Genomic DNA, 72,089 nt, shown 5'->3' with positions numbered 1-72,089 from the left:
TATGATTGACTCCAAATCCATCAAGATTGCTGCTGAGTTCATATATTTGTCCTTCTTTGTGGTTACATAATATTCCATTGTGTACATGTACCACATTTTTTTTTTTATCCAGTCCAGCTTCAATGGGCAACACAGTTGGTTCCATGTTTTTGCTATTATGAATAGAGTTGCAACAAACATACGTGTGCAGGTATCTTTTTTGTAGAATAATTTGAGTTCCTCTGGGTATATTCCCAATAGGGGAATTGCTGGGTCATATGGAAGGTCAATTTCTAGTTCTTTCAGAAATTGCCACACTGTCTTCCAAAGAGGTTGTACTAGTCTGCATTCTCAACAGCAGAGTAGAAGCATTCCTTTTTCTCCACATCCTCGTCAGCATCTGTGGTTGTTTGTTTTATTAATGATGGACATTCTTACAGGGGTTAGGTGGTATCTCAATGTGGTTTTGATTTGCATTTCTCTGATGATGAGTGAGGCTGAACACTTTTTCATGTGTCTGTTGATTGCCTGTATAACTTCTTTTGAGCAGTGTCTATCATAAAAAGTCAACAAAATGAAAAACTATGTGTTTAAAAGAATAAACAAAATTTATGAACCCCTAGCCAGAATGACCAAGAAAAAGAGAAAAAGCCTAAATAAGCACAATCAGAAATGCAAAAGATCAAATCACAATCAACCCCAAAGAATTACAGAAGATCATCAGAGATTACTATAAACTCCTGTAAAACAAACTTGATTACCTAAATGAAATGGAGGACTTTCTGACATCACACAACCTCCCAAGGTTGAAACAAGAATTTAGTGAGACAATAATTAGACCAATAATAACCCAGGAAATTGTCTCTGTCATAAGAAAAATATCTGAAAAAAAGAAAAAAAAAGCCCTGGACCGGACAGCTTTCCAGCAGAATTGTACAAAACATAGAAGAATGAGCTTATAACAAACATATTGTAAGTGTTCCAGTCAATAGAGAATGATCATTTTTTGAACTAACATTGTACTGACACCCAAACTGGGTAAAGATCCAACAAAAATAAAGGGCACTAGTGGCTAATATCCCTAATGAACATAGATGAAAAAATTCTCAACAAGATTCTAGCAAGTCAGATCCAACAACACATCTCAAAAATCATCCACAATGACCAAATAGACTTCATCCCTAGGATACAGGGCTGGTTCAACATCTATGAGACAAGAAATGTAATTAAATACATCATCCAATGTGGAAAAAAAAAAAGAACCCCATGATTATAGATGCAGAAAAAGATCTGGAAAAAATCCAGCATTTCTTCTTGATAAAAACCCTCAAACACCTAGGTATAGAAGGAATATACCTCAAAATAGTAAGTGCCATCTAAAATAAACCAACAGCCAACATATTTCTAAGTATACAGAAACTGGAAACATTTCCACTGAAAACCAGAACAAGACAAGGCTGCCAACTTGCATTCCTCTTGTTCAACATTATGTTGGAAGTCCTAGTTAGAGAAAATAGACGAGTAGGAAATTGGGGATATCCAATAAGAAAAAGAAGTGAAGTTATCCCTCTTTGCTGATGATATGATCCTATACCACAAAAACCCAAGAGAACTTGTGACAAACCTGCTTTAACTGATGAAGGACTTTGGCAATGTCCTGGGGCTCAAAATAAATGTGCAAAAGACAGTTGCATTCTTATACACCAACAACAAGCAGGCAGAGAGTCAAATAAAGAGCACAATCCTATTCACAGCACACACACACACACACACACACACACACACACATAGCTTGGTATCTTCCTAACCAGTGAAGTGAAAGAACTTTACAATGAAAACTATAAAACACTGCTGAAAGAAATCCAAGAAGACGTTTAAAAAAAAAAAAAAAGAAAAAGAAAAAGGAAAAAGATATTCCATGCTCATGGATAGGAAGAATCAACACTGCTAAGATGTCCTTCATACCCAAGGCAATCTACAGATTTCATGCAATGCCCACTAAATTACCAACATCATTCTTCTCAGACCTGGAAATGACAATACAGAAATGACCACGAATAGCCAAAACAATCCTCAACAAAAGAAACAAAGGAGGCAGTATCACACTTGCAGACTTCAAACTTTATTATAAAGTTACAATCATCAAAGCAGCCTGGTATTGGTGCAAGAATAAGGATATGGAACAATGGAAAAGGGTAGAGATTCTGGAAGTAAAATCTCAATTTCTCAACCACCTGATCTTTGACAAAGCCTCCCACAATAACCACCGGGGAAAGGAAAACCTATTCAGTAAATGGTGTTGGAAAAACTGGCTGATCTCATGCAGACAATAGAAACAGGACTTCTACCTATCACCATACCCAAAAATTAACTCTAAATGGATCAAAGACCTAAAACTTCAAATTATAAGAACCTTAAAAAATGCAGGACCACCCTTATGGAAATTGAAACTGGCAACAAACTTCTGATCAAAACCACAAGTGCCCATACCATAAAAGATAAGATAGACAAGTGGGATCTCATCAAACTGACAAGCTTCTGTAAAGCAAAAGCGGACAGGCAAACAGTTCACAATGGGAAACAATATTTGTCCACTGTATATCTGACAATAGTATAACATCCAGGATCTACAAGAAACTCAAACATGCCAAAAGGAAAAAAATTAACAACCCCATTAAAAAAACATGAGTAGACAATTCTCAAAAGAAGATATATGGGCAGCCACCAGACACATGAAAAAGTGCTCAGCCTCACTCATCATCAGAGAAATGCAAATCAAAACCGCATTGAGACACCACCTAACCCCAGTAAGAATGACCATCATTAATAAAACAAACAAGAGACCCTGGTGAGGATGTGGAGAAAAGGGAACGCTTCTACACTGCTGGTAGGAATGGAATGCAAATTAATGCAACTTCTTTGGAAAACAGTGTGGCAATTTCTGAAAGAATTAGACAACGACCTTTTTTTTTGACCCAGCAATCCCCCTACTGGGAATACACTCAGAGGAACTCAAATCATTCTTTTCAAAAGATACCTGCCCATGCATGCTTATTGCAGCACTATTTGAAATAGCAAAAATCATGGAACCAACAGTGCTGCCATCAAAACTGAACTGGATAAGAAAAATGTGGTCCGTGTACACAATGAAATATTATGCAGCCATAAAGAAGGACAAACAGATGGACTTTGCAGCAACTTAGATTGCTTTAGAGCCTATCATACTCAGTGATTTATCAAAAAACAAGGACAGAGTACCACATGTTCTCATTCATAAGCATACCCTGAACATTTACCAAAACACTATAAGAAAGGGATTGGATTAGCGGGTTACTGCTGGGGTGGTAGGGGATGGGAACACAACATTAATAAGGGTAACTGATTTCAAACCAGGCAAAGTGGGGACCAAAGGGAGGCCTGACCTTTACCTGTACAATGACCACTTATATATCTAATCCTGAATTGTATCCCATATCTTTAAAATAAAATTGTAAAAAGTAAAAACAAACAAAAAAGAAGAATATGTATTCTGCTGTTGTGAGTGAAATATTCTGCATAGGCCTGCTAGGTCTAGTTGATTTCTGGTGTCGTTAAGACCTCTAACTTTCATTTCGGTCTTTTGTCTAGATGTTTTATTAATTATTTTAAGTGTGGTATTTATCCTTCCTACATCTCTAGCTTCTGCTTTGCAATTACAAAGGGTGTTTTGGCAGCTGCCAACATCCCTGTTTTGTACCACACTAGAGAAGAAAACAGTGATAGTCACTAGACACTAATACTTGTGTTTACTTTTTCCTATCCAGAATCATGTCACTTGGCTATTTCTAAACCAGTTGCTATGGCTGGGAAAAATGTGCTATTCCTGTAGTTTTAAGTGAGTGAGGATCTGCTCCTGGGTTTGAGAGTAAAATTGTTCCTGCTCAAATCATAGGCAAGAATGAAAAGTGATAAGTTACCCAAAGAAAAATGAAAGTCCCTGTCTTTGGTTGAATTTCACCAGAAGTAGACTCTAAGAAAATGATCTGAATACAGTTGTTTATTTCACCTACGGGAATGAAGAAGTCCTATAAAGGGTGAAGTGTTGAGTGTTTTTAATTTAAGCAACTCATGATCTCTCCCACTGGAAAGTTTTGGAAGAAAGATCAATTAGTCACTGGTTGATGTTTGATTTAAAAGGGTGGTAGTACATGACCATGACACCCTGAACATACCCAATCTCCTCAAACGGGTGTTAACTCTCTAACTCTTTCCACTTGGTAAGAGGGCAAAGTGGAGTCAAATAGTGAAAGGCTTCAATCAAAGTCACAAGTATTTTCAGTGGGAAGCAATTATGTATAAAAATATAGGAATAAATGCTAAGGAGTGCATACTCTTCAGCTTACAGTATAGAAATATGGTTATAAAAATACACTAAGTACATGCTTGAAAATCTAGAAATAAAGAGATACAGCTCTGAAAAATTAAGTTTATTAACTTATAAATATAAATGATGTTTATTTAGCCTCTCTCAATTTTTTTAAAGTTATTAATGGATTGTCAACTTTACCTATTTGCTTCCTGAATTTTAATTGAAAAAGACAATTTTCTGCTTACACTGGATTCATCCTTCTCCCTTACTTTTTATTGTTGATTTTGGAATGAAGAAGCTATTTCTGAAACGTGTAAGTTATATATATGTCCATTTAAATGAATCTTTTTTATAAAGAGCTTTACAGTCCTTTGGCTTAGCTTCAGAATATTCTACATTATGTCTTATAACAATGCCAGAATCTGTAATGTTTTAGATACAATGTCTTTTCAAATCTATCTATTTAGGAAGAGTAATAAAATCACAACAGCTTTCATTCCAAAATTATTCAAATGTGGTACCCTAAAGATGGCTTAATTTCTAAAATTTTAATAAATTCTCCCTCTGCTTTCATGCTGTCTCATAAATGCAAGAATATAATTCTTTTGGCTACATTCAACTGGCATGAATAAACTGCATATATTTATTTTCAGAAAATATTTTTATCTTGAGAAAATATATAATATTGCATCCAAATATAAAATGAATCTTACTATTTAAAATCTTTAAAAAATTGCTAATAATTATACATTTTTTATATAACAAAATGTTTACAGAGTCTTTTCCTCACAATTATCACAAGTTGATCTATTGATATAGTATTTTACATTTCAATTTTCCATATTCAACAGGCATTTTAATTTTCCATTACCAGTTTAAAATAATTGTAGTCAATTTAGAAATAATCTTAGACATCTGGAATGAACTGTTTCCAATGCTGAAATTAAAAAAAAAAAAAAAAACACATCATGTATATTGTCTGAGGCATATCACACTGTAACGGACATTGCTGGTTGTCTACTCAATGTCCATTCCCCTCTTTTCTTTCTTTCTTTCTTTTTTTTTTTTTTTTTGAGTTGGAGTCTTACTCTGTCGCCCAAACTGGAGTGCAGTGGCCGCTCCCGGCCACCGCAGCCTCAACCTGCTGGACTCCAGCGATCCTTCCACCTCAGCCTTCCAAGTAGCCAGAATTACAGGCATGCGCTACCACGCCCGGCTGATTTTTTGATTTATTGTAGAGATGAGGTCTCGCTGCCCAGGCGGGTCTCGAACCGCCGGCTCAGGCAATCCACTCACCTCAACCTCCCAAAGGCGCGAGATTACAGGCTGAGGCACCAAACCCGGCTCCCTTCTTTTCTAATAGACATTCATTGTTGGCATCAGGAAAAGTTGCCCCACCCTCAATTTCAAGAATGGTCCAGACTAGGTCTGTTTTTAGTAACTGACTAAAGAAGAACACTGTGATTAAGTTGAGGCCAATGAATTAAATCTTTGTTTTATCACACTGGGAGATTTTCTCTTAAGAAAAAGCAATTGGAAAGCTACTCTTCTCTCCTGTGGATGAGAAAGAAAGAATCTAATTGCCTCTGGATGTCATTCTTTTTTTTTTTTTTTAATAGATAAATTTGAAAGATGAAGATAGTGCTGTGTGTGGCAGAATGAAATTAGAAAAATATCAGAGTATTTAATAACACAGTAGAATGACTGGTTCAATGTTCTGAAGCTCTTTTATATCTGAACGTTTTATTGGATGAGTTACTTATTGTTCAAGTCAATATTTATTTCTATTATTTTTGAGTGATATATAATGCAAAGCTACTACCCTTACTGATCCATATGTCCTAGATTTAGTAGTTTAATCTATAACTTAGAAAAATCATAAAATGCTTGTGGTTATTTTAAATTTAGTATATTATGATTGTATACGAATTTATCTCTCTGTTTTACAAATAGTTCCAGCACTTAAGATATTGTGCCACTTTTAAGCAGCATGTCAATAAAGCAACAAGGGAGCTGTAGGGAAGTATATATTTCCCAAATTCCTATAGTAGCAATAATATTTTTCATGGACTATAATATTGTCATCTATGTATTTGATATCCGATTCAGATTTGACTAGAATTAATAAGCAAGCAATGTTTTCTCTATCAAAAGTCTACCTGAAACTCTATAATTAATTTTTCTTGAAATAAAGATCTTGGGCAACCCCCTTGAGTTCCCTCTCACTGTGGGAGATTTCCTGTCTTCTAAATAAACCCTGTTTTGTTTTGTTTTTTGAGTTGAAGTCTCACTCTGTCGCCCAGACTGGAGTGCAGTGGCCGCTCCGGTTACCACAGCCTCCACCTGCTGGGCTCCAGCGATCCTTGCGCCTCAGCCTTCCCAGTAGCCGGAATTACAGGCATGCGCTACCACGCCCGGCTGATTTTTGGATTTATTGCAGAGATGAGGTCTCGCTGCCCAGACGGGTCTCGAACCCGCGGGCTCAGGCAATCCACTCACCTCAGCCTCCCAATCGCACAGGATTACGGGCTGAGCCACCGAGCCTGGCTTAAATCCTGCTTTTGGAAGGAAGGAAGGAAGGAAGGAGGGAGGGAGGGAGGGAAGGGAGGGAGGGAGGGAGGGAGGGAGGAAGGATCTCAACAATTAGTTACTCCTTGATAATTTATTGCCCTTTTTTTGTGAGCTGCAGTTGACTAAAATTTTTTTAAATGGCCCTGGAATGCAATGATCAAGGAGACATAATCTAAAGTTCAGGTCATATCGTGAATTTTTAAAAGCAATTTATCTATATTTATTCAATGCAAGCTTGATGACAACAAAAAGGTGTAAATTTTTTACATAACTACAGCTAGTTAGCTTGGGGCAAACTTTTTCTTTATATTACAGGTGATGTTTCTAAGCCTTGATCCAACTATGACTTGTAAACTATGAAATCAGTAAAGTATATTTTGATATAGGCCTAGTTCTTCCAAGAATTTGAGAGTTTAGGAAACCAAATGAAAATAGTTAGTAAACTCTAATTGAGGGTAAACCTTGACATATTGGTACTCAAAGAAAATAGAAAATGTGATGATCAGCAACAATTCCATGAAGTAAATATGAATATATACACATACATATATGTACAGTGGTCCCTTAGTATCTGTAGGGAATTGGTTCCAGGAACCCCCATGGATATCAAACACCATGGAGGCTCATGTCTCTTTTACAAATTGGTGTAGTATTTGCATATAGCCTATGTACATCTTTTTGCACACTTTAAATCATCTCTAAATTTCTTATATTTTATCCAATGTACATGTTATGCAAATAATTGTTAAACCGTATTTCTTAGGAAATAATTACAAGAAAAATAGTTGGTACTTTTTTCAGTACAAACACAATCATTCATTTTTAAAAATATTTTAGATTTATGGTTGGCTGAATTCACAAATGGTCACAAATGGGAAACCCACAGATACAGAGAACCAGCTGTAAATAAACACACACACACACACACACACACACACACACACACACACACACACACACACAAATTGTTCCCAGAAAGTTAAATCTCACATTCTGCACATAATTTAAGTTTATACCTACAGTATCCTTGATGTTCTGATCAATCTCATGTCAAAACAGTGACAATTACACAGTGAAAAACTGAAAAATGAATCCACTCACTGTACCACATTCTGCCTACTAGGTGTATTTCTGCAGTTAGAAGTTATAATGAAGCACTTGCCTTTCGGCTCTATGCTCAATAGTCATTAACAATTGCCTTAGAGAGTTGAATTTTTACTGGGTGAACAAGTGATTTTTATGATGGCAGATAACATTCTGTTCCTTACGAGTGTTTTGTAACTAACCTTACATTACCAATATTTTAATCTCCGTCACAGAATGCTTATATAGCATATTTGAAATACATATTTTTATAAACATAGTATTTATTGTAACTAATATTTTCATCACTGCATTCCATAAAAAGGCTATCTAGGTAATATTAAATACTTACAACAGGAAAAAAGTCAAAGTCATGTCATAAGTTTGAGTTAAAAAAACAAAGGGTAATTCAGGGATGACATGACTAATCTTTGATACACGATCCCAGACAAATGGACAAATGGAGAGCAGCAAATGGAAAGCCCGGTGACTGTGATGAGATGGTGAATGAATACACAGCCGATGGAATGCCACCTCATTCCTTGTACTGTTAATAGAAGCTGACAATCATTTCAGCCTTAAAGTGAGAATTCATTAGGCTGAAATGAAAAAAAAAAAGTCTCTGTGGAATAAGAATAGAGAAAAAAAATCCCAATAGCTTTGCTTTGCTATATGTAAAACTATTTTCAGCAGCAAAAGTCACAATAATGCCTATAGACCGAACGTTATGTGGTGAAGAGGGAACAACAAGTCATGTATTGTATTTACTCTTCTATATGAATTAAAAGGAAGTGGGCCATATTTGGATGAAGTTTAAATACAATGTTAGAATTAATGTTTATCCTGCATCTCATAACAGTATCTCTGTTTTCCAACCATATATGTCTTCTGATTTTACTTAGCCAATGTGTATTGAGTTTTTAATAAATACCTGGGGTATGGCAATACAGAAAAAAAATCTGTCTCATGGAACTTATATCCTAGTAAAGAATTTAGTGTCTGGTTAGGAAGGCAACTTACATTTCCTAAAATGCATCACATTCTCTTTTTTTTTAATTGTCTTTGAACTCAGGATTTCTTTTGTTTTCATATAGATTACCACTTACCTACTTCTACCCACTTCCCCGTATCTCAAATACTACTTCTTCTAGAAATGTTTTCAAATCATAGAAAATTGAATTTAGGGCACACACTATATATTCAAAGAATATCTGATGCTCACTCTATTAGAGTGCTAATTATATTTTTTGAAATTTAATTGATTATCTTAATGAGATTTATTTTTGGTGTACTTCACTGCTTAAAAAAGTGCTTGGCACATACCGAGTGCTGAATAAAATTTGTTTAATTATCAAAGTGAATCGGTATTGTGTTATTATTAGGTAAAAATGTTCTTTTGTTTATTTAGAGTGGAATAAAAGTAAGGGTAATCATAAATTCTTTGCCTAGACTAATGTCCAGAAGAGTTTTTTCTAGGTTTTTTTCTCGAATTTTTATGGTTTCAGATCTTACATTTAAGTCTTTAATCCATGTTGAATTAATTTTTGTGTATGGTGAAAGTTGGGAATCCAATTTTATTCTTTTGCATGTGGTTATCCAATTTTCCCAGTACCGTTTGTTGACTAGGATATCCTTTCTCCAGTGTATATTTTTCTCTGCCATGTTGAAGCTCAGTTGGCTGTAGGTATTTGAATTTATTTCTGAATTCTCTATTCTGTTCCATTGTTCCATGTGTCTGCCATTAAGCAAATAAGTGGAATTTTAAATAAAACCAAAAAGCTTCTGCACAGCAAAAGAAATAATCAACAGAATAAATTGGCAACCGATAGAATGAGAAAAAAACATTCACAAACTATACATCTGACAAAGGACTAATATCCAGAATCTACAAAAAACTCAGACAAATTAGCAAGAAAAAAACAAATGACCCATTAAAAATGGGCAAACAACATAAACAGACATCTCTCAAAAGAAGATATACAAATGGTCAACAAACATACGGAGAAATGCTCAACATCACTAATCATCAGGGAAAAGCAAATTAAAACCACACAGGATACCACCTCATAACAGTCAAAATGGTCATTATTTTTAAAACAAAATGGAAAAAGAAAAAAATAGATGTTGGCATAGATACAGTGAAAGGAAATGTGTTTACACTGTTGGTGGGAATGTAAATTTGTACAACCTCTAGAAATCAGTATGGAGAGTCTCAAAGAACTAAAGGTAGATTTGTCACTTGCTCCAACAATCTCACTACTTGGTGTCTATCCAAAGGAAAGACTTGTTATGCACAAAAGACCCCTGTACTCACATATTTCTCACTGCACTGTTTACAATCACATAGAAGTAGAATCCACCTGAGTACCCATCAAGTGATCAGTGGACAATGAAAATCTGATATACATATATATGTACACACACACACACCCCACACACATACACTCAAATATAATACTATTAAGTCATGAAAAAAATGTCTTTTGCAGCAACTTGGATGGAATTGGACACCATTATCCTAAGTGAAGTAATGCAGGAATGGAAAACTAAATACAGCATGTTCTCACTTATATGTAAGCTATGGGTTCTACAAAGGTGCATCAAAAGCTATGACAGACATTGGAAACTCAGAAAAAGGGGATATAAAGGGGGTGAGGGATAAAAATTATCCTATTGGATACAATGTGCACTAGTAGGGGTAATGGGTACAATTAAAGCCCAGACTTCTTCACTACTATACAATGTATCCATGTAACCAAAAATCATGTATACCCTTAAAGCTACTGAAATTGTTTTTTATTTGTGTGTGTATTTAAGTAAAAGTTAAATGTCCTGAATTAGACAAAAATGTGCCCAGAGGACATTATGTTAAGTGAAATAAGTCAGGCACAGAAATATAAATAATGCATATTCTCATATGTAGAATGTATATATATGTGTATATACAAAATATATTCTATATTTTGTCTCTCTATAATCTCTCTTAATCTATTCTCTTCTATCTATACACATTCTACCTATTCTACATATTCTCTATATCTATGTTCTATTTTCTTGAGAGAGAGAGAGAGAGATTGAGCTCAAGAAAGTATAGAATAGGTTTGTGAGTATTAGAGGCTGGGATGGGTAGAGTGGAAGGGAGAATGAGGAGAGGTTGGTTAAGAGATTCAAAACTACAGCTATAGATGAGGAATTTGTTTCAGTGTTCTGAAGCACTGTAGGGTAAATATGCTTAAGTGTAATTTATGGCATATTCTCAAAAAGCCAGAAGAGAAGATTTTGAATGTTAATAACACAAATAAGCCAGGCTCGGTGGCTCAGCCTGTAATCCCATGCCTTTGGGAGGCTGAGGTGAGTGGACTGCCTGAGCTAGCGGGTTCGAGACCCGCCTGGGCAACTTGGCGAGACCTCATCTCTACAACAAATCAATAAATCAGCCGGGCGTGGTAGCACATGCCTGTAATTCCGGCTACTTGGAAGGTTGAGGTGGAAGGATCGCCGAAGCCCGGCAGGTCGAGGCTGCGGTGGCCAGGAGCGGCCACTGCACTCCAGTCTGGGCAACAGAGTGAGACTCCAACTCAAAAAAAAAAATAAATAAATAAATAAAATAACACAAATAAGTGTTGAATGTTTGAGGTGATAGATTTGCTAATTACCCTTATTTAATTATTGCTCAATGTGTACATATATAAAAATAACACTCCATTTCTCATAAACATGTACAATTATTACATGTTAACCAAAAAGAAAATCTGGCTAAATTTCATTCTAGCATTATGTTTAAAGATTTTAAAACAAATTTTTCTTTTTTATGTTATTCAACTATATCAAAAAAACAAGTGAAATAAATTATGTATTTTGTGACGTCTCAAATATACATTGAGAATGTGAAGACTTACAGTGATGAAAATATCTTTTTTTTTTTTTTGAGTCAGAGTCTCATTCTGTCACCCAGACTGGAGTGCAGTGGCACACTCCTGGCCACCGCAGCTTCAATCTGCTGATCTCCGGCGATCCTTTCTCCTCAGTCTTCCAAGTAGCTGGAACTACAGGCACGTGTTACCATGCCCGGCTAATTTTTTTGATTTTTTGTAGAGATGAGGTCTTGCCAAGTTGCCCGGGAGGGTCTCGAACCCACAGGCTCAGGCAATCCACTCACCTCGGCCTCCCAAAGCGCTGGGATTAAAGGCTGAGCCACCGATCCTGACCGATGAAAATATCTTAATGCCATATTAAAATAAAATTGTTCAAATGTTTCTGCTATTAAATGTAATATTGTATATAAATTCACCATAAAAATATACTATTCAGATATGCAATGTATATTTATTAATTACTATATGAGAATTTGATGGATGAGGAGGCAAAAGCATATGATAAAATTACTATTATAATTTGTACCTGTGACCATGACAAGTTTTTTACTTCCTTTCAGTGTCTGCCTCACTTTTTAAAAATCCTTTTTTTTTTTTTAATTTTAAAGATGTGGGGTACAATTCAGCATTAGGTATACAAAAGTTCAGTATGCAGGTACCCTTGTTGACGAGGTGGGCTCTTCCCTCCCCTGGCAGTTTCCCTCAACTGCCAGTTCTATCCCCCTCCCATGGCAGTTTCCCACTACTGCCAATCCCTTTCTTATAGTATTATGATAATTGTTCAAGGTCTGCTTTTGAGTGGGAACATATGGTACTCTCTTCTTTGTTTCTGTGATAGATCACTTAGTATGATAGACTCTAAATCCATTCAAATTGCTGCAAAATCCATATGCTTGATCTTTATGGCTGCATAATATTCTATTGTGTATATGTACCACATTGTTTTTATTCGAGTCCAATTTCAATGGGCAGCAAGGTTGGTTCCCTGTTTTTGTTATTGTGACTAGAGCCGCAACAAACATGTGTGTGCAGGTATCTTTTTTGTAGAATGATTTGAGTTCTTCCAGGTATATACCCAATAGGGGCTTGCTAGGTCATATGGAAGCTCAATATATAGTTGTTTCAGAAATCACAACACTGTTTTCCAAAGAGGCTGCACTAGTTTGCATTCCCACCAGCAGTGTAGAAGCAGTCCTTTTTTCTCTGCATCCTCACCAGCATCTGTTGTTGTTTGTTTTATTAATGATGGCCATTCTTACTGGGGTTAGGTGGTATCTCAATATGGTTTTGATTTACATTTCCTCTCATGATTAGTGAGGCTGAGCATTTTTTCATCTGTCTGTTGGCTGCCTGTATATCTTCTTTTGAGAAATGCCTATTCATATCTTTTGCCCACTTTTTAATGGGGGTGTTTTTTTTTTTTTTTTCCATTTTGGTGCATTTGAGTCCCTTGTAGATCCTAGATGTTAGGCCTTTGTCAGATATATAGATATACAGGCAAATATTTTTTCCCATTCTGTGGGCTGTCTCCCTGCTCTCTTAATGGTTTCTTTTGCTTTTCAGAAGCTCATCAGTTTGATGAGGACCCACTTGTCTATTTTATTTCTTATGGTATGGGCACTTAGGATTTTGATCAGGAATTGGTTGCCAGTTCCAATTTCCATGAGGGTGTCTCCTGCATTTTTTAAGATTCTTATAGTTTGAGGTTTTACGTTTAGGTCTTTGATCCATTTAGAGTTAATTTTTGTGTATTTTGATAGGTAGGGGTCCTGTTTCAATCTTCTGCATGTGATCAACCAGTTTTCCCAGCACCATTTACTGAATAAGTTCTCCTCTCCCCAGTGATTGCCGTTGGAGACTTTGTCAAAGATGAGTTGGTCAAGAATATGGAATCTCTATCCTGTTCCATTGGTCATAAGCCTGTTCTTATACCAATACCAGGCTGTTTTGATTACCGTAATCTTATATTAAAGTTTGAAGTCTGGAAGTGTGCTACTTCCTGCTTCATTTCTTTTGCTAAGGATTATCTTGGATATTCATGGTTGTTTATGTTTCCATATGAATTTCTGTATTGTGATTTCCAGGTCTGAGAAGAATGATGTTGGCAATTTAATAGGTATTGCGTTGAATCTGTAAATTACCTTCATAGGTTGGACATCTTAACAATGTTGGTCCTTCCTATCCATGAGCATAGAACATTTTCCCACTTGTTTCTGTCTTCTTGATTTCTTTGAGCAGTATTTTGTAGTTCTCATTGTAAAGGTTTCACATCTCTGGTTAGGAAGATACTGAGGTATTTCATTTTTGTGTGTGGCTATTGTGATTGGGACTGTGCTTTTTATTTGGTTCTCTGCCTGCTTGATGTTGGTGTATAAGAATGCAATCTTCTTTTGCACATTTATCTTGTACCCCGAGATTCTGAGAAAGTCCTTTATCAGTGCAAGCAGGTTTTTGACAGATTTTTTTGGATTTTAAAGGTATAGTATCATATTATCAGCAAAGAGGGATAACTTGACATCCTCTTTTCCTATTTGGATATCCCTGATTTCCTTCTCTTGTCTAATTGTCCTAACTAGGACTTCCAACACAATGTTGACCATGGGGGGTGAGAGTGGGCAGCCTTGTCGTGTTCCAGTTTTCAGGAGAAATGTTTCCAGTTTCTGTCCACTTAGCAATATGTTAGCTGTGAGTGTATCACAGATGACACTTAATATTTTGAAGTATGTTCCTCCTATACCTAGGTGTTTGAGGGTTTTTTGTCAAGAAGGGATGCCGGATTTTATCAAAAAATTTTTCTATATCTAATGAGATTATCATGTGACTCTTGTTTTTATATCTGTTGATGTATTTAATTACATTAATGGTCTTGCGAATGTGTATCCAGTCCTGCATCCTGGGGATGAAGTTTTCTTATTGCTATAGTATAAAACAATATTTTTAAATGTTTCTCATATATGTATTAGGATTAGAGCATTTTCAAGAATAATAATACAAATGAAAGTTCAGTGCTTTCCATGCTAACCTTTGTAATAATATTTGTCTCTTTTATATTTTTTCTTTGGTGTAATATATTACTGACAGCTTAACACATTATTGTAAAAATGAAAAGAGGCAAATAGAGTTTGCCTTTTCCATTTTTATGAACACTAGAATTAGATGAAAAACAATATTTTAAATTGACCCTAAATAATTATTTTTAAATAGTCTGTTAGCTATTTTCTTTTCTTGTCAGAATATTTTTCAATGTTTTTATACATAGTATATTTAATACATTTTTCTTTTGTAAGTAAAAAACTTGCATATATAACTCACTAAAAAAAACCACTAATGAGTCTATATGTAAAATTTCTTCCTCCTACACTGAATATACCATATATGACATTTTTCTTGAAAAATGGGTGCTCACAAGGCAATACTATATGTGAATTTTATAGAGGTCATTGTATCTATTAAAATAAAAACTTTATAAGATACAATGTTTAATTTCCTACCTAACACAAATCACCTCAGATTCTATGTCTGCAATAGTTTGGAAAGTTTACATACAGATAATATGAAAATATTTACTTAAAATTTAAAATAGGTACTTAATATATTATTATAATGCCATTTGGTAGAAGGATTTATTCCTATTCCTCAATATTTAGAACAATTTTAGTCACTGTATATTATTATAAAAGTCACAACTCCTTAAACTAATAACTATACTGTAAGAAAATGATAGATTTGTTTGTAAACACCTTTTGTCTAAAGTCATGATTATGTTCTAACTGAATAGTGACAGACAGGATTAAATGCTGATTATTCAGATTTTACACAACTGAAACTTCTTAACATTAGATAAGAAACACATGACAGTTAGCATTGTATTTTTTTCCAATTTGTGTGGGGTTTTTTTGACATAGCTAGAATCAATATGAAAGTATATGACTAGCTCAAATTATATATTTTTTTAAAGATACAACCAGGTTTAGGTACAAAAAGGAATTTAAAATAACTGTAAAATTATGGGCAAGGTTATTTTTTTCATTGAAAAATCTCTAAATGAAAGAAATACCTCCAAACCAGATATTTTTCCTTCTTTGGTCTTTCTTCCTGAGGAGTTTCCTCAATTTTTCACTGGCTCTGGATTAAAGAAGTGGTTTTACTCTCTTTCATTTCCTAACAAACCTGGTGCCTGATAAATGTTCAGAGAGACCCTTATACTCTGGGGAACTTAGATCGGTATATATTAATCACAATGCGGATAGTTTATTTCCCCTTTTTTTGTTCTGCTTTCTCTGTCAAAACTTGAGCTGATATATGGACCTAAGAAGAAAGCAGCAACCTCAGTTCCATGTAATTCATATAATACAAGTTTGAATTTTTGTTCTCAGGGTTTCCTTTTTGTCTTTGTATTTTGAAAAGGCTTTAAATCTTTCTCTTTTCCTTTTTTGTCATTGTCACCATCTTTTGCAGTTTTTTTGGCAGCTTCCTCACCATTCTGTTCAGGTTGTAAAAAAATCTTCCCATTATAAATAGTTTTTAACACATCCCTTCACTATTCTGCTTTTCACAGCATTCTAACCTTGGTTTGATCCCTTTTCTTCCCCTTTCTTCTCATTTATTCTCTTTTTTTTTTTCTTTAGGTTTTCATTCCAAATGTCTGCTTATATTGATGTCAGATTACTCAGTAGGTAGTTCACATTGATCTAGCTACTGTTTGGAAAGCAGATTTCATTTTAAGAAGAGAAATGGGAATGTCTTAAGAAGGACATCCTTTTAGAACAAAAAACTAGGCTGCTGCTTCAAGACCCTTCTTCACTTTTGGGAAAGTGGGTAGAGAGCTAGCTCCTCAGATTCTAACAGTTTATTATTTTGTCCATCTGTTTATTTTAAGGTCCATAAAAATTATTGATGAAACGTAAATCTTTCTGCATGTATCTTTCAAGTAATTTTCTTTGAGAAATATATTTATGCATACGCTAGAATTTCTCTAAGTTAGAAAACATAGGAAAGGAGGAACAAAGGCAGAGAATGTTATCAAATCAAATGAGGTGAAAATATATTCCTTTGGAAACTTGTCCTCATTCTCTTTAATTGAGCCCCTACTTGTTTCTCAATTGTTCTCTGTTGTAGTCTGATAGCTTTCATCCTCACTGTTTTGTTTCTCCCCTATTCTCATTTATAGTGTCAACTTACATTTAGGGCAGTGAGAGTTAACTTGCTCACTGTGACATTGCAATCAATTAATCACATTTAGCTTTCCTCCCTGCCTTCCTATTGGCTGGTTTGTAATTGAGCCATGGGGCAAAAGCCATTTCTAGCCACAGTCTGTCAGCTTGTTCAGCAGTTCATTTATTAGTTTGATAAGATAACCTTTCACAGCACCATCTAATCAAAAGCATCACATTTCACAAACAATGAGATTATTCAGAAATTCATGTCTAAATTCTACTTGGGTCAGATATAATGGGCAGAGAATTGTTCTTTGGGAATTGGGAATAAAATTGCAGTATGTTACCCTGTGACCACTAAGCTCTGGGTCAAGATGTTGATAAAGACCATAGACTGTGAGGCAGTTGACAGCTAAGTACTTAAAATATAGAAAAATGGTTTTTTCCCTAACTTTAAATTGAATTATGTAAACATAAGCGTACTAATTCATAACATTTAGAAGTTTTATGAAAGGACTGTAGTTTGTGGAGATATTTATATTTTTCTGTATTTCATACTTTTAAAACAGAGTAGAAAATTAATCTGATTTCCCCTCTTCCTATATAATCAAAATGCTACCTCTGTGAAACACCTCACTTTAGATAGAGATGGCATAAATATTTACTATACAATTTTGTTTGATTTATTGGGGAGAAGCAGGGCTCCAATTATCCTGGGGGATATATCCCCAATTCTCCAGTACCAGTTCACAGTACAAATAGAGCTTCCACCATATTAAATCCATGCCACAGCATAGCAGAACAAAAAGCAACATCATATATTCTCTGATATCCAAATTCCTACCTCCCTTGTGGAACGAATTACAGTCCCTTTCTTTTTTTCATTCTTTTTAATTTTCACAGATACATAATAGTTGTACATACTTATGGGGTACATGTGACATTGTGATACAATATATAATTACCTAATAAGGGTAATTGGAAAATCCATTACCTCAAGCATTATCATTTCTTTGTGTTGACAACATTTAAAATCTACTTTTATTTTTAAATATACAATAAATTATTGTTAACTATAGTCTCTCCATTATTATTAGTAGTAGTAGTAGTACTAGTATTTTGCTTGTTTCTGCGCACTTAGGACTTAATAGCAAGAATGTATTTTATTGTTACTGTTCACTCTACATCCCCTTCCCCCCCCCCCCCCCCGGGAAATCATGGTAAAGTTCATTTAGTTTTTATGAGTAACCAGAGACTCACCTTTATATGCACCCTTTTCCTACTAGACAAAGCATTAGCACATAAGAAAGGGAAGCTGTGGTGAATATGATAATGCCCTCTCCATTCTCCACTTTTAAAAAGTACTTGCAGCTTAGATTCACCTTCAAAAATAACTTGTCTTCTCTTATATGGATGCTACTGGCAGATGAGCTTCAGCTGACAGCACCTTCAGAGATGGCTTCAGCTGCAGAGAACTCCCAATCTGAGGTTCATATCATTCTGGGAGTAGCCCACGTTAAATGACTGATGGAGGGCTTATGTAAATGCCTGATTATTTCAGTCCCTTGAAAGACTGAACCACTTTAACAGGTTGTTCAGTTCTAGAGCTTCCCCATGAATTGAGGTTACCACCAGGCTAGCATGAGAACTCAGCTACTCCTGCTACCAGATCCTGCTTCTCACCGCTCCCTTCCACAAGTGTAATCAGTTTCAGAGTCCATCTAAGTTTCTGTCTTAGAGAACCCATGACAGACATATGGTAAGAATTTTTGACATTCCCTTCACATTTTCAATCCCCATATGTTCTATATTGACTCAATGCTCTAATTATGATTAAATAAGAGTATGGAAAATGAAAAGTTCTTTATTTAGCCTATCACATAACTCACAAAAGAAGCTGCTTAGAATGAAATTAAAATATGTACATTTACTGCTCACTTACTACGAGCTAGGCTTTATTCTAGACATTCTATTGCTCTGAATTATTTTATGTAATCCTCAAAACAGTTGAGGTAAAAGATATATGGGATTTGAAGTAATTGAACAAAGTTATAAAGCTACTAGAAAGTACCAGAACCCACATTTTTGATCCCAGGTAATTTGATCTCAGAATCTCTATTTTTAGTTAATTTTGAAAAGGTTTAACCTACTGGTTCTCATATAGGAGCATATGTGTGCATCAGAATTATATGGAAAGCTTGTTAAAACACAGATTGCCAGACCCTACTTCCAGAGTTTTCCAATTAATTAATGGGGGATGGGTGGAGAATATGTATTTCTAACAAATTCTGAGATGGTGTTGATACTGCTATTCTAGGAGTGCACTATCAGAACAACTGGTTTAAACAATATGTCAGACATCCTCCCCATTTATTTGGATGAGATGTAGTCAAATAAATTATCTGTGAATTTTAACTAATTGTTTAGGCAGTCCCTAACAAAATTAAATAAATGGATGTACTCTGTTTCTTTAGTTGCTTATGATACTACAGCTCGTATTGTCTGCATGTGATCAATCAAGTTGAACCTGGATCAACAATTCTTACATTTTGTTTTTTTAATCCACTCATAAGTTTTCATTCTGTTTTCCCCTTTTTTTTGTTCTGCCTTCCTGTCAAAATGTGAGCAAATATATGGACCTAAGAAGAAAGAAACCATCTCATTCCATGTAATTGATAACAATCCAAAGATCTAAAAAGGACTTATGAGTAGAATGGTTGTGGTGGTATTCTTTCTTTTCAATATTTCTCTTTAAAAAAAATTTTACACAAGTTTTTATTACTAAAAAAAAAAAAGTTTTCAGCAAGCAAGTCAACTATAATTAAGAAAGAAGATTAAGGAAGGGACGTATAAAGAAGAAAACAAAATAACAGCCTGGCCACTTTGCTCTTGGTTGAATATATAGTCAGTTCTGCTATAATGTGACATGAATTTTTTAAAATGTTCTTGCTATGCAACATTGCTCAATAAAAACCATAGAGATTATTGGATGTGGGGAAACAACACTCAAAAATGTTCTCAGTGACACACTTAAAAAATTAAAGAAACCTAATAAAAATGATAGAGCAGCTTTAAATATGTCAAATAGTTAAGAAATGCATACATACTACAATCAATGTCAGATCATCTTGAAGAAGGACCTGACGCTTGCTTCAGGAACTGTTGACATTACACAGCTTGTTTCTGGGAAGTGTTGGTAGGAGTATTACTATGTAAAGTTGTAACACTAAATGTAAATGGCAGTGGTTACTTGTCCCTCATTGGTACCAAGCATCACAGTTACAAATAGTTCTTATTCTTAACTTCAAGGCATGTTTTCATGTTTTTCTGAAATGTAAATCCTTTGAGACATGCACATATACGACACACCAGTTTCATCAAAATGGAAAAGTTGATCTAATGTATAGACTTCTACTTCAAACAATTTGCTTAATGGTTGGGAATTTTTTTCCACCTCAGATATCTTTTGTGCTCTAGTGGCTTGGCCCAACAGTTGAAGACTTTGAAAATTGTAATGATGTTTGAAATTACTAAACCAGCCACTTTTAACACTAAAGTGAGCCATTTCCATGATGTAAGTTTGGCCATTAGGATATTCACATATAGATGGTGCTTTCATTCTGATTATGCAAAAGGTTAGAGTTTTTGCTATTTGTTTTTCAATCCTCTTGCTAGGAACAATCTTTTCATTTTTTCTACTTCCTTAGTCCATGTTCTAATGACTTTGCAGTACTTGAAGTTTTTCTTTTATTTTTGTGTCATTGTCTCTAATGTTCAACAATGCAGATTTCTTTATACTTACAGCTGGAGGTATAAAATGTAATATAATTTCTTCCAAAATACTTTATTATTTCAGTCTTCTCCTCACTATCTAAAGATTTGCTTTTTCATGAACTATATTGTGTTCTAGGACCAGAAGGATTATAAATGTTAGGAATGTTGAATGAGATGTGTGTGTGTGTGTGTGCGTGTGTGTGTGTGTGTGTGTGTGTGTGTGTGTATGTGTGTGCCTTTTCTCACAAATGTAAAAGATTTGTAAAACACAACTTAGCTGAATACTGCACACCATGAACCAAGACTGAAGTAGAGGACAGATGTTTGTATTCTGTGCTTTGTGTGTGTCTATCTTTGTATATTCCTACACAGCTCCATTCAGCTACATGTATTTATCTGTATTTGCCTAGTGTTTCTCAGAAACAAAATAATGCCTAAACAAACATGAAAGTGTCATAATATTCAAATTGTTTACTAAGATGTTAATTGCATAAAATGATTTTTTTTCCAAAACAAGAATTAGAACTGACTATATATGCTTCTGAAGATAAACTATAAAGCCATGGAAAATAAATATTGAAAACAAATGTTAGAAAGGTTATAGGGAAGCATCTTCTATTACATGTGTCATTAATTTCAATATATTTCATGCTGATTGACTGACAAAAAATATATTTTCCAGATAAATGCACTCAAGTTAAAGACTTGAATTTTTGTCTTCCTTTTTTGGAATTTCATTATGCTTAGCACAAAACACTTTACACCTTTGATTCTTGATAGTTATGAGCACCAGTTGAAGAAATCTTGCTAGCAATATTCAACAAACATATCTCAACGTGGTTCTCATATCTAATGTCATATTCAATATTTTCTTCTAAAAATAGTATGCTTTATTCTACCTGCTTCTACAATTTCCAGATTATTAGAACTGACAGTTATCTTAGGCACAAGCATTTCATTACCCCATTTTATACATGAGGAAACTGAGGTTCAGAGAGGTGAAGTGTATTCTCTATTCATAAGGTTGTTCCCCAGGACCTTTCTACTCACATCTCTGTGATTGTTTGCTTTAAACATATTTTGTTTCCTTATTGAAAGTTTTACTCTCTTATCACCATATACCCTGTCCAAGATAAAACAACAAGCTCTAGAACTCTGAAACAAAGAAAATCCTTTCTCAAGTTCACTGTCAATTTATGTGAGAGGGCTTTACGTAAAATCAATATATTTCCAAGAACTTCTCCACGACCCAGCCATGCTTAGCAGACAAGGAAAGTATTTCTGCACACTAAGTGTAATAGACAAAAAAGCCATTTCCAATTTTTTAAAAAAATCAACAAACTAGAACAGTTGAACATAACTGAACATTCTCTTGTGACTTCCACATTTCTGCCATCTTTTCTTCTTTAGAACACATTTTCAAAAGAGGTCACCTTGACCTAAGTATACACATATCTATGAGCTTTATACTCATTACAAAAGGCATAAAAGGCCACTCTCTTTGAAGTTGAAAGGACTGAGATTTAAATAGGAGTTCTGTTTGTTTGTAATGATGGGTTTGGCTAACTTTTCTGAAGATCTTAAGGTAGATTATGGATACATTCCTGGATTGTTGCAAATATTAAGTAAGATAATATGTTAAAATGACCGGCCTGTGGTAGGCTCTGAAATGTCATAGATATTATTATTGCGTCGGCAAATGTAGCATAATACCTATTAAAGTGTGTGAACTCTAGAGCTTGATTACCTGAGTTTCTATCTATATTGCCACTTATGAGAAGAGTATCTTTTATAGAGTTCCTTAATTTGTTGAACATCATTTTTCTTATTTATAAAATGGGGAGTGACAATACTAGTGCTTATTGTTGTAAGAAATACATGGAATACTTAAAATTCTATGTGTTGTTACACCTTCTACCCACCCACCATGAAAATTTCTTAAGTGATTTTATGTTTTCTTTTCCCAATGGCACAAAAAAATAGGAAGTCAGACTTAAGGTTAGCTATTATTACCAGATGCAAACTATGAAGAGAATGGAATATAAAGGTCTGTAGTTTTCAACTAGTTTTAGTGTTATTTCGTTTATTTTGTAGTTTAGTCTTGATCTTATTTTATAACAGTGTGATTTTTCTAAACCCCTATAAAGTCTAGAATTCTTTTATGTAAAATCTTGACTATGTAATTTATAAATGTATTACATGCATCAATGACCAAATATACCTCATACAAACAATCACATTCAAGCACCTGGAGAATTCTAGAAAAAAGAAAATTGGAGCATAAAGGGATGCTGAAAGCAGTATAGTGAAACTGTGGGTGCATAAAGCTACACTTTCAGATAGGGAGGCAGCTTTATGTCTGCAGTTAAAACTTAATCTACCATTGTAACTCAAACCCAAGGTCTAATAGGAGTGAGGAGGTACTGCATAGAGTGGGTAGACTTTTATTCATACACAAATAGCAGACGGGAAATACAATGCAATTATATAGAGAATTCCAGGCACAATAAATAAATGTACTCTCTTGTTAAATTTGCCTCAATGTGAAGGTAATATTTTAACATTCTGCTCTCAGCTTTTCAAATTGATTTCTTTTACTTGTCCTACATTTTTTAAACAAACTGCATTAAAAAAAATAAAGTCATTACAATTGTGGAGCAGTTAGTACTAGTATCTACCTTATTTGAAGGAGTCAAAACAAGGTTAATGCAGGTGTATTGATATGTTAATGATTCCTGACAAGGTAATAGCTTCTTAAGAAAAGGGGAAAGGGGTGGATAGTATAGCCAAATTTAACATAATAGGATAAAATTATAAGTATATCTTTGTGTGTGTTTTGAATTCAGGGGTGATAGTACCTAATATCTTTAAAAAATAATATTCTTAATAAAAATCATCAGTTTAATTAAGCCTTTAAGTTAGACTTAATATTTTATTTAAAGTACCTACAACACTAACACTAATACTATTATGGGTTTTAACACATCTGGCAATGTGCTAAAAGTCATATATATTTCATTTTTAATACAATTGGTTTGATAATAGATTGATTTTTATTCCAGTTTAGTACATAAGAAAATGAAAATGCTTCAGAGGTCAAGAACCCTGACCAAGGTCACCACGACTTAGAGACACTGCAGAGACAAAGGGGCCCCGCCTGCCTGATTAACCCCAAAATCACAATCTAATGCAACAGAATTTTTCTTTTGTAATGATTTTAGTTCAATTGTGCTGAGAAAATTTCAAAAATCTATACGTGTAAATGTCAACTAATAAGCCCACTTGTCTCATTGTTAAATTGTTTTCATTTTCCTTTTATACACTCTCTAAAGCAATTGTGTTTATACTTTTTGCCCACCTACTTGTCATTACAGTGGGCCTCATCTGTTGGATGTACTTTTCAAGTGTCTACACCATTTGAATGATTCAAAGCAAGACTTATGAATTTGCATTGATTCTTCCTCAAGCCTAATCAACCCAAGCCTAGTCATTACTCAAAATTTTCAAAATATTCTAGGACTTTGGTTGTGAAATTTCCTTTCTGAGCAAAATCACATATAGGTGTATTTTTCCTCATTTCCTGACTCCTACTTAACAGGCTGTGCTTTATTTCCCTATTTTCTAGTTTATATGCTATCTTTTGAATTTGCTTGCTATTCTTTTAAGTCCTAACCACATGAACTGCAATTTCAGTGATGCTCTGCCTATATTACATCAGGATTTAACTGAGGACTTTGTTGAAGAATGTATTGGTTTTGAATCTTGCTCTAAAATATACTATGTTTGTAATATTGGGCAGTTACATGAGTTTCTGACTCAATTCCTTCATTTTTAAAATGGATTAATAACAATAGTGGCAATAAAGTAGATGAAAGCAATGTAATGAAACAACACAATAAAATATATTGGCTGGCATATGCTATGTATTACTTAACATTATTAGCATTGAGAATATTTTACCATTGTTAATGTCTACTATATTTACTAGTTTTTGAGCACTATTTCCATCTTCTATTATTCCCAGGATGAATCTGTATCCTTAGTATCAATGCTTTCTTTAATCTCTTGAGAGCTAGCCTGAACTATTAAAAGAAATGTATTGAATTGTCATGAAATGATTTGTTCTCTGTCTTCTTCCTTAGACATCACTCTAGAATTTGGCATTTTTGACAACCATCAATTTTAATTCTGAAAATGTTTTTTGTTTCTAAAAAAGACCTTTCCCATTCTTGTGTCTTCCTCCACCTTATCAGTACTTTAGTGTCTTTGACACTCCTCTTCTCTTCAGTGAAAATCCAGTGATCTAAATATGTCATTGTTTTGCTCAAAAGGTTGAATTGTCAAGGTTGAGTCATACAAATCATAGATCATACTCAATAACAAATTATGGTACTAATGCAAAAATCTAGGTGCGGCTTTTTGTTCTGTAAAATTCATATCTATCAGATACAGGTTGATTTAAGAATAACTGAAGCGTTCTGAACAATGTGTGCCAAAATATTATTCTCAAAGAAAGCTGTTTCAGATTTGAGGTTTCCTAAATTTATACTCTTATACAGAAAATGCTTAAGCAACAAACTCCCTTTATTCAGCCCACCAAACCCAATAAATTCAGAACTTTATTAATGATAGACAATGTAGATCGATCAGATATATACTACAAAAAAGTATTTTTTAGAAAGACTCCAGTTAACTTTTCATTAGTAATACAGTTATTGGCACATTTCCAAGTTGTTCATGCTCTTCTCCCATGAACCCCTCAGTAGAGAAGAAGTGAGTCAATTGCATAAATCTATTTCCTGAGCTTTTTTTTCCTCTTCAATCCAATCCTGGAACTGACATTTTCCCAAAGTCCATCTCCACATCTCTAACAAATTGCTAGCTCAAATATTCCTGTAAACACCCTGCTACCACTTCAACCTAAGTATCTTCAGGATCACAAACATCATCTGCCTTCCATTTTAAATGACTTCTTTCTATATTCTTAATTTATCTTGACATATCAAGGTTCTCTTAGTCATTCATACTTGCCTGGCATTCTAATCTTCAAATGTATTATGAATTGGCCCTCACTCACATTTCAAATCGAGTTTCCAGTCACACAGAAGTCAAACAGTACAGCTACTTCTTCCTCTTGTAGTCTGTACTCTTTCACTTTAACTCTTTACCCAGTTTTTTTTCCACTAAGAAAACCAATCTCTATAAATATTTCATTATCTCAAAAAATTCAATTTAAATTACATTTTCTTTCTCTCTCAAATCACATCTATAGGTCCACTTCTGTTTCTTCTTAAATAAATTTCTGTTTTGATTTATTGTTAATATTCTTTCTGGTAACATGAAAATTTCAAAATGAAAATGTAAGTAATGAAAATTTCTAGGTATACATGCCTTTACCCAATATCAGTTTGCAGTCTCCACATAGTAAAACCTTCACTGTCCTATTGTGTGTGGCCTTGAGCACCTAGCTAACTGTATTTTTGAAGAAAAAGTCAAATGTGGATTAATATCAAAACTCTTCTTTTGAAAAATTCTAATTTTCTAGATCAATTTTCAATATAATGTAGTGAATGATACTGTTTCTGAAAGTTGTAGGAAATGAATTAGGGTATAATAATAGTACTCCATTTCATACAGAATCCCTTGCAAGACTAGCTTCTGACTATGAACACTTGCTATTTTCTTCAATGCTCCATTTGCTGCTTCTTCTTTTTTTTTTTTTACCAACATTGAACGACATGTATTTTTTCAAATAGGCCATTCTCTTCAATGCTCCTTTCTTCATCTATTTTGCTTTCTTTTGTTCTTATCCTCTCTTCTCAGTTGCTAGTTTAAGTTTTATTAGTTCATCAGAGGCAAGTAAAACACTGCCACCACTAAGAAATCTTTAGAAACTCTTTGGGGAACTTAATCACCTCTTCAGCACCTTCCCATAATACTATGGTGTGAATGTGTCCCCCAAACTTTATGTGTTGAAAACTTAAGCCCCATTGTGACAGAAATGAGAGGTGGTACCTTTAAGAGCTTATTGGATCATGAGGGCTCCACTCTCATGAATGATTAATTCATTCACGGATTAATGGATTATTATGGGAGTCGAACTAGCAGTTTTATAAGAAGAGGAAGAAAGACCTGAGCAAGCACATTAGTACTGTCAGTCTCATCATGTGATGCCCTGGTGCCTCGGGACCCCACTAGCAAGAAGGCTCCGACCAGATGAAGCCCCTTGACCTTAGACTTCTCAGCTTCCATAACTGTAAGAAAGAAATTTCTTCTCTTTATAAATGACCCAGTTTTAAGTATTTTGCCATAAGCAACAGAAAACAGACTAATGCAAATAACCTCTTCTATAATATGTAGACTTTGTGCTCAAATATAACTGGCACCCTATATAGCACAGACTCTATGTGATATGCATACAATAACACCACATTTTTACAACAATTATAACTGAAAAAGATTAAGCCTTTATGCAACTTTTTGTAACATCACAACTGAGTGATGTGACTTCTTAGCATACGATATTAAATCACTTTAAAATTAACTTTCCAGCCGGGCTCGGTGGCTCAGCCTGTAATCCCGCACCTTTGGGAGGCTGAGGTGAGTGGATTGCCTGAGCCCGCGGGTTCGAGACCCGCCTGGGCAGTGAGACCTCATCTCTACAATAAATCAAAAAATCAGCCGGGCGTGGTAGCGCATGCCTGTAATTCCGGCTACTTGGAAGGCTGAGGCGGAAGGATCGCCGGAGCCCAGCAGGTCGAGGCTGCGGTGGCCGGGAGCGGCCACTGCACTCCAGTCTGGGCCACAGAGTGAGACTCCAACTCAAAAAAAAAAAAAAGAAATAAAATTAACTTTCCTCTGTCACTAAGTATTCCTTTCATGAAGACATATGTCATGCATTGTAATTTTTAGCCATCATTGGAAACATTCCTTAAGCCCAGCTATCTCACTCTGTGTTCACTTTTCTCATTTATTTAATATACAGACAATTTAATCTCTTCATTTAGTTTTTGTTTGTTTGTTTCCTCATTCCACTGGCTTCTGCCAAGAAGGAGAAGAGGGTCAGGTGTGGTGGTTCACACCTATAATCCCAGCACTTGGGGAGGCTGAGGTGAGAGGATTCCCTGAGCCCAAGGGATTGGAAATCAGCCTGTGCAACATAGTGAGACATCATCTCTACAATAAATAAAAAAATTAGCAGGGCATGTTGGTGCATGCCTGTAGATCCAACTAATTGGAAGACTGCGGCAGAAGGATCATCTGAGCCCAGTAGGTCAAGACTGCAGTGGCTGTGAGCATGCCACTGTACTGCACTCCAGCCTGGGTGACAGAGTGAGACTTCAAAAAAAAAGAGAGAGAGAGGAGGAGGGGGCTGTGTGTATATGTTTCTGAATATCAAGGCAAACTATTTTAAATTTTAAGTAATAAATTTGTAAATGTCTGTGTGTGTGTGTGTGTGTGTGTGTGTGTGTGTGTGTGTGTGTATGCTTCTAGGATAAGAATATCATATCTAGCTTTACACCCATGATGTATAATCCAGATCATGTTCTCCTATGAGTGTTTAATTAATTTTAATGAAATATAACTGAGTTAGAAGAATATTTTCATAGTTTGCTTTTGAACATGAGCTCTGAAAATGTAGATTTTTCAAGGTCTTGCACATTTATCATAACAAGAACATCTTTCTATAGGAAAGATATCCTTGGAAACTTTGGACAATTTTGTATAGAATAACCAAATAGAGATCATTTCACAGAATTGGTTGATATAAGCATTTTTCTATTGGAATACACCATGAGCAATAATAAGATAATTCAATATTGTACAGATGTGAATACACACACATTCGTGTGAAACTATAGTGACCTTTAACAATTAAAGGCAGTAATAACAATGTTTTAAGTATCCTTCCCCAGTGATTAGTTATCTTGTCTGTTGAATTCATTCCATGTAATTACAATCAATGCCTGATTGTCTGTTAATGCAAATATTTAAAGATTTTTCTCAAAAGAGTTATCAAAAATTACATTTATCTGTAATGTGAAAATATGTTACATAAGGTAGATATTATCTTGATGCATTATTTATGTGACATTACTTTATATTCTTCAGTGTCTTTAGGAAAAATGCAGTCTTTTGCCTCTTAAAAGTACATTGTAAAACATCAGCAATAAGTAGCAGGCATAGAGGGAGGACTGTAAAGCTGAAATTAGAGGCAGCAGGAAGAAGAGTGTGAAGCCACTTTTCACTTAGGAATAGATACCAGTGAGTGATTCCAAAGTACCTTTCAAATTTTAGAAATACAGTGTAATTAATGCAAGAATGAAAAATAACATTCTCACTCAAAATCTCTCTGACATAAAGTAATGAACAGTCATATATTTGTGTACTCAAAATTCAAGACTTTCAAGAGAAAAAGTTCTTAATATCTGACATCTACTAATATTATAAGATCTCATTGAGCATTTTTGAGCAAGACCTTTTTTTTTCCTGCTTATATCTTAAAAAAACCAGAAAACAAACCAAAATAATACATCTAATCAGAATAAGTCAATACACCCAAATGGAGAAAAATAATCCCAGGCTTCTATATTTTGGTTGTTAAAACATGTCAAAAACAATTTCAATTAGAAAGGATGCTTTTGAGAGAAAAAGTATTCAGATGTAGCAAATGCTAGTTAGATTTACATTTTCCAACATTTCACAAACTTTTTCAGTGTTTACTTCAGCAGACTTACTATAAGTACTGTTAAAACAAATTATTTCATATTCTATAGTATTCAAAATATTAAAAGGCAAGTTCTCAAACTCTTAAATGAAAGTCAAATGTTCAAAAGTTAGTAAAGGCCACCCATATTTCTTAGACAGCAGTTCAGACTCCATGCCTCAGTCCTCAGGCAAATTAAGCAGTGTGTAAAAGAATGTACCAAATAACAACAATAACAAAAAAATGTGCACTCCAAAAAGGAGATTATCCAGTTGTAAATAAAATAAAGCTTTCTCTATATTTTATGTATATTATTCATGCTTTCCTTCTTTGTACTCCTTTGCTATCATCTTTCTGTACTTATAGGAAATTTATATTAACATTTCATAAATACTATGCATATCTTGAAAATTGCAATTATTTTATGAATTTGTTCAAGATATTTAAAGATATAATATGCATTTTATTATAATGCACAGATCTCAATCATTTAATTTGATAAGTTTTGATAAGTATATCATCCATATAACTACTCACAAATACAGAATATTTTACTGCCTTCAAAATATCTCTTTCACCTTGTTCCATTAATTCCTCACAGTAGATTCATTTTGCCTGTTTGTAGATGTCATATAAATGGAATCATACAATATACCTTATTTTGTGCTTGGACTCTTTTACCTAGAATGATGTTCTTTAGAGTCATTCACATTAATTCCTACCTAATTTTTCCCTTTACTGAAGAGTAACATTTCATTGTATAAATATACTACAATTTTTTTTTCCATTTTCCTATTGATGGTCGTTTTCAGTTTTAAGCTATTATAAATTAATCTATTATGAATAATCTCTAAGAACTCATTTTAGTAGGCATATTTTTTGTTTCTTACAGTAAATAATTAGGAGTGGAATTTCTAGGTTTTGGGGTAAATACTCATTTAATTTCAACCACAATAACAAAGCATTCTCCAAAGCTGTATGATTTTTACATTAATAGTGATACATGAAAGTCTTATTACTCTAAAGTCTTGCCACCATTTGGTACTGTTGTCTTGATTAATTTTAGTCATTTAGTGAGTACTAAATGACAATTCACTATAGCGTTAACTTGATTGTACTTATTGACCTTTTGAATATGGTTATTTGTGAAGTGTTCACACAAGTGAATACACATTTTTGGTCATATAGTTATTATGCTGTTTTTAATCTTGATTTTCAGGAATATTAGTATATTCTGAGCATGAGTTCTTTGTCAAATATTATATTACAAATATTATATTTCCCCATTTAAAACATAATTTATTTTCTTAAAGTTGTCTTTTGGTGAGCATAAATTTAAAATGTTAATAAAATTTAGTTCACCTGTTTTATTTTTATAGTTAGTGATTTTAGTGTTCTATCTGTGTCTACCTCAAAACTGCAGTTATTGTTACATTTTCTTCTAAAAGTTCTATTATTTGAACGTATCTTTAGGTCTGGGATCAGATTGAAAAATTGTTCTCCAGATTGATATTTTGATATTCATTTTTGTATGTCAACTTGTTTAGGCTATAAAACTCAGTTACTCAGCCAAATATTAATCTTGGTGTTGCTGTGAAGGAATTATGTAGATGAGATTTGCATCTGCAATTTTTGACTTTACCTAGAAAATTTGGGTGAGCCAGACCCAATGAGTTGAAAAGTCTGATGGACAGAACTGAGGTTTTCCTAGGAATTTCTAGTTTGCTCTTTCCCCTATGTATCTCAGACCTGTATTATCTGTTCTCAGTTTTGTAAGTCAATTCCTAGCATGCATTCTCTCTCTCTCTCTCTCTCTCTCTCTCTCTATCTGTCTATCTCTCTATCTCTATACATATAGACATTGTATGTTCAGATATGTATATGTGTGTATATTTAATATACATTATATGTATATTGTATATACACATATACAAGGAACCCCAAAATGAAATTTATTTATTACAAATTGCGTATTTAGTCTTACATGTTTAAACTTCAGTCACCTTCAAAATACTCTCTGTTTGATGCAATACAATTATCGAGATGCTTTTTCCACTGTTCAAAACACTTTTTGAACTCGTTAATTTTGATGCCTTTTAGTGCTTCTGCCTTTTTTGTTTCATCTCTTCCACATCAGCAAAATAGTTTCCTTAGTGGAATTTTTTTCATCTTAGGGAACAAAAGAAGTTTGCTCAGGGTAAGAGGTGAATAGAAAGGGTGAAGCATCCGGATCTTGCAATTTTTGGTCAAAAATTGCTGAACACTCAGTTGATGTGGGCAGATGTATTATCATGGTGGAAGAACCAGTCATCTGTTTACCATTACTCTGGATGTTTCTTCCACAAATTATGTTGCAACCTTCTCAAAACTTAATCTCTGGTTTACCATTTGATCCAGAGGAACAAATTCCAAATGTAATACAAGGGGCCTACCCTCCAAAATATAATTTCATTGTTTTGCCACCCCATCTCCCCATGTGTAACAAATTATGTATCCTATAGATTCTATTTCTCTGGGGGAACACTATTTTTTCTCTTTACTGAAGAGTAACATTTCATTGCATAAATGTGCCACAGTTACAGCACTATTTTGTTGCTGTTTTTTTTTTTTTCAAGAGCTTTGGGGGTACAAATAGTTTTTAGTTACATGGTTGCACTGTATAGTGGTGAAGAAGTCTGGGCTTTAATTGTACCCAACACTCTGAACTGTGCACATTTTACCCAATAGGTAATTGTTTTCATCCCTCTACTCTTTCCTATCCCCTTCTTAGTCTCCAATGTCCATTATACCATTTTCTGTGCCTTTGTATATTCTTAGTTTGACTCCCACTTATAAATGAGTAAATGTGGTGTTTGGTTTTCTGTTCCTGTATTAGTTAACTTAGGATAATATTCTCCAATTCCACCCCCAAGTACTGCAAAATATATTATTATTTTGTTTCATCACTGAAACATAATGTATATATTATATATTATATATCACATTTTCATTACCCACTGATCAATTGATGAGCATTTAGATTGATTACACATCTCTACAATGTGAATTGTATTGCGATGACCATGCAAGTGCAGATTATGTTGTTTATATAATAATCACGATTCCTTTAGATAGATATCTAGTAGTGGGATTCCTGTATCAAATAGTATATCTTCTTTTATATCTTTGAGAAATTGTCATACTGAGTTGCACAAAGGTTGTACTAATTTACACTCCCACCAACAGTGTATAAGTGCACACTTTTCACCACATCCTTGCCAGAATCGGTTTTTTTTTTTAATTTTTTTTTTTTTAATTGTAGAGATCGGGTCTCACCAAGTTACCCAGGCTGGTTGCATATCCCTGGACTCAGGCAACCCTCGAGTTTATGCCTTCCTAAGCGCTGGGATGACAGGCGTGAACCACTGTGGCTGGCTTGATTATATATATATATAAAACTGTACCCCACAATTTTAAAATAAAAACTATTATGTATACAAATATTCGTTGTGCAGGTACCCTTATGGTCATTCTGATTGGTGTTAGGTGCTATCTCACTGTGGTTTTAATTTGTGTTTTCCTGATGACGAGTGATGTTAAGCATTTTTTCCCTGTGCTTGTTGGCCATTTGTACATCATCTTTTGAGGGATGTCTGTTCAGGTCATTTGGCCACTTTTTAATGGGGTTATTTGCTTTTTTCTTGCGGATGTGTTTGTGTATTTTGTAGATTCTACATATTAGTCCTTTGTTAGATGTACAGTTTGCAACTATCTTATCCCATTCTGTAGGTTCTGATCTTCTCAACAGAGAAGGCTATTTTGTTTGCTCTGCAAAAGATTTTAAGCTTAACTAAGTCCAACTTATTTATTTTTGTTTTTGCTGCATTTGCTTTTGGGGTCTCCGCCAAAATTTAAAATTTTTTTTTTCCATTTTTACCTAGTCCAAGTTCAGAAGAGCTTTTCCTGGGTCTTCTATCAGAATTTGTATGGTTTCAGTTCTTGATATTTAAGTCTTTAATCCATCTTGAGTAAAATTTTGTATAGGGGGAAGAGAAGGATCACATTCTATTTCTAGTTGTTAGTTGTCTAGTTCCTTTGCAGAGAGGTGCTGAGAATAATCTCAGACTATACTTTATATTTCTGTGGTATCAATTGTAATGTCTCCATTTTCATTTCTGATTGAGCTAATTTCAATCTTCTTTCTTTGTTTCTTAATTAGTCTAGCTAGTGGTACATCAACTTTGTTTATCTTTTCAAAGCACTACGTTTTTGCTTCATTTATCCTTTGTAATTTTTACATATCAATTTCATTTAATCCTACTCTGATATTCATTATTTATTTTTTTCTCCTAGCTTAGAGTTTGATTTGTTCATGTTTTCTCCTTCCTTGAGGTGTGGCATTAGATTGTCAACATGTGATCTTTTAGTCTTATTAATGTAGGTCTTAAGGGCTATAAATTTTTCTCTGAGCACAGTTTTGGCTGTATCCCAAAGGTTTTAATAACTTGTTTCATTGTCATTTGTTTAGAGGAATCTTTAATTTCCATCTTGATTTTATTGTTGACTCAAGGATTGTTCAGGAGAAGATTGTTCAATGTCTATGTTTTTGTTTGGTTTCATGAGTTTTTCTTGGAGTTAATTTTTTGTTTTATTCCACTGTGGTCTGAGAAGGTGCTTTATATGATTTGGATTTTTTAAAAATTTATGGTCTACCTTGGAGAATGTACCCTGTGCTGATAACAAAAAAAAATGTATGTTCTGTAGTTTGGGGTTGGAATGGTCTCTAGATGTCTATCAGTTTCATTTGCTCTAGGATCCAGTTTAACTCTAATATTTCCTTTTTGCCTTTCTGTCTTGATCTGTCTATTGCTCTCTGTAGAGTATTGAATTCTCCCACTATTATAGCATTGCTGTTCATCTTTATTATTTTTAGGTCTAGTAGAATTTGTTTTATAGAACTGGAGGCTCTGGTATTAAGTGCATATATATTTAAAATTCTTGTGTATTCTTGTTAGAGTGATCCTTTTATTATACTATAGTAACCATTTTTTGTCTTTTTTTTACTGTTGATAATTTAAAGTCTGTGTTAATTGATATGAGAATGGCTACTCCTGCTTGTTTTTGGTTTCTATTTACATAATATTTTTCCTACCCATTTATCTTCAGTCTATAGGAGTCTTTGTGTGTTAAGTGGGTCTCCTAAAGGCAGTAGATATTTGGATTGTATTTTTGTTTTTATTTTATTTTTTCCCATTGTGCTAGTCTATATCTTTTTATTGGTAGCATTTAGACCATTTTTGTTCAGGGTTATTAATTATATGTAAGGTACCATCCCATTCACCATGCTGGTTGTTATCTGGTTGCTCTAACTATCTATCTATCTATCTATCTATCTATCTATCTATCTATCTATCTATCTATCTTATTGTGTTACTGTTCCATAAGCCCTATGAGCTTTTTGGTTTTCAGTGTTTTTCTACTAGTATTTGTCAACATTCTGACTCTGTATTTAGAACTCCCTTGAGTGTTTCTTACAGAGTGGGTCTAGTGGTGGCAAATTCCCTCAACATTTGCTTATATGAAAAAGACTTCAGTTCTCCTTCATTTGTGTAACTTAGTTTTGTGGGGTACAAAATCCTTGACTGACAGCTACTCTGTTTAGGGAGATTGACAATGGACCTCCAATCCCTTCTGGCTTGCAGGGTTTCTTTTCAGAAGTTTTCTGTTAGTCTATTAGGTTGACCTTTGTTAGTTATTTTATGCTTTTGTTTCACTGTTTTTAAAATTATTTTCTTGTGGGGGGACATAATATTAATAAGGGTACCTGATCTCAAACCTGGCAAAGTGGGAACCAAAGGGAGACCCAAACTTTATTTGTATGATGACCAGTTGTATATCCAGTTGTATATACCCCACATCTTTAAAATTAATTTTTTAAAAATCCCCCAAAATTCTTTTCTTTATATCAGCTTTGCATAATCAGATGATTATATACCTTGGGTATGATATTTGTGCCATGAGTCTTCTGGGATTCTGTGGGCTTTTTGTATGTGAATGGTTAAATCTCTGGCTAGACAAGTTTTTCTCCTTATTCCCTAAAAATGCTTTCCAAACCTCTCGTTTTTTCTTCTTTCTCAGGATATTTTACATAATCCCACATTGCTTAGAGACTTTGTTCCATTCTTTTGATTCTTTTTTCTTTATTATCATTTGAATTGATCGGGTTAATTCAAAATCCTTGTTTTCAATTGCTGAAATCCTTTTCTGCTATTTGTTCTAGTCTACTCTTAAGAGTTTTCACTGCATTTTGTACTTTCCTAAATGATTCGTTTATTTCCGTGTATCTATCTCTTTGGAATTTTTCATTAATGTCCTAAAATATTGTTCTATTTATTAATTTTTTATGCTGGTTTTCAACTTTCTCCTGAATCTAAGCAATTTTATAATCAACATTTTAAATTGTATCTCTAGAATTTCAAAGATTTTATTTTGGCTAGAATTCATTGCTGAAGAGTTAGTGTGGACTTTTGGGGTGTTGCAAACTCTGATTTTTCTTTTTCTTTTTCTTTTCTTTCTTTCTTTCTTTTTTTTTGAGTCAAAGTCTCACTCTGTAGCCCCAGGCTGGGCACTCTCACAGCCACTGCAGCCTTGACCTGCTGGGTTCAGGTGATCCTTCTACCTCAGCCTTCCGAGCAGTTGGAACTACAGGCTCATGCCATCAAGCCCAGCTAATTTTTTGATTTACTGTAGAGATGAGGTCTCGCCAAGTTGCCCAGGCTGGCCTCGAGTCCATGGGCTCAGGCGATCCTTTCACCTTGGCCTCCCAAAGTGCTGGGACTGTAGGCATACACCACTGCGCCCAATTAAAAACTGTTTTTTCACATTGTCAGAATTATTTTTCTGGTTCCTTCTCATTTGTGTAGACAATTTCTTCTTATTTGAGGTTGACCGTGGGGCTGACCTAGGCACTGTTTCTCAGTTAACAGCTTTGTAGGTTCTGTGATGCGTGCCTGTACAGACTCAACTGTCCTGAGTTGCTAGGGTGGCTTGGAAAGTCCTGTTAGCCGGGGTCTTAGAATACAGCCTTCCCCAAAGCTGAGGTATCATATCCAGTGTAGTGGGCTGTGCTGCTGACCTTCGGCCAGGAGTTGGCACTGGTGGGAGAAAGTCAACTGCGATAATGGCTGTGGGGTTTCTCCTTTGTGAGTGTTGCTCCAAGAAAGTGTCCTGTCAACCTAGGCAAAGGATACGGTCAGGGCTTTTTCCTCCGCCACTCCACCTGGGTTTCGGCAGAACATGACTGTAAGTAAGGCACTATCTCATGGGGAACTGTAGTCCCACAAGGTTCAGGGGGCCTTCCAAGTCTGTGGCAGCAGCACAAAATCCCTGAATTTGCCTCACTCATCTTCCCCATTGCTTCTGGAAACTGCTCAGGGTCTGTGTCATGAGTCCAGTGAGAACCTGGCCAATTCCAACCCAGCTTGATTAATTAGTCTCTTCTTTGCATTAGGTGGTTACTATCACTTCTTTGATGAATTGTGGGTGTGCTACTGGTCCCATTAGTCTCTGAGTGAGGAAGAAACTATATCTTGGTTTACTTTGTAGGAAAAACACACTTTAACTGCCTGACATTGGCCATCTTAATCCTTCTCTTCTATTGCACCATTTGTTAAACATTTGCTTTCCCTGTTGAATTTGCTTGGGGGAACAATAAAACAATTTATATATATTTATATTTACAAATATACAAAAATACAGGTCTTTGATATCCATGAAAAATTGGTTCCAGGACCCCTGTAGATACCAAAAATCTTTGGATGCTCAAGTCCTGGATAGAAAATGGTGTCATATTTGCATATAACCTATTTACATCCTCCCAAATATTTATCTTTAGACTACTTATAATACTTAATATAATGTAAATGCTACGTAAATAGTTGTTATTCTGAATTTTTTTGTTTTTATTATTTTTAATTGTTGTATTGTTAATTGCTTCCTATATTTTTGGTTCTTGGTTGGTTGAGTGCAAAAATGCAGAAACTGTGGATATGAAGCACCAGCTCTATATTTCTCAACTTTCTTCTTTTTTCTTGATTTATTGTTTTTGTCAGTTTTATTATGTTTGTGCCAATATGATAATATTTTGACTAATTATAAAATTGATATTTTGAATCATGTAATGTAAATCTTTTGATTTTGTTTTTCCTGTTCAAGAGTATTTTGGTTATGCATGTTCTTTCAACTTTTATATAAATTGTATCATCAACTTAACACACATACCAAAAAAAACTTTCTAGGATTTGATTGGTATGGAATCCACATATATCAATAAATTATCTGAGAATATATTTATATATATATATATATATATATATTTTTTTTTTTTTAGTTGGCGTCTCACTCTGTCACCCTGACTGAAGTGCAGTGGCACACTCACGGACACCACAGTCTCAGCCTGGTAGGCTCAGGTGATCCTTCCACTTCAGCCTTCCAAGGAGCTGGATCCACAGGTGTGCACCATCATGCCTGGCTCATTTTTTAATTGTAGAGACAAGGTCTCACCAAGTTACTAGGCTGATCTCAAACCCCTGGACTCAGGCAATCCTCTCACCTCTGCCTCCCAAAGAAGATTACAAGTATGAGCCCCTGGGCTTGACTTGAGAATATACTTTAAAAATGATCTTTCTCCTAATTTAGGTAAGTCTTATTTAATTTTTCTCAACAATATTTTGCAGATTTTAATGGTCAAATTATCAAATTTTATCTTTAGATCTATTCCTGTATATCTAACCTCTTTATGTAATCTAAAAAAAATTTTTTTTTTGGTTGGAGTCTCACTGTGTTGCCCAGGCTGGAGTGTAGTGACACACTCACAGCCACTACAACCTTGACCTGCTGGGCTTTGGTGATCCTTCCGCTTCAGCCTTCCAAGTAGCTGGAACTACAGGCGTGCACTACCATGCCTCGCTAATTGTTTGATTTATTGTAGAGACAAGGTCTTGCCAAGTTTCCTGGGCTGATCTACAACCCGTGGGCTCAGGCAATTCACTCACCTCGGCTTCCCAAAGTGCTGGGATTACAGGCTGAGTCACCGTTAACAATTATTATTGGCCAATTAGGAAATTTTTTAAAAGCATGAATAACAACAAAATATACACTTTAAAAAATTATTCTTAAAATTTAATTTTCAAATGCTTTATATCAGTATATACCAATGCAATTGCTTTTCATATATAGACCTTATAGCCTATGAACTTGCCAAATTCATTTACTAATATTATTAGATTGTATGGTACAATATGTTAGGTTTTCTAAATGCACAACAATGTAAGCTGCAAATGAGAACAGATTTTTTAATCTTTCTTTTTCAATGTTTATAACTTTTATCTTTACTAATGCCTTTTTCTGAAATTTAAAGTAAGATGTTTAATACAAGAGTAAGAGAAGGCCATCTTGCTTTGTTCCTCATTCTAAAAAATAGGTTTTCAGGATTTCACCATGTATGATATTAGCTACAATATTCTGGTGGAATGGCCTTTGCCTGATGAGAAAATTTGACTTTGTTTTCTGAGAATAATTTTTTGTTGTTGCTTTCTTTTGTTTTTGTATAAACATGCATTGGTATTAAATTTTGTCAAGTATTTTTTTCTGTATCTATTGAGATAAAATATACTTCCCCTTGTTTCAATAATGTAATTTTATTTATTGATTAATTCTTAAATGTTAAACTAACTTTGTATTCTTAGATTAACTCCATTTGTTTATAATATATTTTCCTTTGTGTACATTGTTAGATTCAGTCTGCTGATATTTTATTGATGGCATTTGCATCTATGTGCATGGGAGACATTGATCTATAGTTGGTTTTTGGTTACCTGTTTTTTGTAATGCAATTATCTAATTGTAGTATTAGGGATATTTTAACTAATAAGTAAAATTGGGAAATATTCTCTCCTCTAATGTCTAAAAGAGTTTACACATAAATGGTATTATTTGTTGCTTAAATGTTTGATTGAATTAACCAGAAAAACCACTTGGGAGTATGGTTTTCTTTATTGAAATTTTGCTGATAATGAATTTAATTTTTCAAATATCTGAGTTTCTATATTTTTAATGTGGTTTTTATGATAGTTTTTACTTCAAGAAATGTATTGTCTTAAATTAATAAATATGTTGACATAAGGTTTTCATGATACCTAATTATCTTTTCTCCTTTATTTTTATTGATAATATTATACTTATAATTTATTGATGATTAACTATATAGCATATGTCTTAATGGTTTTTAAATGTTTTGCTTTTATATAATTATAGGTTAACTGGAAGTTGCAGAAAATTGTGCAATTTGGACTTATGTATTCTTAATCTATTTTTACTCCATGGTAATATTTTGTATAGTTACCATAAAATACCAAAACAAGGAAATTGACATAAGTACAATTCTAGGAGCTTATTAAGATTTACCAATTTGACATTGGTATATGTCATCTATGTATATGTATGTGTGTATTTTTATGCAATTTTATAAAGTGTAGATTTTTGTAATGATTTTGAAATATCTGCATATTCAGTAGTGACATCCTCTCTGATATTAATAATTACTATATTTCTCTCTTTCTCTCTTTCTCTGTCTCTATTTCTGCATTCCTGGTAGGATTTAACAATTTTATTAGTCTTTTCAAAGTATCAGCTATAACACTGTGATTTTTTTCCCTGTGGTTTTTTTAAAAGAAATTATTATTGTAATGAAATCTGCATTTATTTTTATTTCCTTTCTTTTACTTATTTTGTCTCTAATTTCCTTTTCTGTTGTTAGGCTTTTAAGGTGAAGCATTAATAGTTGATAATAAAACTTTCATCTTTCTAATACAGGCACTTAAAACAATAAATTCAGCACAAAGCAATGTTTTAACTTCATCCTACACATTTTAATGCATTGTTTTGCTTAAGTCATTGAATTCCAAATATTTTGTATTTCTCCTAGTATTTCCTCTTCAACCTATTGGCAATATTATTATCAAAATATCTGGGAATTTTCTATTCATAGGATGGTTACTCTTTATGGAATTGTTATTGGAGAACATTCTCTGAAACTGAATTATGACTTTTAAAAAGCCTAATGTCACCTAATAGGATTTATTTAGGTGGGAATTAAAAAAATATATTCTGTATTTCTTTGGTACAGTGTTCTATAAATGCCAAATAGATGAGTGTGGTTGATAATGTGATTCAGATTTTCTACATATTGACCATTTGTGTACACTGTTTTACATAATTACTAATTGATTTAGGATGATTTAACATTTCAAACTATGTATGTATTTTTCTAACTCTCCTTTAATTCTGTCAGTTTTTGCTTCATATAATTAAAAGCTCTATGCTATGTACATACTTAGAATTATGTCTTCTGATGAACTGACATTTTTATCTGATATATACTATATTTACGATTTTTATGTATTGTATCTGATCCTTGTACATAGAAATATCCCTTTTTCTTTTTACTAGCTTTGTTATTTTTAGTATTTCTACAGTTTAACTTGTCGCATCTGTACAAAGATTTATTCTTTTTCTGTTACTTTTTGTATTTCCATTACTTTTTTGTATTTCTTTGTATACTTTTTGTATTTTATATTTCTATTACTTTTTGTACTTTTATTACTTTTTGTATTCATATTCTGTGATGTCTTCTGAGCAAAAACAAAAATTGTTCAATGTGCTGTTTTCTTTATATGACTCAGATTCTAGAACATGATATTTTATGATCATTGGTAAACCTTGACACAATACAAATATTAGTTCTTTTTCAGCATCAGGTGTTTTGTAGAAAACATATAATTGACCTTCTTTTTAAAGTCAGTCTGCCATACTTCGTTTATTGAAGAGTTAAGGCCATTTTTGTTTATGTGATTGATAATATAGTTGTGGATAAGACTATCACTTATATTTATATTCAGTCTATTCAATCTCTTCTTTGTTCCTGTGTTTTTTTCTTTCCTTGCTTATTTTTGGAAATTTATTTTTATGATCTTTTCTCCAATTATCCTTTTGTTTATCTTTGTATGTATTTAGATTTGCTCTATAATTTCCTATATAATTCTTAAAATTATCAAGTCTATTGCCAACTGATATTATAGTGCTTCACAAATAATATGAGAGCTTTTCAAGCTGTGAGAGAGATCTCTGTTTTCTTTCTTTTTTTTTTTTTCTCTTTTTGAGTTGGAGTCTCACTCTGTAGCCCAGGCTGGAGTGCAGTGGCCGCTCCCGGCCACCGCAGCCTCAACCTGCTGAGCTCCGGCGATCCTTCCGCCTCAGCCTTCCAAGTAGCTGGAACTGCAGGTGCGCGCTACCACATCCGGCTAATTTTTTGATTTATTGTAGAGATGAAGTCTCACCAAGTTGCCCAGGCGGGTCTCGAACCCGTGGGCTCAGGCAGTCCACTCACCTCAGCCTCCCAAGGCGTGGGATTACAGGCTGAGCCACCAAGCCCAGCTTGGATCTCTGTTTTCTATACTATATGCCAACTGATCTCATTGCTAGAGACTCACCTTTGCTTTCTAGTCCCATCCCTTGTTTTCTGCTCCTTAGAGAGAACTAGCCATGTTGCAGTCCTGCCCTCAGTCTTCACAGGGCAGCAATAGAGTGCTCAGTGAATTCCAGACTTCCTTGGTGGGAAGTAGAAGGATTCTCATAGCCCTTTTAATTTTTCTTGACCTTTTGATTCTCTTTTTTTTTTTTTTTTAATTTCATGAAGACAGTGTACCTTAGAGACCTCACTTTTTTCTGTCATATTTTTAACCATTGGTGATCCCATTGTCTTATACTGAATAATTCATGAGAAACCTTTCTCAGATTTCAAACCCTGTCTCCAAGTAATAAGTGTACTAAACTTGGGCACTTACTGAAAAAAAGAAAAAATAGGCAGGTGGTTGCAGACTTACTCTGTGACTTGAATTCCTTGGGATTATAATCCATTACATAAATCTACATGGACTGCCTGTTAAATACACCTACCTGGTTTTTCCTTAAGCCCATTCAAACAATGCTGATTTTACCTATAATGTTACTTTCATACTGTAATAGATGAAATCAGTTGTGAGTCAATACTAGAAAAATATGTTAATATTTCTAATTTAACTCTCATAGATTTGTTTGTACTAGCAGCCCTGTCTTCTTTTTAATGTTAGAATTCTTTAGCTCACAAAATTGTGTTCTTTTTGTTGAAGGCAACAATCCCTCACCATTTTCTATATAGTAACTGGCAATTGTGTTTTATTATTTTATTATTACTTTAACCCTATATTTTCCTATAACCTACCTTTATTTCCCTTAAGCCTACTTTTTCCTTGAATCTACAGTTAAATCAAATCATTGTTCATTTTTGCTGCATAAACCATATTGTGTTTTTTTTGTTTTTTGTTTTTTGTTGGGCTCTTACTCTGTCACCCAGGCTGGAGGGCAGTGGCACACTCGTGGCTCACCACAGGCTCAACATCCTGGGTTCAGACGATCCTACTGCCTCAGCCTCCCCAGTGTATTGGACTGCAAATGAGTGCCACCATACCTGGCTTTACATGGACATAAACCATGTTTTAATAATCTTTTTATCAGTTTTGGCCCCATAGACTTTGAGTCAAAGTCCATTCTACCTCTCACACTAATTATTTTTCAGAAAAGCTGTGAGAAATAGAACTTGAGGTACCCTTTAATGTTCCTTGTCTCTATATTTTTTGATGGTGATGCTGGGTATATATTAGATGGCTGCTCAGATTTTATCAGTCTTATCTGATTCTAAACTCCAAGCTGCTCCATTTGCCTCAGTATCTACTGCATACCTCCTTTTGGACAAGCCCATACATTTTTTTTTTTTGTTACACCTGAGCTACTATAAAAACTTATCTTGCCTCTCTGGCTCACATTCTGACCTCATTGAGAAGCCATATCGCAGGGTCATGCTATCTCCCTTCTTAAAAATCTGCCAAAAGTTCTGAATGAAGCAAACTGTTCAATGAAGAAAGAAAAAGGAAGAGTCAAGTAGATAAGTTATTGTTCTCCCTTTGAGTGTTCTGAGGCAAAGATGGCCTATGCCATTTACTCAAAGACTTGTAAACTTTCACCAGCAGAGTCATACATCTCTTTTGTGGCTCACTGTGAAGAAGTAAAAAAGACTCTAAAACAACACCTTGTATTTTTCTTCGTAGTCTCCAGTGTTGCTTCGCTTCTTCCTTGCACATGTTGTCCAGGATTATATCTCTCAAATAAAACATTAACACACCCACCTCTTGCCTCTATCTCTATTTTCTAAGAACTAGAAAAGTATAGTGGTTAATAATGGAGTCAGATCAGCTTAGCTCTGTGATTTCCTAGTGGTATGGTTTCTGAAAGTTACTTCAGTTTCTTATTCTATAAAATGAGGGGGATATTAATAAATACTCTTATAATGATGTCAATGCAGTTAGAAGAGTCCTAGATAGGAGATAACAACTAGTACAGGCCAACAGTTCAGCCTCCAAACATTTTCTGCCTCTTCATCACTTCCTTTCTCCCAATTCTGTGTCCTCACAATCATAACAGATGGTGGCAGGCTCTAGGAAAAGCCAAAGCCAAGCTGGAGGGGTTGGTTGAAAAAGAGGAGCTGAACCCAGATTGCAATACCACTGTTCTAAGACAGCTGACTCCACGGAGGAGAAAAGGCTTATAAAGTTATGACTGACGATACAGTCAAGGACTATTGATTTAATTGAATGGCATTAAGATTATGAATATTTGAAAAACTCACTCACTATAGAATTTGTTAAAAATGAATACATCTTTCAAATGTATCAGTAACAGATACAGAAGAAAATATTTTTACTGAACCCTAATATATCTACATTTTTAATTTTTCTCCTTGGATACAATCTTTAAAACATGAACAAATGTTAGAAAAATGTTATGATAAACTTTACATTAACACTAAATAAAACTTTTTTTCTCTTTCTTTCTTCTAAGGATCAATAATCTGAAAGGTTAACATGTACTTTTTGCATAGTAACAAAAGCCAAAAGTACTGGCAAAGCCTCAAAATCAATACACATATTGGAAAACTGTTGAAAGTCATCGCTAAAAGAAATAAAATAGAAGAAATGACATAAATACCAATTATTGCTATCAGGTTAAACAAGATAACAAGAATGAAAACAAAATTTATTGTAGCTTAGTGGCCAGAAAACAAATCATACATTTCATATGAGAACATATATTGCTACAAATTTCATTTTTTGCCATTCCATATCTACTGTAATATAAAGTTCATCAATCCTGTGATTGTGTTTGGTATGTCAATATCTAATTCCTAAGCCATTGTAAAACAAAATATTATCATTAGCTTTTCTATGTAGTACATTTTACATGTGGTATTTCAAAGTATATTATTAAAAAGTCACATTGTGTTCAGCCTCCAAGTATTCTATATTTATAGAATGTAAATTCTATAAATAACCTGCCTGGCTATTAATAAACTATTGTGCATTTTCATATGCTTATAGTAAGAAATACTGCATGTTTCCCAAGTATCTGTTTCTTTGTTATCTTTTTGACATGATTTGTATGTGACTGTGTTCATGGAGTGTTTGTGTGTGAGTGTGTTTATGTTTATTAAAAAATACATTTATGTTGTCTATTTTTACCACGATATATAGGATTCTTAAACAGTTAATTCGTAGGCCCACAATTCCATATTATGCTAAATAATTTCCTGATGGCAGCTCTCCAAATATCACCACCTTTTTTTTTTTATAGAATTACATGATTGAAAAAGACACTCTGGTCTTTTATGAATGGAGAAACAAAAAAATACAAAAGAATTGTGTTCTTAAACTTTGCAGTGTGGTAATTTCTTTTTTTGTTTGTTTTATTTTACAAGTCAAGATCGGGTACAGGTGAAGTTTTCGGCCTCCCATTGGACCTCACTTCTCCTGGATTAGAATCAGATCAGGCACTCTTATTGATGTTATGTGCCCCTTCAGTCCTCTGGCAGTGTCCCACTACTACCAATCCCACTTTTGTGGTATTATGATAAGTGTTCATGGTGCACTTAGATTGAGAACATGTGTACTCAGTTCCTTGTTGCTGTGATAGATCACTGAGTATGATAGACTCCACATCCATACAAGTTACTGTGAAGTACAAAAATTTGTCCTCCTTTATGGTTGTGTAATATTTCATCACGTATATGTACCACATTTTTTATTCAGTCCTATTTTGACAGACAGCCTAGTTGGTTCCATATTTTGCTATTATAAATTGCTACCCAAACCCAGGCAAATAAAGAGAACAAATAAGCCTAACAAATGAAGAGAATTACAGGCCAATATCCCTGATGAACATAGGTTTAAACATTCTCAACAAGAGTCTAGCAAATCAGACCCAGCAACACATCTCAAAAATTATCCACCATGACCAAGTAGGCTTCATTCCAGGGATGCAGGACTGGTTTAACATCTGCAGAACCATAAAGTTAAATGAATACATCAACAGATGTTAAAACAAGAACCACACGATTATATCATTAGATGTAGAAAAGGCTTTTGACAAAATCCAGCATCCATTCTTGATTTTAAAAAAACCATGAACACCTAGGTATAGAGGGAACATAACTCAAATAGTAAAAGCCATCTATGATAAACCCACAGCAAACGTATTACTAAACAGACAGAAATTGGAAGCAGTTCCCCTGAAAACTGGAACAAGACAAGACTGCTCACTCTCACCCCTCCTGTATAGCACAGTGTTGGTAGAGCAATCAGACAAGAGAAGGATATCAAAGGTATTCAAATAGGAAAAAAGAAAGTCAAGCTATCCTTTGTGAATGATATTATCCGATACCAGGAAAACCCATGAAAATCTATCAAAAAACCTCCTTGCACTGACAAAAGACTTTATACACCAACAACAAACAGCCAGAGAACCAAATAAAAAGTACAATCCCATTCATAATAGCCACACAAAAAATTAAATAACTTGGCATCTTCCTAACCAGAAAAGTGAAAGACCTTTACAATGAAAACTACAAAACAATACTAAAAAAAAAAATCAAAGACACAAACAAATGAAAAATTATCCCGTGCTCATGGATTGGAAGAAAACATTGTTAAGATGTCCATCCTACCGAAGGCAATCTACAGATTCAACACAATACCCATTAAATTACCATCATCATTCTTCTCAGAACTGGAAACAACAATACAGAATTATATGGAAACAAAAACAGCCATTAATAATCAAAATGATTCTCAGCAAAAGAAAGCAGAAAGTATCACAATTTCAGACTTTAAATTTTATTACAAAGTTACAATAATCAAAACAGCCTGGTATTGGCATAAGAACAGATATATAGACCAATGGAAACAATAAACATTCCAGAAGCAAAACCTCAATTTCTCAATCAACTCATCTTTGGTAATTTCTTAGTTGAAGTACCAACAAATGAGTTATAAATGTGCTGATTAATACATGGATAAAAAATTCTGCCAACAAATAAGCTGGGAAACAAAACTAAGTTATGGAGCATTTCACACAGCAAGAATTTGATGTAAACATGTTTTGAAAATTAAAGAATGCCTGAGTTAGTGCATGAATTAATGAGTTTGTATATGCATATATGCATAGTGAATGAATGAATAAAACACTGAATTAAAGGCACATAAGTAATGGTATTCTCTTTTCAATTGAATGACTGAACTTTTGGAAAAAATAAACATATTTATTCAACTAACTAGATTATACAATTAAAAGCATATTTTACATCCATAAATTGAATGCTGAATAAGGACGAAATTCACCACACTGAAAGAAGAAAGGATATTTTTTTTGTTCACAGATTTGCTAACCTGATCGAAAAGAACTTAAACTGAAATTGGAGGAACGAAACAAGACATTCAGATAAAAATGTAAATACTGATACTGTGGAGACCATTTCATTATTCATTGATTTAGCACCAAACATAAAAATGAATAGTAAAATCGACTCACTATTTTAACATATGAATTCCAAGATTTTTTTTTTTTTTGAGTTAGAGTCTCACTCTGTCACCCAGACTGGAGTGCAGTGGCTGCTCCCGGCCACCACAGCCTCCACCTGTAGGGCTCTGGCAATCCTTCCGCCTCAACCATCCAAGTAGCTGAAACTACAGGCGCTCGCTACCATGCCTGGCTAATTTTTTGATTTATTGTAGGGATGAGGTCTCGCCAAGTTGCCAAGGCAGGTCTCGAACCCGCAGGCTCAGGCAATCCACTCACCTCAGCCTCCCAAAGCGTGGGATTACAGGCTGAGCCACCGAGCCTGGCTAAAGATTTTTTAGTGATGTTCTTATGGCTATGTTACTTTAAGTGAAAAAAGATATTTTGTTCAAAATCACTAGCAAACTGTTACATAAAGTGGAATTTTGTTATGTATTATAAAGAGATATTATACCTGTCTAAAATTATATTATTCTTGGGATAAAATATTTGTATGGGAAATTCTGTTTAGGAAAGGTGAGAAGGAAAGAAGCAATGAGGTTGTATAGTTACAAACTAGTTGAACAAGAGGAGTACATTTATTATGCATTCCAGATACAGATTTTTTTTAAAGCCTAATATAGAGAAAAAAAATACTAAAATGTGGAACTGCAAGTATCAGGATCTTCTGGAATACTTACCCGTACAAGAGCATTATATATAACAAATTATTCATCTTAGAAATAAATGAAACTATTTGTATCAACTAATAGTAGTTGGAAATGACAAGAATTCTGGAAAATAATTCTTTCATTTTTGAGATAAGCACAGTTAAAGAGTTCTGTCATACTGAATATATAATAGACCTAGAGAAACATCAAACAAAAATATTGGCCAAAAGACTATATAGCATATTGGTTACTTTGTTCAAACAAATCTTCAACAAAGGCTAAAACATGTAATGAAAAAGGATAAACTTTTCAATTCACAGACAGAAGAAGATTGACTTAAATCATAATATGTGTAAAACACTCAATGCAACATCAGCTTGATCTGTATTTCATAAATTATCTCTGATACAACTATTAGTTTTCACAGAAAATATCATTTTTATTATTATTACTATTACTATCACAATTACTCTTTTTTTTTTTTTTTGGTCAGGTTCAGTGCGGTGACAAGATCATGACTCACTGTGTGGGTTCAAACAATCCTTTCATCTCAGCCTCCCCACTAGCTGGGACTACAGGCACATGCCACCATGTCCTGCTGATATTTTGAGTTTTCTATAGAGACAATGTCTTGCTATGTAGCCTAGGTTGGTCTCAAAGTCCTGGGCTCAAATAATCCTCTGGTCTTCGTCTCTCAAAGTTCTGGGATTATAGGTATGAGCCACCACATGTGACTTTCAATTATTCTTAATATTCCCACTATGACCACACTACTGTTGCCAATATCAGTATTCTTGATAATTATACAATTTATAATAAAACATTAAATAATATATAAGCATCATATTTATTTAATCATTAGAAAATTCATTTTCATAAATGTAGGTTCATTCTAGAGTCTAACAATTTTAAAATGTGATTATTGTTTACAGAGGTTAACTAGTGCCCTCTTAGTCTCTGTTGACTAATTTGATAACTGATAATAATTTGACTGCTCATATGGACCTATATTGAAAGAGCATGCTGGTAGGGGGACAAGACCTTTTGTATTATAACCTCACTTCAATTATGCAATTATAATTTAATTTAAATTAAATTTTGGAGGTTCTGCGAGGTGGGCAGTCTTCCAACATCACTTCACATGAACTCTTCCCATGACTGGGAGAGATCCAATATGGCCACCATGGAGCAGCTAACCAGCATCACTCTCACTAAGTGAGGCCAAGAATAGGGCACAGCCACTGTTAGATTCAGGCACCCTGAAGAATTTCATGTGGGTGAAATATACTACACCTAGTAGAGGTCTCTTCAAATACAGAGACCGGTAAACATAGTGCTTTAATGGCAGACACTAAATGCCAGGTGTTCCATCCCCCATTGTGCAACAAACTCACATAAGAACTGAAGACATGCCCTGTGAACAAGAAAGGGTGAGTGATGCTAACACACTCTGAGTCAGTTTCCCCTCTCACAGGTGTGAGCAAGTTGTTAGTCCCACATCAGAGGATTCCTGGTCAGGGTACAGTTGGATCCCAAGAAGAATGGGCAACAAAACTGGCTTGAGCTTCCAAGCAGGGCTTTCTTCCAGCAAAGCTCAGCAGCTAGTCCCACACTAGGAAACTTCACATGCCAATTTCACTCAGCAGGTGCCCGCTGCCAGTATCTGGCAGCCAAGCCCATACCCAGATCAAGAAGGATCACCAGTAAGCCCTGAATGCCCATAGGGTGGATCCCCTCATGGCAGAGAGCACTCTCTCTTTCAAATGCTGAACCTGGACTAGAACAAGGAGCGAGTGACTTGAAAGACACCTGAAGTCATTCCCTGTGGGCAACTATCTGGGCTGTCAATTGCAAACCAGCAGACAGGGAGCCCATTCTCTGACACATTCCCCTAGGATACTTGCAATGGGCTTGCAAACCAACTCAACTGGACTAACAATGAGAATAACTTCAAGGAGAAGTGTCTTTTTTAGAGTGAAGCATGGAGCAGGAGTAAGTGCTCCCTTACTCTCACTGAGTGATCAGTATTGAATGACAAAGTGTCCTAGAACAGAGAGATATTAGCTTCAGAGGAACAAAACCATAAAGGAAAGATTGAGAGAGAAGAGTTGATCTCCACAAATGAGGGGAAAAAAGAAACCCACAGGAAATCTTCCGAGTCTCAAAAAAAGTACCTGAAAAAAACAGCTATAAGTGTATAAACAATGGAAGCCCCACAAATTGTTCTGTCCCAGATAACAGTCAAAGAACTCAGAGATTGGATGCTAAAGTGAATAAAGAGAAGTATAAGAAACTAGAAGCGTAACTCACCCAAGTTATACAGGAAGAAAGAGCAGGGTTGACCGACTTCAAAAAGACATATTCTGAAAAATTGGAAATGAAGTACTACATCCTGGAAGTAAAAAACACATTAACAAGCATAGAAAGCAGGATTAATCAGGCAGAGGAAAGAATCTCAGAAGTTAAACACCAAAACATGGAACTCTCTGACAAAAGCATTTAAAAAGGATCAAAAGAATGAGTAAAGCTTCCAAGAGATGACAAAATATGTCAAGAAACCAAATCCATGCCTGATTTATATTCCTGAAGCAGAAAGGGAAACTAAGAACATCATGGAACAAGCATTCCATGAGGTCATCTAAGAAAACTTCTCACACCTTGCTAGAGAGATGACCATTCAAATGTAAAAGATTCAGATAACCCCTATAAGGTATCACATGAGAAGACCATCCCCAAGACACATAGTAATCAGCATCCACGGCATAAGCATGAAATAAAATATCCTAAAGGCAGCAAGGCAGAAAGGTCAGACCACCAACTGGTGAAGACCCATCAGAATTGCTCAAGACATAATTGCAAGAACACTACAAGCCAGAAGTAACTGGAGTCCTATTTTTAATATTCTCAAAGTTAAGCATTCCAGACAAGAATTTCCTACTACACCAAGCTAAGTTCCATCAGTGACAGAAAATTGAAATCCTTTCCAAACATCCAATTCCTAAGAGAATATGCTGCCTCCATGCCAGCCCTTCAGGAGATGCTTAAAAAAGTGTTGAAAATAAAAACAAAAGAATGGTCATACCCAATACAGAACTACAGGCAAGCACATAGTTAACAGAGTATACAGATTATTCACAAAACTGAAAATATACACACATGAATACAAAGGTGAAAAGGAAGCCAAACAACTGCCTACGAGCCCTATGTTGGGGATAAACTCCCATATTTTAATAATGAATGTGTACATGAATGGACTAAATGCACCACCGAAGAGGCAGAGTGGCAAACTAAATAAAGAAACATGATTCAATATTCTGCTATAGGAACCTCATCTTACTGCAAAGGATGCCCATAGGCCCAAAGTTAAGGTCTAGAAAAGACCTTTCTGCTAAGTAGGAAACAGAAAGGAACAGAGGTAGGTATCCTGATTTCAGACGAAGCAAACTTCAAACCATCAAAGGTTAAAAAGGATATGAAAGGACAATACATAATGATAAAAGGCTCAATCCACCAGCAAGAAATATTCATTTTAAACATGTATGCACCCAACACAGGAGCACCAGGTTTTATAAAACAACTACTAAGTAAACTAAGAGAGGACATTGACACCCACACAATGGAAGAGACCTCATTACTCCACTAACAGCCCTAGATGAATCATTGAGGCAAAAAACTAACAAGGATATCCAGAACCCTAACTCAACATTCAATCAAATGGATTTAATAGACATCTACAGAACACTCCACCCAACAACTACAGAGTATATATTCTATTCATCAGCGCATGGAACATACTCCAAGATTGATCACATTCTCAGACATAAATCCAGTGTGAGCTAATTTCAAAAGGTCAGATAATACCATGCATCTTCTCAGATCAGAGTGGAATAAAAATAAGATCCCCCCACTGCACACAAAGACATGGACACTAAGCAACATGCTGCTGAACAACTTTTGGGTTAACACAGAAATCAAGATAGAAAGAAGAAGACTTCTGGAAAGAAATGAAAACAAAGACACATTTTATCAGATTCTCTAGGATGCCATGAAATCAGTGCTAAGAGGCAAATTCATAACATTGCACACATACATCAAGAAAATATATTACAGGCTGAACAACTTGGTGAGTCTTCATCTCTATAATAAATAAAAAATTAGCTGGGTGTGGTAGTGTGCACGTGTAGTTCTGGCTACTTGGGAAGCTGAGGCAGAAGGATCACCAGAGCCCAGAAGGTTGATAGTGGGGTGGCCGAGAGTGCACTCCAGCTTGGATGACAGAATGAGACTTCAACTCAAATAACAAACAAACAAACAAATAAAAACAAACAAATAAACAAAGAAAATAGGAAGATCACAAGTAAATATCCTAATATCACATCTAAGGAATCTGGAAGGCAAGACTATCTAAAATCTAATATAAAAATCAAGTTCACTAGGATATAGTCACAATTGCAGAATATAGAAGACAAGAATATCATAGAAAGAATCTACAAGACAAAAGGATGATTCTTTGAAAGGATAAATAAGATTGATGGTCCACTGACCAGACTGACATGAGATAGGTTGATGGAGAGGTTGATGGAGAGGAAGAGAGAGAGAGAGAGAGAGAGAGAGAGAGAGAGACAGAAAGTCCAAATAAACACAATTAGAAATGAAAAAAAAGTGAGTTCACAACTGACTCTGAAGAAATTCCAAAGATTATCAGAGATTACTATGAATATGTGTATGCAAATAAACTAGAAAATTGAAAGGACACAGAGCATTTTCTGGCATCACACAATCTCCCATAACGAAACAAGAAAAAACTGAACTCTAAAAAGACAAATAACAATCCAGGACATTGACTCAGTCATAAGAAACCTCTCCATCTAAAAAAGCCCTCCTGCTGAATTCTACAAGACATTCAAGGAGTGGATATTAATCTTATTAAAAGTAATCAAGAATGACTGAATTCTTCCTAACTCATTTTATAAATCTAATATCATACTGATATTATGATATGCATGATAAGCATGGCAAAGACTCAACAAGGAAAGAGTATCATAGGCCAATCTCCTTGATGAACGTAGACACAAAAATTCTAAACAAGTTTCTAGCAAATTAGATTCAATAGCATAGCTCAAGTTCATCCACCATGTCCAGATAGGCTTCATTCCCAGGATGCAGGGCTGGTTCAACTTTCAAAAAACCATAGATATAATTCAGCATGTTAACGAACATAAAACCAAGAACCACCTGATTATCTCATTAAATATAGAAAAAGCACTTGACAAAATCCAGCATCCTTCTTGATAAAAACCCTCAAATACCTAGATTTAGAAGTAATATTCCTCAAAACAATAAGAGTCATCTATAATACACCTGCAGCCAGAGTTTTGTACAATGGGCAGTAGTTGGAATCATTCCATCTAAGAATGGGAACAAGACAAGGATGCCCACTCTCACAACTCCTACTCAACACAGTGCTGAAATTCCTACACAGGACAATCAGGAAAGAGAAGGGAATTTGGGCTATCCAAATCAAAAAAGAGAAAGTCAACCTATCCTCTTTTGCAGATTCTATACCTAGAAAAACCTAGTGAGTCTGTCAAAAGCCTCCTCACACTGATAAATGATTTCAGTAAAGTTTTGGTTTATAAAATTAACATGCAAAAGAAAGTTGCATTTCTATACACTAGCAACAAGCAGGCAGAGAACCAAACAAAAAACACAATCCCATTCACAACACACACACACACACACACACACACACACACACACACACAAATAAAATATCTTGGCATCCACCTAACCAGAGAAGTGAAAGACCTTTCCAACTAGAACTACAAAATGCTGCTCAAATAAATCAAGGAGAACAAAAACAAATTTTAAAAAATCTCATGCTTATGAATTGGAAGAATCAATATTGTCAATATGTCCATCCTGCCCAAGGCAATCTACAGATTCAATGCAATACCTATAAAATTACCAACATCATTTTTCACAGACCTAGAAACAACAATACAAAACTTCATAAAAAAACAAAATGAGCATGAAGAGCCAAAACAATCTTCCAAAAGGAACAAAATGGGGGGTTTCACACTTCCAGACTTTAAACTTTATTACAAAGCTATGGTGACCACAATGGCATGGTATTGTTACAGACATAGACACATAGACCAATGGAACAGGAAAGAGACTTTGGAAGTAAAAATACAGTCTCTCAATCAACTCATCTTTGACAAAGTCATAAATAATACTCATTGTGGAAAGGAGACCATATTTAGCAAATTGTGCTGGAAAAACTGGCTAACCACATGTAGAAGAATGAACCTGAAGCCTACTTATCACCATATACAAAAATCAATTTAAAATCGATCACAGGCCTAAATGTTAAGCCTCAAACTATAAGAATCCTAGAAGAAACTGTAGAAAATACTCTTCTTGATGTCAAAATAGGAAATTAATTTATGACCAAGTCTCCAAAAGCAAATGTTACAAAAGCTAAGACAGACAAGTGGGACCTCATGAAGTTGAAAAGCTTTTGCACAGAAACCATCAAGAGAGTAAAGAGACAACACACAGAATGGGAAAAAAAATTCCAATTATTCATTTGACAAAGTTCTTACATCACAGATCTATGAGGAACATAAACAAAGGAAAAAAAGCTAACAGTCACATTAAAAAGTGGATAAAAGTCATGAGCAGACATTTCTCTAAAGTTGAAATACAAGCAGGCAACAGACAAAGGAAAAATGCTCAGCCTCACACATCATCAGAGAAATGCAAATCAAAACTACAATGAGATACCATTTAACTCTGGTAAGGATGGCTATCATCAATGCCAAAAAACAACAAGTGCTTTCAGGGCTGTGAAGAAAAAGGAAGGTTTCTATGTTGTTGGTTAGAATGTAAGCTAGTTCAGTCTCTATGGAAAGCAGTGTGGTAATTTCTAAAACAACTAAAACCTGATTTTCCATACTACCCAGCAATCTCTCTCTGGGAACATACCCAGAGGAACACTGTTAGGACCAAAGTACGAGAAGGAGACATGCCAGCATGCCAAGTTCGAATTATGAGCCCTTTCTTAACGCGTGGGTCAAGAGTAGGCTCATGCCAAGAAAGGTCTTAAGGCTTAAGTGAAGTTTGCATCAAGCTTTTAAAGGAAAAAACTGCAAGTGGGTTACATGGCAAGGGGTGAGGGTACAAGGAACTAAAAACAAAGGAACAATTTCTTGGATTTCTGTTAACAAGGCATACAATTACACAGAACTTGTGGTTAGGGAATTTTCAATGTCCAGCAAGAATGGTCAGCATGATCAGCTCAGGGAAGACAGCTGTGGGTCTGTGGTCATGGGAACATTACAGCAATTATATGTATACAATGGGGGGGTCATTTTTAGGTCAGGTAGATGGATAAGATGAAGGATTTCAACAAAATGGAGTTACTTATGTCAAGCAAGTTACTGCAATTATTTTACATATTTCATGAGCTATTTCAACATAAATTGCTCTACCAAAAATTCACCTGCACACACCGATTTGCTACTGCACTATTCACAATAGCAAAAACATGGAACCCACCCCACTGTCCATCAAAAGTGAACTGAATACAGAACATATGTTACATATACATGGAGTACTATGCAGCCATAAAGATTAACAAAATCATGACCTTCATAGTAACTTGCATTCAGTTGGAGACCATCATACTAAGTGAACTATCCTAAAAACAAATAACTGACTATCACATGTTCTCATTGATAAGTAGCCCCTGAACACTAGTCACATGAGCACAAGGATGGGATGGGAAGTCTCTGGGCACTGCATGAAGAGGGAGGGAGGGAGGGGTATGGGAGGCTCGTGACAACACAAAGTGTGCCTGGTCCACTACCAGGGGGAGTGAGGGCCACCTTGAACTTCACCTACAGGCAGCCTACTTACATAATAAATCCTCACTTGTACCCCTCAACTCTATAATAAATAAATACATTTTTTAAAATGAAATAAATTTAGTTTGCAGATTCTTGATTGCTACCATATAAAAATACAATTTAATTCTGTATGCTGACTGTATCATGACATTGATAAACTTGTGTATTTGTTTAAGTAAGCTTTTGGCAAATCTCTACACATTTTTATGTAAATTAGATTATGCACAATAAAAGAGTACTTCTTTTTTCAATCTGGAGTATTTTACTTATTTTTATTTTTCTAGAGTAATTTTCTTGGTTAATGTCTTCAGTACAATGCTGAATAGAATGATAACCCTGAAAATTTTTGTCTTGTTGTGAAACTCACAGATAAAGCCCTCAGCCTTTCACCATTACATATGTTAGCTATAGGATTTCATAGATGACTATTACCAGGTCTCATACATTCCTTTCTATTTGTAGTTTGTTGTGTTTTATCAAGAATGGATGTATGAAGTCTTTTTCTGTGCCCATTGAAATAATCATTTTTCTCTATATTGAAGTAATAGTGTAGAATAAATTGACTGAGATTTTAGTATTAAATCAGCATTACATTACATTTTATGAAAAAATCTTTCTTAATCATGGTGTGTAAACATTGTTACATGTTTCTGGATTCTATTTGCTAATATCTTTGATGATTTATATGCCTATATTTGAATGGAATATTGATCCATAGTCTTGTGATTTTTTTCTGGTTTTGGTACCGTGATAATATTAGCTAATAGATAAATTGAAAAAAGTTACCTCTTTTTCTATTGTTAGAAGTTTTTTAAAGAATTGTTATTAATTACTTATTATATGTTGATGGAATTTACCATTAAAAATAAAACTTGCGCCGGGCTTGGTGGCTCAGCCTATAATCCCAGAGCTTTGGGAGGCCGAGGTGAGTGGATTGCCTGAGCCTGAGGGTTCGAGACCCACCTGGGCAACTTGGCGAGACCTCATCTCTACAATAAATCAAAAATAGTTCCAGCTACTTGGAAGGTTGAGGCGGAAGGATCGCTGGAGTCCAGCAGGTCGAGGCCACCTGGGAGCAGCCACTGCACTCCAGTCTGGGCGACAGAGTGAGACTCCAACTCAAAAAAAATAAAATAAAATAAAACTTGCTAATTTCATAAAAATGATAAAATAATACTAAGAGTAGCAATGCCATATAAAGTGCTTTGAATTAAATTACCTAAGTCTATATAACAGAGGATCTTAACTGTTCTTCTTTCCCAACATACTTAAAGGGTAAGATATTTGCCTAGGCGTCAATAGTATCAAATCAGACAGAGACTTGGCAATCATTTTATAGCACATTCAAATTAGTAATTTGATGGGGTACTTATAAAACCATGGGCAGATTTCATAGCAACCATTTAGTAAAATTGCAGTACCTCAGAGCTAGCAATAGCTAGAAACTGTTTTCACCTTCAAGCTCAAACAGCAAGGGGAAAAAAAAAGTTATCCAAGCCCAAAAGGGTTGCATTGGAGTTATGAACCTGATAACTGTTGTCTCCTTCAGGACAGAGATATGGCCAAGCAAGGTGAACTTACAGAGAGGAAGCTCGGGAGTATATATCATTGTCTCATCCTCTTCTTGCTCACTTGATCCACTACTGGTGTTTTTCATTGGTCAAAACAGTTGGAAGAAAGAGAGCAAAAGATTCTGTTTAGGTAATCTTTAGAAGTCAACCTCTCAGAGTACAGAACAGGGTGAAGAAGGGAGGAGGCTGACCAGAAAGGGAAGTAGAAAATCTCTGCCAAAGTGAATGTAAAGAAAATTGGGGATGCATAGAGCATATACCCAACAGAAATATCAATAAGTAGCTTCATGTTTTCCAGATGACTTAATATGTTGTAATAGATGACATTTATTTCCCTTTAATCCATTTAAATTTCTGTCTCCCTTATATTTTATAAAGTATATAAAATCTTACTTCAAATGAATGTATTAACATTCTTTCCCCCTTTGAATATAACTCTAACCTTGAAATAACTTTCCTTATTAAAATCATTTATCAAATTGTTTTTATTTTTTTATTTATAACAAACATGCTTGCTTCATATAAAAATGTTTAATCTTAGGTCCTTAAGAGGTTACTAACTACTAAAATAAAAACTAGGATATTGATTTAATAAAGTAAATATAATGCAATATTTTTTAAGTATGCTTATTTTAAAAGCTACTTTCTAAATCTTCAAATCAACAATAGTTGATTAGGTAATTGCCTTTTTCATTTCATATTCCAACTTGCCAGTGACAGGATACATTATCTCTTCAGGTAAAAAGACATGTAAATTGCTCCAAGTGAATTGTACCAAATGTTTTGAGGAGAGATTATAGTCTTAAAATGTTGATTTAACTTGGTTTGTGAGCTATTTACTTAAAATATGATTGTTGTTCAAAAGTCCAAAGAGATGCATTTCAAATGTATATATTTTTATGTAAGTGCATATTTTTATAACATAATGTGAAAGTATTTGATCTAATTTTGTCATGAACAATGAGCTTTAAGAAAAATAAAAACAAATTTAACTGATTTGTGTAAATAGCTAACACAGGCATTGCATATACTGTATAACAAACAGAAATAAAGTACGATTTTCAAATTAGTATGAAATCAGACTCTATCCATTGAAAAAAATGTGGTCTGCTGTCTATAGACTTGAGGTTGCAACTGCAAGGAGATTCTGACCAATGAAAAGGAAGAGGAATTTAAGTATCTCATTACTGAAGAACCAATATCAGGTACAAAACAGCTAGAGTCTCAATCAAAATGACACCTCATAATCTGTCCCTTGAAGTAATTGCTGATCTATACTAAACTCTGGACACTGCCATGGCTGCCAACACTGCAAGAAGAGGAGACTGGAGACTTGTTGGCAGTATAGATTTCAATATCTGTGTAACTGCTACTTTTTTTTTGCAGAGTTAATATTCCTGTTCTTTGCATCACCAGCTACTAACACGGACAATGTACTTTGTAGGCTGGAATGAGGTTATGCGCCTAGGTCTCGAGTATAAGAATGGGAAGGTAAATAAATATCTGGCAATTTCAACATCTGTATTTAGCAAGTAGATCCCATCTCCAACAAGGGTAGAAATAGGTCTTAACATAGGGAGTTAGACACTGCAAAACCAAAATAGTGCTAAAGACAAGTCCATTAGTGCTATGGGTACTTGGGATGTTTTTGAATAACCAAATAGATTCTCAAACTTTTCTTTTGATTCTGGCTATGTATTAAATAACTACTAGTTAAGTGTTTTATGAATTTATATATTTCATGTAAAATTGTATATTATTATTTAATGATTAATATAAAATGTTACATATGTATTTGAAATATATACAAATACTTTATCACAAAATACTATCTTTGTATTCTTATAATTTAAATAACCTATAACTGGATGTGGTGGCTCCTGCCTGTATTCCCAGCACTTAGGAAGACTGAGGTGGGAGAATTGCTTGAGACCAGGAGTTTGAGAGCAGCCTGGGCAACGTGGCAAGACCTCATTGCTGCAAAAACTTAAAAACCTAAGCAGGTGTAGTGAAGCATGCCTGCAATCTCAGCAACTTGGGAGGTTGAGGTAGAGGGATTGCTTGAACTCAGGAGTTAGAGATTGCTGTGAGCTGTGATCATGCCACTGCAGTTGAACCTGGTCAACAGAGTGAGACCCCCCCACTGCTAAATAAATAAATAAACAAATAAATAAAGAAATAGCTTGTAGCTTTCTTAATTACTGATCATATATCTACTAATTGCCACAAAACTATTATGTTTTGCCTCATTTTAATAATAATAATGAAGAATAAAAAATATTTAATATGTAGCACAGTTACATATAATTTAACTTTCTCTTTTATTAAAAAATAAAAAGTAACAATTAGTTGGATGTTACCTAGCTATTTTTTTCTCTGTAAATGAACTTTCATTATGCAACTTGACTCAGGTAAATTGTAATAATTTTAATTAAATTTAATTTTATATTTATGCCAAAACATCAAGTATAGGAAAAAGAGTGGAGAAAAGGTAACCAGGTGAAAGTGTATTACACTTTGCATATATAAGCTTGGGTCAAATGTAATTACATAATATAAAATATAAGAAAGAGCATGTAGTGTATAAGCAAGCAGATGGCAGTTACCTTAGTAAGAAATAGTCTTTTTATGTTAATTAATACCATGTTGAAAACAAACTCTTGTTCTGAAATAGACAATGTATTTTGAATAACATGTATGGAGACAAGTTACTTGTGGGAGTTTGACAACTTGTCAGATCTTTTGAGTCGGAGTCTCACTCACCCAGGCTGAAATGCAGTGGCATACTCATGGCCACGACAGCCTTCACCTGCTGGACCCAGGTGATCCTTCTGCCTCAGCCTTCCAAGTAGCTAGAATTACAGGTGCCTGCCAACATGCCCAGATAGTTTTTTTTTTTAACTTATTGTAAAGACGAGGTCTCATCAAGTTGCCCGGGCTGGTCTTGAAACCTGGACTCAGGCAATCCTCTAGCCTTTGCCTCCCAAGTACTGGGATTATAGGCATGAACCACCGCTCCTGGCCATTCTCAGATCTTATTATCCACACTTAAAATGTATCATCATTTTCCAAATATAGGGAGAGGTACACTGTGAGAAGTTTATTAATAGCTCAAGATCTGTATTTAGTTAAAAAGCAAAATTACTGACTTTATTGCCAAAACTAAAGATTTATCCAAGCACAGGAGTAATGAAAAAATCACTCAGAACATTTAAATAAATATTAGCCCTACACATTAAAAAAAGTCTGTTTTTCATTTCTGCTCAAGTAACACACTGTTCTTTCAGATTCAAAAGCAGTTATATAGGTGTTTCCATACCATACTATATAGTATTTAAAACCTTCTGGCAATCAAAACCATGGATAAATTTAAATAATTGAAGGAAAAAAATTAAGAAAGTTTATCTTTAATAGTATCATCTATGGAGACACATAATGTGGCAATTGCACTGAACTGACTGTTGACCAGAGGTAGAGTTCATTCATTAGTGCATCCATTACTCATTTATTTATTTAATAAAGACTATTGAAAGCCCAAGGTATAGCAGGAATTGTGAATGAAATGAATAAGATACTCTATCTGCTTTAAGAAATCTACATTTCACTGGAGAATAATTACATTAGAGTAATATATTGTTTGGGAACATAGAGGAATATCACATTCATGATATCAAACATTAGTGAGTTCTTACTTTATATTATCTGCCCTATAGGAGTATATCTGCACTCTTATTTATGCATTAAGAAAAATCAACTTGGAGCCTTACCTGAAAAGATAGTAACCATGATGACAGACTAGATAGGCATAAATTATTTTTATAATACAAGTGGATATAAACACATGCCTATTTTTTTTTTATTTGTATAACATTTATCATTATCTGATGTTTCAGATTTTGGATAACACAGATTTGAAGGTAAATAAAGTCATCTAAGTGAAAGTAATAGAGTTATATTGAAAATGAGAAAATAGGGATGATTCATCCACAAATTTGTAGAAAGAGCTTTTAGATCAGAAAGAGCAAATTTGAGAGAAGAGTACATGTGCAAAAGTAGGTTTTGATGGGCAAATTGCAAGATGTGGCTATTAACTCCTTTTACTGATTTTATGTTAATCAAATATGAAACCTATCTGTGAGATTCACCTGCCCATCACCCTCTGCCCTTCATCTTATTCTAGAAACAGAAGGCTGCTCTGTTAAACCAGAAAAAAAACTATAATTTTTAATTGAATATACAAGTATATTTGAGTTTTTAATTTTCTGCATTACATTTTTCTATATTTTCTATAATTTTATAAAATATATCCGTGTATTCATTCAATGCATATAGTATAAAGAGTTATAAATTAAATATTCATAGTAGCTCTTCATCTCAAATGTGGCTAGAAAAATGGTTTCAGGTTATTGCGCATATAAATTCATAAACCAAACAGATGCAAAACAAATCTTATTAAATTTTGTTAATCTGGATTTTATATAGTTGTGCTATAGACTATAGATTGGGATTAGGTTTGTTTTTGTTAAAAATGACAAAATCATTTTTAGGGAAATTCACTTTTAAAAAAATCCTTTAATATAGATAATTGAAAGAGACTTGACATATTGATATTATAATGTTGTTCCTGGAAGTATGTAAATCTGTTTGTGATAAAACAATAAACTAACAAAAAATTTTTATTTTTCCCAAGATTTACTCTTGATTTTATTTTTCATCTTAAAGTATGCCCATCTATATTGTCCAACATGGGATATATAATGTCTGAATTGGGGTATACAGTGAATCAATCATAACTGAATAACTCCTGATAAAATGCCAGTCATGTCAAAAGATTGGAGGATTAAATGTCATCAACTTGATCCAGTTATTCAGTTACTATTGTTTAAGCTCCTAAATAAAATCTACTTCCTCTTTAAAAACTTGAAATATTAAAGTATAGAAATCCTCTTTCTAATTTTGTGTTAATATATTTCATTGATAAATCATAAGTGCATACATTTGTGGGATACAATGTGGTATTTTAATTTATGTATACAATGTGAAATGACTATATCAAGATTAAATCAAGCTAATTTCAATGACCTATCATTTTTTTATGATGAAACATTTGAAAATTACTCTCTCATTATTTTGAAATATACATTATTAGGCTGGGCTCGGTGGCTCAGTCTGTAATCCTAGCACTTTGGGAGGCAGAGGAGAGTGGATTGCCTGAGCCCCTGGGTTTGAGACTAGCCCAGGCACCTTGGCGAGACCTCGTCTGTACGATAAATAAAAAATTAGCTGGGTGTGGTAGCATGCGCCTGCAGTTCTGGCTACTTGGAAGGCTGAGGCCGAGGGATTGCAGGAGCCCAGCAGGTCGACTCCAATTCGAGAGAGAGAGAGAGAGAGAGAAAGAGAGATATTATTATTGACTGTAGTTACTCTTCCATGAAATAAATCTCAAAATCTATTCAACCTATCTGAAACTTCATACCCTTTGATCAACAACTCCTCGTTCCTTTCTTCCACTTCCAACCTCTGGTAGCCATCATTTTACTGTCTCCTTCTATGAGCTCAACTTTTTTTCTCCCCTCATAAAAGTGAGATCATGTGGTGTTTGTCTTTTCTGTGCCTGGCTTATTTCCCTTAGCATGCATCTCCAGATTCCTCCATGTTGTTCCAAATGACAGAATATCCTATTTTTTAAAGGCTAAGTAATATGCCATTGTGTGTATATACCATGTTTTTAATCCATTTACTTATTGATGGACACTAATTTTGATTAGATATCTTGGCTTTTGTGAATAATGCTGTGATGCTGAGGTCCCCAACATTTTTGGTGTCAGTGACCCATTTCGTGGAAGACAGTTTTCTACAGACCGTTGTGGGGGAATGGTTTCAGAATGATTCAGGTTCATAACATTTATTGTGTACTTTATTTTTATTATTATTACATTTGTAATATATAATGAAATAATTATACAATTCACCATAAAAAAAAAAAAAGAGGCACAGACGGAAATAGTAAATAAAATAATGGGTGTGCCCCAAGTTGCACTAAAATAAGTATCGTATTCTGACTTAAAGCCTGCCACTAGATGCAGCTGTACTATTGAGGTACATAAACTCACTTGCCATTCACTGATAGGGTTTTGATATTTGTCTGCAAGCAATTGATATTTATGGTCTCTGTGTAGTCAAACCTCAATACTAATGTTAGTCTGTATTTGCGGCCACTCCCCAGCGCTAGCATCACCATTTGAGCTTCGCCTCAGATCATCTGGCAATAGATTCTCAGAAGGAGCATGCAATCTAGAGCCCGCTTATGTTCACAATAAGATTCACACTTCTATGGAATCTAATGTTTCAGCTGATTTGATAGAAGATGGAGCTCAGGTGGTAATGTCAGCTATGGGGAGAGGCTATAAATACAGATGAAGCTTCACTTGCTCGCCCACTGCTCACCTCCTGCTGTGTGTCCTGGTTCCTAACAGGCCATGGTCCAGTACTGATCCATTGCCCCCAAGGTTTGGGGACTTTTGCTGTAATGAACAGGGGAATGGCTGTATTTCTTTCACAAACTGATTTTATTTCCTTAAAATATAAACCCAGTAATGTTATTTCTGGATCATATGGTAACTTTGTTTACAATTTTTTAAGGAATATACATACCATTTTCTATAATGGCTATACTGATTTATGTTCCCACCAATCATGTAAAATGTTCCTTTTTCTCCACATTCTCTTAATGTAATCTTGTATTTTTTCTTTTCTATTTTTTTTTTTTTTTTTGATCAGGTGATATTGCTTATTCAGGGTGGTATGACTCTCATCTTTTTGATAAAAGTCCTTCTAACAGGTATGAGATGATATCTCATTGTGGTTTTGATTTGCATTTTCCTAATAACTAGTGATGCTGAATATATTTTCATGTACCTGTTGGCCATTTGTATGTCCTCTTTCGAGAAATGTCTGTTCAAGTCCATTGCCCATTTATAATAGGGTTATTTGTTTTCTTACTATTGAGTTGAATTTTTTATATACTTTGGGTATCAACCCCTTATCAGATGTATGATTTGCAAATATTTTCTCCCATTTTATGAATTGCCTCATTGCTTTGTCAATTGTTTCCTTTGTTATACAGAAACTTTTAATTTGATACCATTCTATTTGTCTATTTTTATTTTTAGTTATCTTTGCTTTTAGAGTTCTATTCAAAGATTATTGCCTAGATCAATGTCCTGGAGTGTTTCCTCAATGTTTTCTTCTAGGAGTTTCATAGTTTTGTGTCTTACATTGAAATCTTTAATGCATTTATGGTTGGTTTTTGTATATGGTGTAAGACAAGGGCAGAATTTCATTCTTTTGCATGTGGATATCACAGTTTTTCAGCATCATTGATTGAAGAGACTGTCTTTTCTCCATTATTTTTTCTTGGCACCATGATAAAAAATCAATTGACAGCAAATGTGTGAGTTTATTTATGTGCTCTTCTGTTCTATTGATCTCTATGTCTATTTTTATTTAAGTACAATTCTGTTTTGATTATTATAACTTTGTAGTTGATTTTCAAATTAGATAATATGATGTCTCCAGTTTTGTTCTTTTTGCACAAGATTGCTTTGTCTATTCAGGGTCTTTTGTAATTCTAAACAAATTTTTAAATTGTTTTTTCTTTTTTTTTTTTTTTTTTTCTGAGTTGGAGTCTCACTCTGTTGCCCAGATTGGAGTGCAGTGGCCGCTCTTGGCCACCGCAGCCTCGACCTGCTGGGCTCCGGCAATCCTTTCACCTCAACCTTCCAAGTAGCTGGAACTACAGGCGCCTGTTACCACGCCCGGCTGATTTTTTGATTTATTGTACAGATGATGTTTCACCAAGTTGCCCAGGCGGGTCTCAAACCTGCGGGCTCAGGCAATCCACTCACCTCAGTCACCCAAAGTGCAGGATTACAGGCTGAGCCACCGAGCCTGGCTATGTTTTTTCTATTTTTGTGAAAAATATCAAAGGAACATTGATTGGGACTCTATTGAATCTGTGGATTATTTTGGGTAGTATGAGAATTTTAACAATATTAATTATTCCAGTTTATGAAGATGTCTTCCCATTAATGAGTGTTTTCTTCAATTTATTTAATTAATGTTTTTATATTTTAATATGTACAGGTCTTTCACTTTCCTTGTTAAATTAGTTTTTAAGTGTTTTACTTTTTGGAACTTTTTAGTTTTAGACATTCAGAGACCTGGGTGGAAGCTGTTTATTTTTTCTTTTGCAAACTGTAGCCCAGTCCAGGGACTGGTCAAAGTCCTAAGGATAGTGATATTTTAAGTAGTTTTATGGTGTTTGCCTTAGAAATTAAATTATGCCTAATCCTGTCTCATTAATTCTTCTCTACTGCAACATTTCTGTGAGATATAACCACTATATAGTAATTTAATCAGAAGCAAGTACAATTCATTAATTTTTTTGTCAAAATCCTGCGTTCTTGCCAGTGGCATATCAGATCTCTGCAAAAATTTGCTATGTTTTTTTGACTTAGCCCCCTACCCAAAATCTAAACTTGGTAATACAACAAGGGTTTAGGTATGTGCAGAAAAATAACTAAAAAGATATTTCCTCTGTCTCTGGGAGGAAAGCTAAGTAATAGTTAACTAAAATGGCAGAATAATTTTTTGATTTGGGGTCAAAGGACTGAGAATTCTTTCACTTTTAGCATTTGCCTTTAGTGTGTTTAGCAAAATAGTTTTTGAACCAGAAGAGATATACAATTTATCTTGTTAAAAAGAAGTAATACACAACAATTTTCATATGCATATTATTAATAAAAAGTAATATAGTGAAATATAATGACTAATGTAATATAACAAAAATCTAAATTTCAGCTTCTATTTTCTAAACGGCAAGTATTTTGCTCGGAATCATTTGTACATTTTTTCATCTAATCTTCACAATTTTTTAAATTAAATTTTACAGATAAGGAAATTTATGTATTAATAATTTAAGAAAAGGCCAGGCACAGCCTGCCTGTGGTCCCAGCTTCCAAGGAAGCTGACAAAGGAGGATATTGACCCCAGGAGTTCAAGGCTGTAGCACGCTATGATCATGTTTCATAACAGCAACTATACTCCAGTCTGGTCAATGCAGCAAGAACCCATTGCTAAAAATAAACAAACAAACAAATAAATAAATAATTTACTCATGTTTAACTATTTCTGATTAACTAGTTTATGTTATTTCAAATGAAGTCATTTTCATTATATTTATTTTTCTCACAAAGTCTTTATGATATGTATAATAAAACAATAGATGCTTATTAAATGAAATATAAAATTTTATATCATTGTATTTGCTTTATGAAGTAGATTTTAGATCCCTGGCCCCAGTATGTGCAGTAATTTTTATTAAAGAAAAAAAAATATTCAATGAAAAGGATGATTAAACATGTAGCAATCATTGTTTAAAGTTTAGAACACTCTGAGAAAAATAACTGACAAATATTTGCACACTGATTTTTTTTTTGAGTTGAAATCCCACTCCTTTATCCAGGCTGGAGTGCGGTGGCATGCACACTCACGGCCACCTCAGCGTCGACCTACTAGGCTCTGGCGATCCTTCCACTTCAGCCTTTCAAGTAGCTGGAACTACAGGCACAACACTACCACGCCTGGCTATTCTTTTTTATTGTATTGTATAGACGAGATCTCACCAAGTTGCCCGGGCTGGTCTTGAATCCGCTGGCTCAGGCAATCCATTTGCCTCAGCCTCCCAAAGTGCTGGGATTACAGGTTGAGCCACTGAGCCTGGCCTGCACACTGATTTAATAAGTATTTCTTAGCAATTCAAAAATAAAGAGAATTCAAAATTCTAAGAGTTCTGGAATGCAATCTTTGCTTTAGGCAAATTCTGTATACCAAAAGCCAAACAAGGAAACAGAAAACTTAAAATTTATGAAAAAATGCTCTGGGCAACTTGAAAGCATAATTCCAAGCATCTACTTCGATTCTGAGATACATGGCTTGCATTTGGGAATTGATAGTTTTCCTGGAATGAAACACACTTATGACTTTGTTGTGTAGATTATAATTTGTTCACACAAAATAATAATCACCAATGCCTAGGGTTTGCAATGTACTATATAATTATGATATATAAACCAATATATCTAAACAAAAAATAACTTTGATAAAACAATGTTTTAAATTACACCTGATTTAAAGACTAAGTAGCATTTGGAATTTATTAATAAGTGAAGTAAGTGAAATTTAAAGATTAACATTCTGCTTCAAAATTGCCTTAAAGATAAATGTTTTAAGAACAAAATTACCATTATGCTGTGCTTAAAGTTCTAAGTAATCCTCATTTTTTTATAACTTAAAGTATAAGGGATACCCAGTGTACTCAATATTCATGATACAGAGAAGAAAACTACTTGAGATTATAAAAGTCTAAAACATTTTTTCACCCTCCTAAATAACAATATTTTAGTATTTTAATAGTTAATTGCAGGTTTAATAGTGACATCATTTCATTTCTTACAGATTCATTATATTTCATTAGGTTCACATTACATATTTTGCTTGCAGTTTTGCCATTTCAATTTATCAAATAAAAACAAATTTAAACAAGAAAACTGTACAACTAGGTTTCCAGTCCAGTTCTTAATTTTTCTAAACTATATCATGCTCTGAAATACATACATAACCACACACACACACACACACACACACACACACACACACACACATACACCCCCCCACACACACAACCTTTTTTTGTTGTACATTTTTGTAATGCTGAGAATTTACTCTAAAAGCCTTAGACCAATGAGGAGCTAGGTCAGCAAATATTTATTTCATGTGATTTTAATGTTGCTTTCATGAAGACTTTACTCAATTTTATAGCTTCTCTAGGCCATATTCATGTTACTTATGGTTCTGCATAGATAAGCACTGCCTCATAAGCTACAGAATTGAGAGTTTTTACAGAATTAAGTACAAAGGAGTACACACAAGTATGAGAATCCTCAAGGGAAGTAAGACAGTCCAAAGGTCTATATCTATGCAGAGAAAATAAAGAATTAAGAGTCTAGCTGTATGAATTCATCAAAAATAAATCAGTCAGAAAACATCTTCAATCATTTTTTATAGCAGTGTACTTCTTACTGAGACTTTTCCTATGAAGATAAACCATTCCATGTAATCATTCTTGTTGCTGATGAATCCTGCAAAAAGTAAAACATTAAGTTTCCTGCTATTAGCTCTGTTTAGTTTTCAGGTAAGTATTTTAGTTTGTTTGTTTGTTTTTTTTTTTTAACCAGAATAGAAAAGTGTATATTGATAAAAATATAAATTTATACTGAGACGAAGAAAAATTTCTTTCTATTTCAAAAAAATCTCATTATCTATGAATGTATACATATTGCTTTTCCCTTCTAAGAATTTTGAGTATTTGTGAAGGACTAAATGAGATTTTTATAACTATTATATAAAATACTTTAGATCTGTTCATTTAGTCTTTTTAAAAATACATATTATTCTGAATGTCTTAATTACTAATTTTAGTCAAAATTCAAGCTTTCCGTCACACTTAAATCCTCTTTCTCTTCCTTTATTACCAGGACACAGATAAAGACGTGAGTGAAATAGTGGCCATGTGTACTTAATACCAAACTGAAGTTATTTGATTTTGCTATTGATGTCTTAACAATCTTTAACACATTTTAAAATCACTTTCACTATGTATATTTGATTTGATAGCAATGAGAGATAAAGTAGTTTGAACAGATTTAATTTCTTCTGCCAAGTTTTAGTTACACAAATCATAAAAATATAATTATAGGAAACTTTCACAATTATAACAGCTATGAGTCTTAACTCTATGAATAAAATAATTTCACCTTCATTTATTTTACCCATGGAATGAATTATCCATGTACAATTACATTTTGAGCACAGATTTTTGAAATAAAATGTGACTAATTTATGCTTCTGGTCTTTTTTTCTGGATTAGGTAAGTTGATGAGTTAACTGAACTTCACTTGATTCAACTTTATAATGGAAATAATAATTCATATTTCAAATAATTTTATGATAACATAATATACTTAAAATCCCAACATGTATATAAAATTCAATATGTATTAGTGCCTTAATTTGTAACTGCATGTTGATTTAATAATGTATAAAGTATGAACAACATTAACTTAAAATGTTACCAACCAGGTACTAAACTTGATTACATAGGCTTAGAGAAATCTTTTGTGACAAGGCTCTGTTCAGACAAATAATCAAACCCAAATCTCACCCTGTGCTAAACTTTACTTATTAAATTTGAGAATAAAAACAATCAAGAAAGCCAGGCAGAGAAAGGGAAATCTGTGACATGCTGTGTGGATCCATCCTTTACTTATTAGACACACCAATGATGACTCACAGTAACAGATGAATTATCTGAGGGGAGTTTTTAGGTCACCTCACAAAGTGGGGAGCATTTAAGTTATGAAACATCTCAATTTGATACCCTAGATAGTCACCTAGATTACTATACTTTTCAGAGAGACATTCCTCATAAATCTATGAAACTTATGCTCATAAATCATAAACAATTTTAAACAAAGAATTGTGGTAAGAATATTTCATAAATAAGGACTTACCTTCTAGAAAATATCATTAGTCTACTTACCAAGGGTCAATTTTTCAGTATATTTGCAAGAAGATTAGATTAGAGTTATTCTTTCCTTTTTGTGAATATTTGTCACTTTCATAATTCAGAGAGAAATGATCACAGGCCAAATACTCTATGATCTAAAGTCAGTAAATATGTCATTGCCACATCAAGTATGTTTTCATATCTTACACAATATCTTACACAAAAATGAATACATTGTGATGACCAATAGTCTTTGAAGTCTCATAGAGTAGGTCTTCACTCTGTAGAAACATTAATGTTGACGACTCTACTTCCAGTCACTTTCAAAGTCTTTGGATATTATTTTTTTCTAGTTCAGTTACTCTTTTTTCCCTCATTATCTGTAGTTATGTGACTCTTTTCATATATGTTGATGAAAGCATTTAACTGAGTATGTAATTTTTCTTAGGTTAAGTACTTTTGCTTTTCTGACCAATTACCTTTCATAAGTACTACACCAACAGGAGCTCTGACTCAGCTTCAGAAAATATCTTCTCATTCTGGTCTATTCGTTCTCTAGAGCTAACATTGCGGTAGAAGAAGAAAATAAGTAAATATATATAATGTTTTTTGTAACAAAATAGTAACATGAGTAACTGAGAGGATGAAAGGCTTTTCTGGGTTGATTTATATGCTGGAACCCATTTGATAGAAATAAATATTCCAAGACATGAGAGAAGAAGTTTCCAAGAATAGGAAAAGCAAGCAGAAAGGAATAATTCGGTGGCATACACATGTGAATAATACAAAGAAGGGTAATTAAGTGATGGGAGTCAAATGGAAAATCATTAGATTAAAGATCAGAGAGGTAAATGCGGGTCACGACTGAGAGTTCTGGTTTCATCAAGTTTAGAGTTTTAGTCCTCAGTTTATGGAAATGCCTTTTAAACATCTTTAAGATAAGGAGTCATATGATCTAATTTTGTTCTCAAAGATCATGCTGGGAAATTTTTGATAATAAACTATAATATTAAGGTTAGAAACAGAAAGACAAGTTAGAAAATAAGCATATTTCATGGAAGAAAATTAAATGGTATGAATTTCAGAAGCAAAATCTTCTGAAATTATGGCAATTTTTTTACCTGAATATTAAAGAAAAAGAAATGATTGAATGATTTTCAAGAATACAAATCAACACTAAAATGTAAGCCATCCACAGTGTTTATGCACTAAAAAAATATTTCTCTTAGGCAATTTTGGGAGTATGACTGAACATTGGATTACTTATTAAAATGATATTACTTACACAATGTGTAGTATCTTAAATATTTTTCCTTTTCATTTATAATGCCTTTTAGTTTAAGCACCAAGTTGGTCTTTTAAGCACCAAGTGTTTCTTATTTCAAGAAATTAAATATATTATTGATTTCCCCAGAGTGAACTGAAATGAACACTTGGCTCACAAAATTCAATGACAGAAAAGCTTCTGGTTAATTCTTCCTTTATTTCTTGTTGCTAGGCTCCATAAGCCACTCTCTAGGCTGAGTTTAATGAAAAGGAATTGCTGTATTATGTCGCATTCACATGATAGCACAATTGGAATTTCTTTGATTCAAGAGAACTAAATAAGAAAAACTAATAAGAATATGAATATAACATTACTTTGGAAAGAAGTAAATCCATATTTAGTGTAACTGTTTTCCCACTGTGAATAACATGGCAATTACTTGGAAATTACATTTTTTGGGCATAACTTTCCTCATACTTCCCATGGAAATTCAATTATTTATGTCTACACCCACAGTTCACTGGACAACAAACTCTGATAAACACAAAACTAAAATATATATATTTACTTTTTTATGTTTGTAATGAT

Source organism: Carlito syrichta, unplaced genomic scaffold, assembly GCF_000164805.1.
Source record: "Carlito syrichta isolate Samal-C Ts95f unplaced genomic scaffold, Tarsius_syrichta-2.0.1 Scaffold311451, whole genome shotgun sequence".
Classification (NCBI taxonomy): Eukaryota; Metazoa; Chordata; class Mammalia; order Primates; family Tarsiidae; genus Carlito; species Carlito syrichta.
This window is presented reverse-complemented; position numbering follows the sequence as displayed.